Genomic DNA, 72,089 nt, shown 5'->3' with positions numbered 1-72,089 from the left:
TCTTTGTGAATTCAGTTAGTTCCCAGTAGCAGGCTCTTGTAATATGTGTACTTTTAAAGATTTATCGAAATTTGGTGAGCCGAATCTGAGTAACATGGTGAATTCGGTTAGTTCCCAATGTGACGCAGTAGTGATAAGTGGACTGTTCGGGATATAGAAAAATTTTCACGAATGGTATCAAAATTTCTCGGCGAATTCATTGAATTCCCAATGCAACATGCTTGTATGAGTTTGCTTTTCAATATTTAGCAACATTTTAAGAACGGAATCTAAGTATCATGGTGAATTCAGTAGGTTCCCAATAGGATTCGCATGTAATAAGCTTGGTATTCAAGATAGAGCAACGTTTTAAGGAACTGAAACTCTGTTTCTTTGTGATTTCAGTTAGTTCCCAGTAGCAGGCTCTTGTAATATGTGTACTTATAAATATTAATCAAATTTTCCTGAGCCGGATCTGAGTAAATCGGTAAATGAGGTTAGTTCCCAATAGGCTGCAGTGGTAATAAGTGGACTGTTCGGGATATAGAAAAATGTTCACGAATGGAATCATAATTTCTAGGCGAATTCAGTGAGTTCCCAATGGGACATCCTTGTACGAGTTTGCTTTTCAATATAGAGCAACATTTTAAAGAACGTAATCTAAGTATCATGGTGAATTCTGTAGGTTCCCAAAAGGATTCGCATATAATAAGCTTGTTATTCAAGATAGAGCAACGTTTTAACGAACTGAATCACTGTTTCTTTGTAAATTCACTTAGTTCCCTGTAGCAGGCTCTTGTAATATGTGTACTTTTAAAGATTTATCAAAATTTGGTGAGCCGAATCTCAGGAACTTGGTGAATTCAGTTATTTCCCAATACGTCGCAGTAGTAATAAGTGGACTGTTCGGGATATAGAAATTTTTCACGAATGGAATCAAAATTTCTAGGAGAATTCAGTGAGTTCCCAATGGGACATGCTTGTATGGGTTTGCTTTTCAATAAAGAGCAACATTTAAAGGAACGGAATCTAAGTATCAACGTGAATTCAGTAGGTTCCCAATAGGATTCCCATGTAATAAGCTTGTTATTCAACATAGAGCAACGTTTTAAGGAACTAAAACACTGTTTCTTTGTGAATTCAGTTAGTTCCCAGTAGCAGGCTCTTGTAATATTTGTACTTTTAATATTTTTCAAATTTACCTGATCCGGATCTGAGTAAATCGGTAAATGCTGTTAGTTCCCAATAGGCTGCAGTGATAATAAGTGGTCAGTTCGGGATATAGAAAAATGTTCACGAATGGAATCATAATTTCTAGGCGAATTCAGTGATTTGCCAATGGGACATGCTTGTATGAGTTTGCTTTTCAATATAGAGCAACATTTTAAAGAAGGGACTCTGAGTATCATGGTGAATTCAGTAGGTTCCCAATAGGATTCGCATATAATAAGCTTGTTATTCAAGATAGAGCAACGTTTAAACGAACTGAAACACTGTTTCTTTGTCAATTCAGTTAAGTCCCAGTAGCAGGCTCTTGTAATATGTGTACTTTTAAAGATTTATCAAATTTTCCTGAGCCGGATCTGAGTAAATCGGTAAATGCGGTTAGTTCCCAATAGGCTGCCCTGGTAATAAGTGGACTGTTCGGGATATAGAAAAATGTTCACGAATGTAATCAAAATTTCTAGGCGAATTCAGTGAGTTCCCAATGGGACATGCTTGTATGAGTTTGCTTTTCAATATAGAGCAAATTTTAAGGAACGGAATCTAAATATCACCGTGAATTCAGTAGGTTCCCAATATGATTCGCATGTAATAAGCTTGTTATTCAAGATAGAGCAACGTTTTAACGAACTGAAACACTGTTTCTTTGTGAATTCATTTAGTTCCCAGTAGCAGGCTCTTGTAATATGTTTACTTTTAAAGAGTTATCAAAATTTGGTGAGCCGAAATTGAGAAACATGGTGAATTCGGTTAGTTCCCAATGGGCCGCAGTAGTAATAAGTGGACTGTTCGGGATATAGAAAAATTTTCACGAATGGAATCAAAATTTCTAGGCGAATTCAGTGAGTTCCCAATGGGACATGCTTGTATGAGTTTGCTTTTCAATATAGAGCAAAATTTTTAGGAACGGAATATAAGTATCATGGTGAATTCAGTAGGTTCCCAATAGGTTTCACATGTAATAAGAGTTTTATTCAAGAAAGAGCAACGTTTTAATGAACTGAAACACTGTTTCTTTGTGAATTCAGTTAGTTCCCAGTAGCAGGCTCTTGTAATATGTGTACTTTTAAAGATTGATCAAAATTTGTTGAGCCGAATCTGAGTAACATGGTGAATTCGGTTAGTTCCCAATAGGCCGAAGTAGTAATAAGTGGAATGTTCGGGATATAGAAAAATTTTCACGAATGGAATCAAAATTTCTAGGCGAATTCAGTGAGTTCCCAATGCGATATGCTTGTATGAGTTTGCTTTTCAATACAGAGCAACACATTAAGGAACGGAATCTAAGTATCATGGTGAATTCAGTAGGTTCCCAATAGGATTCGCATGTAATAAGCTTGGTATTCAAGATAGAGCAACGTTTTAACGAACTGAAACTCTGTTTCTTTGTGAATTCAGTTAGTTCCCAGTAGCAGGCTCTTGTAATATGTGTACTTTTAAAGATTGATCAAAATTTGTTGAGCCGAATCTGAGTAACATGGTGAATTCGGTTAGTTCCCAATGGGACGCAGTAGTGATAAGTGGACTGTTCGGGATATAGAAAAATTTTCACGAATGGTATCAAAATTTCTCGGCGAATTCATTGAGTTCCCAATGCAACATGCTTGTATGAGTTTGCTTTTCAATATTTAGCAACATTTTAGGAACGGAATCTAAGTATCATGGTGAATTCAGTAGGTTCCCAATAGGATTCGCATGTAATAAGCTTGGTATTCAAGATAGAGCAACGTTTTAACGAACTGAAACTCTGTTTCTTTGTGATTTCAGTTAGTTCCCAGTAGCAGGCTCTTGTAATATGTGTACTTATAAATATTAATCAAATTTTCCTGAGCCGGATCTGAGTAAATCGGTAAATGCGGTTAGTTCCCAATAGGCTGCAGTGGTAATAAGTGGACTGTTTGGGATATAGAAAAATGTTCACGAATGGAATCATAATTTCTAGGCGAAGTCAGTGAGTTCCCAATGGGACATCCTTGTACGAGTTTGCTTTTTAATATAGAGCAACATTTTAAAGAACGGAATCTAAGTATCATGGTGAATTCAGTAGGTTCCCAAAAGGATTCGCATATAATAAGCTTGTTATTCAAGATAGAGCAACGTTTTAACGAAGTGAAACACTGTTTCTTTGTCAGTTCAGTTAGTTCCTTGTAGCAGGCTCTTGTAATATGTGTACTTTTAAAGATTTATCAAAATTTGGTGAGCCGAATCTCAGGAACTTGGTGAATTCAGTTATTTCCCAATACGTCGCAGTAGTAATAAGTGGACTGTTCGGGATATAGAAATTTTTCACGAATGGAATCAAAATTTCTAGGCGAATTCAGTGATTTCCCAATGGGACATCCTTGTACGAGTTTGCATTTCAATATAGAGCTACATTTTAAAGAACGGAATCTCAGTATCATTGTGAATTCATGAGGTTCCCAATAGGATTCGCATGTAATAAGCTTGTTATTCAAGATAGAGCAACGTTTTAACGAATAAAACATTCTTTCTTTGTGAATTCACTTAGCTCCCAGTAGCAGGCTCTTGTAATATGTGTACTTTTAAATATTCATCAAATTTGGTGAGCTGAATCTGAGTAACATGGTGAATTCGGTTAGTACCCAATAGGCCGCAGTAGTAATAAGTGGACTGTTCGGGATATAGAAAAATGTTCACGAATGGAATCAAAATTTCTAGGCGAATTCAGTGAGTTCCCAATGAGACATGCTTGTATGAGTTTGCTTTGCAATACAGAGCAACATTTTAAGGAACGGAATGTAAGTATCATGGTGAATTCAGTAGGTTACCAATAGGATTCTCATTTAATAAACTTGTTATTCAAGATAGAGTAACGTTTTAACGAACTGAAACACTGTTTCTTTGTGAATTCAGTTAGATCCCAGTAGCCGGTTCTTGTAATATGTGTACTTTTAAAGATTTATCAAAATTTGGTTAGCCGAATCTGAGTAACATGGTGAATTCGGTTAGTTCCCAATAGGCCGCAGTAGTAATAAGTGGACTGTTCGGGATATAGAAAAATTTTCATGAATGGAACCAAAATTTCTAGGCGAATTCATTGAGTTTCCAATGGGACATGCTTGTATGAGTTTTCTTTTCAATATAGAGCAACATTTTAAGGAACGGAATCTAAGTATCATGGTGAATTCAGTAGGTTCCCAATAGGATTTGCATTTAATAAGCATATTATTCAAGATAGAGCAATGTTTTAACGAACTGAAACACTGTTTCTTTGTGAATTCAGTTAGTTCCCAATATTCTGCTCTTGTAATATGTGTACTTTTAAAGATTGATCAAAATTTGGTGAGCGGAATCTGAGTAACATGGTGAATTCGGTTAGTTCCCAATAGGCCGAAGTAGTAATAAGTGGACTCTTCGGGACATAGAAAAATTTTCACGAATGGAATAAAAATTTCTAGGCGAATTCAGTGAGTTCCCAATGGGATATGCTTGTATGAGTTTGCTTTTCAATACAGAGCAACACATTAAGGAACGGAATCTAAGTATCATGGTGATTTCAGTAGGTTCCCAATAGGATTCGCATGTAATAAGCTTGGTATTCAAGATAGAGCAACGTTTTAACGAACTGAAACTCTGTTTCTTTGTGAATTCAGTTAGTTCCCAGTAGCAGGCTCTTGTAATATGTGTACTTTTAAAGATTGATCAAAATTTGTTGAGCCGAATCTGAGTAACATGGTGAATTCGGTTAGTTCCCAATGGGACGCAGTAGTGATAAGTGGACTGTTCGGGATATAGAAAAATTTTCACGAATGGTATCAAAATTTCTCGGCGAATTCATTGAGTTCCCAATGCAACATGCTTGTATGAGTTTGCTTTTCAATATTTAGCAACATTTTAGGAACGGAATCTAAGTATCATGGTGAATTCAGTAGGTTCCCAATAGGATTCGCATGTTATAAGTTTGTTATTCAAGATAGAGCAACGTTTTAACGAACTGAAACACTGTATCTTTGTGAATTCAGTTAGTTCCCAGTAGCTTGTTCTTGTAATATGTGTACTTTTAAAGATTTATCAAAATTTCGAGAGCCGAATCTGAGTAACATGGTGAATTCGGTTAGTTCCCAATGGGACGCAGTAGTGATAAGTGGACTGTTCGGGATATAGAAAAATTTTCACGAATGGTATCAAAATTTCTCGGCGAATTCATTGAGTTCCCAATGCAACATACTTGTATGAGTTTGCTTTTCAATATTTAGCAACATTTTAGGAACGGAATCTAAGTATCATGGTGAATTCAGTAGGTTCCCAATAGGATTCGCATGAAATAAGCTTGTTATTCAAGATAGAGCAACGTTAATATGATCTGAAACACTGTTTCCTTGTGAATTCAGTTAGTTCCCAGTAGCAGGCTCTTGTAATATGTGTACTTTAAAGATTTATCGAAATTTGGTGAGCCGAATCTGAGTAACATGGTGAATTCGGGTAGTTCCCAATAGGCCACAGTAGTAAAAAGTGGACTGTTCAGGATATAGAAAAATTTTCACGAATGGAATCAAAATTTCTAGGCGAAGTCAGTGAGTTCCCAATGGGATATGCTTGTATGAATTTGCTTTTCAATACAGACCAACATTTTAAGGAACGGAATCTAAGTATCATGGTGAATTCAGTAGGTTCCCAATAGGATTCGCATGTAATAAGCTTGGTATTCAAGATAGAGCAACGTTTTAACGAACTGAAACTCTGTTTCTTTGTGATTTCAGTTAGTTCCCAGTAGCAGGCTCTTGTAATATGTGTACTTATAAATATTAATCAAATTTTCCTGAGCCGGATCTGAGTAAATCGGTAAATGCGGTTAGTTCCCAATAGGCTGCAGTGGTAATAAGTGGACTGTTCGGGATATAGAAAAATGTTCACGAATGGAATCATAATTTCTAGGCGAATTCAGTGAGTTCCCAATGGGACATCCTTGTACGAGTTTGCTTTTCAATATAGAGCAACATTTTAAAGAACGGAATCTAAGTATCATGGTGAATTCAGTAGGTTCCCAAAAGGATTCGCATATAATAAGCTTGTTATTCAAGATAGAGCAACGTTTTAACGAAGTGAAACACTGTTTCTTTGTCAATTCAGTTAGTTCCCTGTAGCAGGCTCTTGTAATATGTATACTTTTAAAGATTTATCAAAATTTGGTGAGCCGAATCTCAGGAACTTGGTGAATTCAGTTATTTCCCAATACGTCGCAGTAGTAATAAGTGGACTGTTCGGGATATAGAAATTTTTCACGAATGGAATCAAAATTTCTAGGCGAATTCAGTGATTTCCCAATGGGACAGCCTTGTACGAGTTTGCATTTCAATATAGAGCTACATTTTAAAGAACGGAATCTCAGTATCATTGTGAATTCATGAGGTTCCCAATAGGATTCGCAAGTAATAAGCTTGTTATTCAAGATAGAGCAACGTTTTAACGAATAAAACATTCTTTCTTTGTGAATTCACTTAGCTCCCAGTAGCAGGCTCTTGTAATATGTGTACTTTTAAATATTCATCAAATTTGGTGAGCCGAATCTGAGTAACATGGTGAATTCGGTTAGTACCCAATAGGCCGCAGTAGTAATAAGTGGACTGTTCAGGATATAGAAAAATGTTCACGAATGGAATCAAAATTTCTAGGCGAATTCAGTGAGTTCCCAATGAGACATGCTTGTATGAGTTTGCTTTGCAATACAGAGCAACATTTTAAGGAACGGAATGTAAGTATCATGGTGAATTCAGTAGGTTCCTAATAGGATTCTCATTTAATAAACTTGTTATTCAAGATAGAGCAACGTTTTAATGAACTGAAACACTGTTTCTTTGTGAATTCAGTTAGATCCCAGTAGCCGGTTCTTGTAATATGTGTACTTTTAAAGATTTATCAAAATTTGGTCAGCCGAATCTGAGTAACATGGTGAATTCGGTTAGTTCCCAATAGGCCGCAGTAGTAATAAGTGGACTGTTCGGGATATAGAAAAATTTTCACGATGGAACCAAAATTTCTAGGCGAATTCATTGAGTTCCCAATGGGACATGCTTGTATGAGTTTGCTTTTCAATATAGACCAACATTTTAAGGAACGGAATCTAAGTATCATGGTGAATTCAGTAGGTTCCCAATAGGATTTGCATTTAATAAGCATATTATTCAAGATAGAGCAATGTTTTAACGAACTGAAACACTGTTTCTTTGTGAATTCAGTTAGTTCCCAGTATTCTGCTCTTGTAATATGTGTACTTTTAAAGATTGATCCAAATTTGGTGAGCCGAATCTCAGGAACTTGGTGAATTCAGTTATTTCCCAATACGTCGCAGTAGTAATAAGTGGACTGTTCGGGATATAGAAATTTTTCACGAATGGAATCAAAATTTCTAGGCGAATTCAGTGATTTCCCAATGGGACAGCCTTGTACGAGTTTGCATTTCAATATAGAGCTACATTTAAAAGAACGGAATCTCAGTATCATTGTGAATTCATGAGGTTCCCAATAGGATTCGCATGTAATAAGCTTGTTATTCAAGACAGAGCAACGTTTTAACGAATAAAACATTCTTTCTTTGTGAATTCACTTAGCTCCCAGTAGCAGGCTCTTGTAATATGTGTACTTTTAAATATTCATCAAATTTGGTGAGCCGAATCTGAGTAACATGGTGAATTCGGTTAGTACCCAATAGGCCGCAGTAGTAATAAGTGGACTGTTCGGGATATAGAAAAATGTTCACGAATGGAATCAAAATTTCTAGGCGAATTCAGTGAGATCCCAATGAGACATGCTTGTATGAGTTTGCTTTGCAATACAGAGCAACATTTTAAGGAACGGAATGTAAGTATCATGTTGATTTCAGTAGGTTCCTAATAGAATTCTCATTTAATAAACTTGTTATTCAAGATAGAGCAACGTTTTAACGAACTGAAACACTTTTTCTTTGTGAATTCATTAGATCCCAGTAGCCGGTTCTTGTAATATGTGTACATTTAAAGATTTATCAAAATTTGGTCAGCCGAATCTGAGTAACATGGTGAATTCCGTTAGTTCCCAATAAGCCGCAGTAGTAATAAGTGGACTGTTCGGGATATAGAAAAATTTTCACAATGGAACCAAAATTTCTAGGCGAATTCATTGATTTCCCAATGGGAAATGCTTGTATGAGTTTGCTTTTCAATATAGAGCAACATTTTAAGGAACGGAATCTAAGTATCATGGTGAATTCAGTAGGTTCCCAATAGGATTTGCATTTAATAAGCATATTATTCAAGAAAGAGCAATGTTTTAACGAACTGAAACACTGTTTCTTTGTGAATTCAGTTAGTTCCCAATATTCTGCTCTTGTAATATGTGTACTTTTAAAGATTGATCAAAATTTGTTGAGCCGAATCTGAGTAACATGGTGAATTCGGTTAGTTCCCAATAGGCCGAAGTAGTAATAAGTGGAATGTTCGGGATATAGAAAAATTTTCACGAATGGAATCAAAATTTCTAGGCGAATTCAGTGAGTTCCCAATGCGATATGCTTGTATGAGTTTGCTTTTCAATACAGAGCAACACATTAAGGAACGGAATCTAAGTATCATGGTGAATTCAGTAGGTTCCCAATAGGATTCGCATGTAATAAGCTTGGTATTCAAGATAGAGCAACGTTTTAACGAACTGAAACTCTGTTTCTTTGTGAATTCAGTTAGTTCCCAGTAGCAGGCTCTTGTAATATGTGTACTTTTAAAGATTGATCAAAATTTGTTGAGCCGAATCTGAGTAACATGGTGAATTCGGTTAGTTCCCAATGGGACGCAGTAGTGATAGGTGGACTGTTCGGGATATAGAAAAATTTTCACGAATGGTATCAAAATTTCTCGGCGAATTCATTGAGTTCCCAATGCAACATGCTTGTATGAGTTTGCTTTTCAATATTTAGCAACATTTTAGGAACGGAATCTAAGTATCATGGTGAATTCAGTAGGTTCCCAATAGGATTCGCATGTAATAAGCTTGGTATTCAAGATAGAGCAACGTTTTAACGAACTGAAACTCTGTTTCTTTGTGATTTCAGTTAGTTCCCAGTAGCAGGCTCTTGTAATATGTGTACTTATAAATATTAATCAAATTTTCCTGAGCCGGATCTGAGTAAATCGGTAAATGCGGTTAGTTCCCAATAGGCTGCAGTGGTAATAAGTGGACTGTTTGGGATATAGAAAAATGTTCACGAATGGAATCATAATTTCTAGGCGAAGTCAGTGAGTTCCCAATGGGACATCCTTGTACGAGTTTGCTTTTTAATATAGAGCAACATTTTAAAGAACGGAATCTAAGTATCATGGTGAATTCAGTAGGTTCCCAAAAGGATTCGCATATAATAAGCTTGTTATTCAAGATAGAGCAACGTTTTAACGAAGTGAAACACTGTTTCTTTGTCAGTTCAGTTAGTTCCTTGTAGCAGGCTCTTGTAATATGTGTACTTTTAAAGATTTATCAAAATTTGGTGAGCCGAATCTCAGGAACTTGGTGAATTCAGTTATTTCCCAATACGTCGCAGTAGTAATAAGTGGACTGTTCGGGATATAGAAATTTTTCACGAATGGAATCAAAATTTCTAGGCGAATTCAGTGATTTCCCAATGGGACATCCTTGTACGAGTTTGCATTTCAATATAGAGCTACATTTTAAAGAACGGAATCTCAGTATCATTGTGAATTCATGAGGTTCCCAATAGGATTCGCATGTAATAAGCTTGTTATTCAAGATAGAGCAACGTTTTAACGAATAAAACATTCTTTCTTTGTGAATTCACTTAGCTCCCAGTAGCAGGCTCTTGTAATATGTGTACTTTTAAATATTCATCAAATTTGGTGAGCTGAATCTGAGTAACATGGTGAATTCGGTTAGTACCCAATAGGCCGCAGTAGTAATAAGTGGACTGTTCGGGATATAGAAAAATGTTCACGAATGGAATCAAAATTTCTAGGCGAATTCAGTGAGTTCCCAATGAGACATGCTTGTATGAGTTTGCTTTGCAATACAGAGCAACATTTTAAGGAACGGAATGTAAGTATCATGGTGAATTCAGTAGGTTACCAATAGGATTCTCATTTAATAAACTTGTTATTCAAGATAGAGTAACGTTTTAACGAACTGAAACACTGTTTCTTTGTGAATTCAGTTAGATCCCAGTAGCCGGTTCTTGTAATATGTGTACTTTTAAAGATTTATCAAAATTTGGTTAGCCGAATCTGAGTAACACGGTGAATTCGGTTAGTTCCCAATAGGCCGCAGTAGTAATAAGTGGACTGTTCGGGATATAGAAAAATTTTCATGAATGGAACCAAAATTTCTAGGCGAATTCATTGAGTTTCCAATGGGACATGCTTGTATGAGTTTTCTTTTCAATATAGAGCAACATTTTAAGGAACGGAATCTAAGTATCATGGTGAATTCAGTAGGTTCCCAATAGGATTTGCATTTAATAAGCATATTATTCAAGATAGAGCAATGTTTTAACGAACTGAAACACTGTTTCTTTGTGAATTCAGTTAGTTCCCAATATTCTGCTCTTGTAATATGTGTACTTTTAAAGATTGATCAAAATTTGGTGAGCGGAATCTGAGTAACATGGTGAATTCGGTTAGTACCCAATAGGCCGAAGTAGTAATAAGTGGACTCTTCGGGACATAGAAAAATTTTCACGAATGGAATAAAAATTTCTAGGCGAATTCAGTGAGTTCCCAATGGGATATGCTTGTATGAGTTTGCTTTTCAATACAGAGCAACACATTAAGGAACGGAATCTAAGTATCATGGTGATTTCAGTAGGTTCCCAATAGGATTCGCATGTAATAAGCTTGGTATTCAAGATAGAGCAACGTTTTAACGAACTGAAACTCTGTTTCTTTGTGAATTCAGTTAGTTCCCAGTAGCAGGCTCTTGTAATATGTGTACTTTTAAAGATTGATCAAAATTTGTTGAGCCGAATCTGAGTAACATGGTGAATTCGGTTAGTTCCCAATGGGACGCAGTAGTGATAAGTGGACTGTTCGGGATATAGAAAAATTTTCACGAATGGTATCAAAATTTCTCGGCGAATTCATTGAGTTCCCAATGCAACATGCTTGTATGAGTTTGCTTTTCAATATTTAGCAACATTTTAGGAACGGAATCTAAGTATCATGGTGAATTCAGTAGGTTCCCAATAGGATTCGCATGTTATAAGTTTGTTATTCAAGATAGAGCAACGTTTTAACGAACTGAAACACTGTATCTTTGTGAATTCAGTTAGTTCCCAGTAGCTTGTTCTTGTAATATGTGTACTTTTAAAGATTTATCAAAATTTCGAGAGCCGAATCTGAGTAACATGGTGAATTCGGTTAGTTCCCAATGGGACGCAGTAGTGATAAGTGGACTGTTCGGGATATAGAAAAATTTTCACGAATGGTATCAAAATTTCTCGGCGAATTCATTGAGTTCCCAATGCAACATACTTGTATGAGTTTGCTTTTCAATATATAGCAACATTTTAGGAACGGAATCTAAGTATCATGGTGAATTCAGTAGGTTCCCAATAGGATTCGCATGAAATAAGCTTGTTATTCAAGACAGAGCAACGTTAATATGATCTGAAACACTGTTTCCTTGTGAATTCAGTTAGTTCCCAGTAGCAGGCTCTTGTAATATGTGTACTTTTAAAGATTTATCGAAATTTGGTGAGCCGAATCTGAGTAACATGGTGAATTCGGGTAGTTCCCAATAGGCCACAGTAGTAAAAAGTGGACTGTTCAGGATATAGAAAAATTTTCACGAATGGTATCAAAATTTCTAGGCGAAGTCAGTGAGTTCCCAATGGGATATGCTTGTATGAATTTGCTTTTCAATACAGACCAACATTTTAAGGAACGGAATCTAAGTATCATGGTGAATTCAGTAGGTTCCCAATAGGATTCGCATGTAATAAGCTTGGTATTCAAGATAGAGCAACGTTTTAACGAACTGAAACTCTGTTTCTTTGTGATTTCAGTTAGTTCCCAGTAGCAGGCTCTTGTAATATGTGTACTTATAAATATTAATCAAATTTTCCTGAGCCGGATCTGAGTAAATCGGTAAATGCGGTTAGTTCCCAATAGGCTGCAGTGGTAATAAGTGGACTGTTCGGGATATAGAAAAATGTTCACGAATGGAATCATAATTCTAGGCGAATTCAGTGAGTTCCCAATGGGACATCCTTGTACGAGTTTGCTTTTCAATATAGAGCAACATTTTAAAGAACGGAATCTAAGTATCATGGTGAATTCAGTAGTTTCCCAAAAGGATTCGCATATAATAAGCTTGTTATTCAAGATAGAGCAACGTTTTAACGAAGTGAAACACTGTTTCTTTGTCAATTCAGTTAGTTCCCTGTAGCAGGCTCTTGTAATATGTGTACTTTTAAAGATTTATCAAAATTTGGTGAGCCGAATCTCAGGAACTTGGTGAATTCAGTTATTTCCCAATACGTCGCAGTAGTAATAAGTGGACTGTTCGGGATATAGAAATTTTTCACGAATGGAATCAAAATTTCTAGGCGAATTCAGTGATTTCCCAATGGGACATCCTTGTACGAGTTTGCATTTCAATATAGAGCTACATTTTAAAGAACGGAATCTCAGTATCATTGTGAATTCATGAGGTTCCCAATAGGATTCGCATGTAATAAGCTTGTTATTCAAGATAGAGCAACGTTTTAACGAATAAAACATTCTTTCTTTGTGAATTCACTTAGCTCCCAGTAGCAGGCTCTTGTAATATGTGTACTTTTAAATATTCATCAAATTTGGTGAGCCGAATCTGAGTAACATGGTGAATTCGGTTAGTACCCAATAGGCCGCAGTAGTAATAAGTGGACTGTTCGGGATATAGAAAAATGTTCACGAATGGAATCAAAATTTCTAGGCGAATTCAGTGAGTTCCCAATGAGACATGCTTGTATGAGTTTGCTTTGCAATACAGAGCAACATTTTAAGGAACGGAATGTAAGTATCATGGTGAATTCAGTAGGTTACCAATAGGATTCTCATTTAATAAACTTGTTATTCAAGATAGAGTAACGTTTTAACGAACTGAAACAATGTTTCTTTGTGAATTCAGTTAGATCCCAGTAGCCGGTTCTTGTAATATGTGTACTTTTAAAGATTTATCAAAATTTGGTTAGCCGAATCTGAGTAACACGGTGAATTCGGTTAGTTCCCAATAGGCCGCAGTAGTAATAAGTGGACTGTTCGGGATATAGAAAAATTTTCATGAATGGAACCAAAATTTCTAGGCGAATTCATTGAGTTCCCAATGGGACATGCTTGTATGAGTTTTCTTTTCAATGTAGAGCAACATTTTAAGGAACGGAATCTAAGTATCATGGTGAATTCAGTAGGTTCCCAATAGGATTTGCATTTAATAAGCATATTATTCAAGATAGAGCAATGTTTTAACGAACTGAAACACTGTTTCTTTGTGAATTCAGTTAGTTCCCAATATTCTGCTCTTGTAATATGTGTACTTTTAAAGATTGATCAAAATTTGGTGAGCGGAATCTGAGTAACATGGTGAATTCGGTTAGTTCCCAATAGGCCGAAGTAGTAATAAGTGGACTGTTCGGGATATAGAAAAATTTTCACGAATGGAATCAAAATTTCTAGGCGAATTCAGTGAGTTCCCAATGGGATATGCTTGTATGAGTTTGCTTTTCAATACAGAGCAACACATTAAGGAACGGAATCTAAGTATCATGGTGAATTCAGTAGGTTCCCAATAGGATTCGCATGTAATAAGCTTGGTATTCAAGATAGAGCAACGTTTTAACGAACTGAAACTCTGTTTCTTTGTGAATTCAGTTAGTTCCCAGTAGCAGGCTCTTGTAATATGTGTACTTTTAAAGATTTATCGAAATTTGGTGAGCCGAATCTGAGTAACATGGTGAATTCGGTTAGTTCCCAATGGGACGCAGTAGTGATAAGTGGACTGTTCGGGATATAGAAAAATTTTCACGAATGGTATCAAAATTTCTCGGCGAATTCATTGAATTCCCAATGCAACATGCTTGTATGAGTTTGCTTTTCAATATTTAGCAACATTTTAAGAACGGAATCTAAGTATCATGGTGAATTCAGTAGGTTCCCAATAGGATTCGCATGTAATAAGCTTGGTATTCAAGATAGAGCAACGTTTTAAGGAACTGAAACTCTGTTTCTTTGTGATTTCAGTTAGTTCCCAGTAGCAGGCTCTTGTAATATGTGTACTTATAAATATTAATCAAATTTTCCTGAGCCGGATCTGAGTAAATCGGTAAATGAGGTTAGTTCCCAATAGGCTGCAGTGGTAATAAGTGGACTGTTCGGGATATAGAAAAATGTTCACGAATGGAATCATAATTTCTAGGCGAATTCAGTGAGTTCCCAATGGGACATCCTTGTACGAGTTTGCTTTTCAATATAGAGCAACATTTTAAAGAACGTAATCTAAGTATCATGGTGAATTCTGTAGGTTCCCAAAAGGATTCGCATATAATAAGCTTGTTATTCAAGATAGAGCAACGTTTTAACGAACTGAATCACTGTTTCTTTGTAAATTCACTTAGTTCCCTGTAGCAGGCTCTTGTAATATGTGTACTTTTAAAGATTTATCAAAATTTGGTGAGCCGAATCTCAGGAACTTGGTGAATTCAGTTATTTCCCAATACGTCGCAGTAGTAATAAGTGGACTGTTCGGGATATAGAAATTTTTCACGAATGGAATCAAAATTTCTAGGAGAATTCAGTGAGTTCCCAATGGGACATGCTTGTATGGGTTTGCTTTTCAATAAAGAGCAACATTTAAAGGAACGGAATCTAAGTATCAACGTGAATTCAGTAGGTTCCCAATAGGATTCCCATGTAATAAGCTTGTTATTCAACATAGAGCAACGTTTTAAGGAACTAAAACACTGTTTCTTTGTGAATTCAGTTAGTTCCCAGTAGCAGGCTCTTGTAATATTTGTACTTTTAATATTTTTCAAATTTACCTGATCCGGATCTGAGTAAATCGGTAAATGCTGTTAGTTCCCAATAGGCTGCAGTGATAATAAGTGGTCAGTTCGGGATATAGAAAAATGTTCACGAATGGAATCATAATTTCTAGGCGAATTCAGTGATTTGCCAATGGGACATGCTTGTATGAGTTTGCTTTTCAATATAGAGCAACATTTTAAAGAAGGGACTCTGAGTATCATGGTGAATTCAGTAGGTTCCCAATAGGATTCGCATATAATAAGCTTGTTATTCAAGATAGAGCAACGTTTAAACGAACTGAAACACTGTTTCTTTGTCAATTCAGTTAAGTCCCAGTAGCAGGCTCTTGTAATATGTGTACTTTTAAAGATTTATCAAATTTTCCTGAGCCGGATCTGAGTAAATCGGTAAATGCGGTTAGTTCCCAATAGGCTGCCCTGGTAATAAGTGGACTGTTCGGGATATAGAAAAATGTTCACGAATGTAATCAAAATTTCTAGGCGAATTCAGTGAGTTCCCAATGGGACATGCTTGTATGAGTTTGCTTTTCAATATAGAGCAAATTTTAAGGAACGGAATCTAAATATCACCGTGAATTCAGTAGGTTCCCAATATGATTCGCATGTAATAAGCTTGTTATTCAAGATAGAGCAACGTTTTAACGAACTGAAACACTGTTTCTTTGTGAATTCATTTAGTTCCCAGTAGCAGGCTCTTGTAATATGTTTACTTTTAAAGAGTTATCAAAATTTGGTGAGCCGAAATTGAGAAACATGGTGAATTCGGTTAGTTCCCAATGGGCCGCAGTAGTAATAAGTGGACTGTTCGGGATATAGAAAAATTTTCACGAATGGAATCAAAATTTCTAGACGAATTCAGTGAGTTCCCAATGGGACATGCTTGTATGAGTTTGCTTTTCAATATAGAGCAAAATTTTTAGGAACGGAATATAAGTATCATGGTGAATTCAGTAGGTTCCCAATAGGTTTCACATGTAATAAGAGTTTTATTCAAGAAAGAGCAACGTTTTAATGAACTGAAACACTGTTTCTTTGTGAATTCAGTTAGTTCCCAGTAGCAGGCTCTTGTAATATGTGTACTTTTAAAGATTGATCAAAATTTGTTGAGCCGAATCTGAGTAACATGGTGAATTCGGTTAGTTCCCAATAGGCCGAAGTAGTAATAAGTGGAATGTTCGGGATATAGAAAAATTTTCACGAATGGAATCAAAATTTCTAGGCGAATTCAGTTTGTTCCCAATGCGATATGCTTGTATGAGTTTGCTTTTCAATACAGAGCAACACATTAAGGAACGGAATCTAAGTATCATGGTGAATTCAGTAGGTTCCCAATAGGATTCGCATGTAATAAGCTTGGTATTCAAGATAGAGCAACGTTTTAACGAACTGAAACTCTGTTTCTTTGTGAATTCAGTTAGTTCCCAGTAGCAGGCTCTTGTAATATGTGTACTTTTAAAGATTGATCAAAATTTGTTGAGCCGAATCTGAGTAACATGGTGAATTCGGTTAGTTCCCAATGGGACGCAGTAGTGATAAGTGGACTGTTCGGGATATAGAAAAATTTTCACGAATGGTATCAAAATTTCTCGGCGAATTCATTGAGTTCCCAATGCAACATGCTTGTATGAGTTTGCTTTTCAATATTTAGCAACATTTTAGGAACGGAATCTAAGTATCATGGTGAATTCAGTAGGTTCCCAATAGGATTCGCATGTAATAAGCTTGGTATTCAAGATAGAGCAACGTTTTAACGAACTGAAACTCTGTTTCTTTGTGATTTCAGTTAGTTCCCAGTAGCAGGCTCTTGTAATATGTGTACTTATAAATATTAATCAAATTTTCCTGAGCCGGATCTGAGTAAATCGGTAAATGCGGTTAGTTCCCAATAGGCTGCAGTGGTAATAAGTGGACTGTTTGGGATATAGAAAAATGTTCACGAATGGAATCATAATTTCTAGGCGAAGTCAGTGAGTTCCCAATGGGACATCCTTGTACGAGTTTGCTTTTTAATATAGAGCAACATTTTAAAGAACGGAATCTAAGTATCATGGTGAATTCAGTAGGTTCCCAAAAGGATTCGCATATAATAAGCTTGTTATTCAAGATAGAGCAACGTTTTAACGAAGTGAAACACTGTTTCTTTGTCAGTTCAGTTAGTTCCTTGTAGCAGGCTCTTGTAATATGTGTACTTTTAAAGATTTATCAAAATTTGGTGAGCCGAATCTCAGGAACTTGGTGAATTCAGTTATTTCCCAATACGTCGCAGTAGTAATAAGTGGACTGTTCGGGATATAGAAATTTTTCACGAATGGAATCAAAATTTCTAGGCGAATTCAGTGATTTCCCAATGGGACATCCTTGTACGAGTTTGCATTTCAATATAGAGCTACATTTTAAAGAACGGAATCTCAGTATCATTGTGAATTCATGAGGTTCCCAATAGGATTCGCATGTAATAAGCTTGTTATTCAAGATAGAGCAACGTTTTAACGAATAAAACATTCTTTCTTTGTGAATTCACTTAGCTCCCAGTAGCAGGCTCTTGTAATATGTGTACTTTTAAATATTCATCAAATTTGGTGAGCTGAATCTGAGTAACATGGTGAATTCGGTTAGTACCCAATAGGCCGCAGTAGTAATAAGTGGACTGTTCGGGATATAGAAAAATGTTCACGAATGGAATCAAAATTTCTAGGCGAATTCAGTGAGTTCCCAATGAGACATGCTTGTATGAGTTTGCTTTGCAATACAGAGCAACATTTTAAGGAACGGAATGTAAGTATCATGGTGAATTCAGTAGGTTACCAATAGGATTCTCATTTAATAAACTTGTTATTCAAGATAGAGTAACGTTTTAACGAACTGAAACACTGTTTCTTTGTGAATTCAGTTAGATCCCAGTAGCCGGTTCTTGTAATATGTGTACTTTTAAAGATTTATCAAAATTTGGTTAGCCGAATCTGAGTAACATGGTGAATTCGGTTAGTTCCCAATAGGCCGCAGTAGTAATAAGTGGACTGTTCGGGATATAGAAAAATTTTCATGAATGGAACCAAAATTTCTAGGCGAATTCATTGAGTTTCCAATGGGACATGCTTGTATGAGTTTTCTTTTCAATATAGAGCAACATTTTAAGGAACGGAATCTAAGTATCATGGTGAATTCAGTAGGTTCCCAATAGGATTTGCATTTAATAAGCATATTATTCAAGATAGAGCAATGTTTTAACGAACTGAAACACTGTTTCTTTGTGAATTCAGTTAGTTCCCAATATTCTGCTCTTGTAATATGTGTACTTTTAAAGATTGATCAAAATTTGGTGAGCGGAATCTGAGTAACATGGTGAATTCGGTTAGTTCCCAATAGGCCGAAGTAGTAATAAGTGGACTCTTCGGGACATAGAAAAATTTTCACGAATGGAATAAAAATTTCTAGGCGAATTCAGTGAGTTCCCAATGGGATATGCTTGTATGAGTTTGCTTTTCAATACAGAGCAACACATTAAGGAACGGAATCTAAGTATCATGGTGATTTCAGTAGGTTCCCAATAGGATTCGCATGTAATAAGCTTGGTATTCAAGATAGAGCAACGTTTTAACGAACTGAAACTCTGTTTCTTTGTGAATTCAGTTAGTTCCCAGTAGCAGGCTCTTGTAATATGTGTACTTTTAAAGATTGATCAAAATTTGTTGAGCCGAATCTGAGTAACATGGTGAATTCGGTTAGTTCCCAATGGGACGCAGTAGTGATAAGTGGACTGTTCGGGATATAGAAAAATTTTCACGAATGGTATCAAAATTTCTCGGCGAATTCATTGAGTTCCCAATGCAACATGCTTGTATGAGTTTGCTTTTCAATATTTAGCAACATTTTAGGAACGGAATCTAAGTATCATGGTGAATTCAGTAGGTTCCCAATAGGATTCGCATGTTATAAGTTTGTTATTCAAGATAGAGCAACGTTTTAACGAACTGAAACACTGTATCTTTGTGAATTCAGTTAGTTCCCAGTAGCTTGTTCTTGTAATATGTGTACTTTTAAAGATTTATCAAAATTTCGAGAGCCGAATCTGAGTAACATGGTGAATTCGGTTAGTTCCCAATGGGACGCAGTAGTGATAAGTGGACTGTTCGGGATATAGAAAAATTTTCACGAATGGTATCAAAATTTCTCGGCGAATTCATTGAGTTCCCAATGCAACATACTTGTATGAGTTTGCTTTTCAATATTTAGCAACATTTTAGGAACGGAATCTAAGTATCATGGTGAATTCAGTAGGTTCCCAATAGGATTCGCATGAAATAAGCTTGTTATTCAAGATAGAGCAACGTTAATATGATCTGAAACACTGTTTCCTTGTGAATTCAGTTAGTTCCCAGTAGCAGGCTCTTGTAATATGTGTACTTTAAAGATTTATCGAAATTTGGTGAGCCGAATCTGAGTAACATGGTGAATTCGGGTAGTTCCCAATAGGCCACAGTAGTAAAAAGTGGACTGTTCAGGATATAGAAAAATTTTCACGAATGGAATCAAAATTTCTAGGCGAAGTCAGTGAGTTCCCAATGGGATATGCTTGTATGAATTTGCTTTTCAATACAGACCAACATTTTAAGGAACGGAATCTAAGTATCATGGTGAATTCAGTAGGTTCCCAATAGGATTCGCATGTAATAAGCTTGGTATTCAAGATAGAGCAACGTTTTAACGAACTGAAACTCTGTTTCTTTGTGATTTCAGTTAGTTCCCAGTAGCAGGCTCTTGTAATATGTGTACTTATAAATATTAATCAAATTTTCCTGAGCCGGATCTGAGTAAATCGGTAAATGCGGTTAGTTCCCAATAGGCTGCAGTGGTAATAAGTGGACTGTTCGGGATATAGAAAAATGTTCACGAATGGAATCATAATTCTAGGCGAATTCAGTGAGTTCCCAATGGGACATCCTTGTACGAGTTTGCTTTTCAATATAGAGCAACATTTTAAAGAACGGAATCTAAGTATCATGGTGAATTCAGTAGGTTCCCAAAAGGATTCGCATATAATAAGCTTGTTATTCAAGATAGAGCAACGTTTTAACGAAGTGAAACACTGTTTCTTTGTCAATTCAGTTAGTTCCCTGTAGCAGGCTCTTGTAATATGTGTACTTTTAAAGATTTATCAAAATTTGGTGAGCCGAATCTCAGGAACTTGGTGAATTCAGTTATTTCCCAATACGTCGCAGTAGTAATAAGTGGACTGTTCGGGATATAGAAATTTTTCACGAATGGAATCAAAATTTCTAGGCGAATTCAGTGATTTCCCAATGGGACATCCTTGTACGAGTTTGCATTTCAATATAGAGCTACATTTTAAAGAACGGAATCTCAGTATCATTGTGAATTCATGAGGTTCCCAATAGGATTCGCATGTAATAAGCTTGTTATTCAAGATAGAGCAACGTTTTAACGAATAAAACATTCTTTCTTTGTGAATTCACTTAGCTCCCAGTAGCAGGCTCTTGTAATATGTGTACTTTTAAATATTCATCAAATTTGGTGAGCCGAATCTGAGTAACATGGTGAATTCGGTTAGTACCCAATAGGCCGCAGTAGTAATAAGTGGACTGTTCGGGATATAGAAAAATGTTCACGAATGGAATCAAAATTTCTAGGCGAATTCAGTGAGTTCCCAATGAGACATGCTTGTATGAGTTTGCTTTGCAATACAGAGCAACATTTTAAGGAACGAAATGTAAGTATCATGGTGAATTCAGTAGGTTACCAATAGGATTCTCATTTAATAAACTTGTTATTCAAGATAGAGTAACGATTTAACGAACTGAAACAATGTTTCTTTGTGAATTCAGTTAGATCCCAGTAGCCGGTTCTTGTAATATGTGTACTTTTAAAGATTTATCAAAATTTGGTTAGCCGAATCTGAGTAACACGGTGAATTCGGTTAGTTCCCAATAGGCCGCAGTAGTAATAAGTGGACTGTTCGGGATATAGAAAAATTTTCATGAATGGAACCAAAATTTCTAGGCGAATTCATTGAGTTCCCAATGGGACATGCTTGTATGAGTTTTCTTTTCAATATAGAGCAACATTTTAAGGAACGGAATCTAAGTATCATGGTGCATTCAGTAGGTTCCCAATAGGATTTGCATTTAATAAGCATATTATTCAAGATAGAGCAATGTTTTAACGAACTGAAACACTGTTTCTTTGTGAATTCAGTTAGTTCCCAATATTCTGCTCTTGTAATATGTGTACTTTTAAAGATTGATCAAAATTTGGTGAGCGGAATCTGAGTAACATGGTGAATTCGGTTAGTTCCCAATAGGCCGAAGTAGTAATAAGTGGACTGTTCGGGATATAGAAAAATTTTCACGAATGGAATAAAAATTTCTAGGCGAATTCAGTGAGTTCCCAATGGGATATGCTTGTATGAGTTTGCTTTTCAATACAGAGCAACACATTAAGGAACGGAATCTAAGTATCATGGTGAATTCAGTAGGTTCCCAATAGGATTCGCATGTAATAAGCTTGGTATTCAAGATAGAGCAACGTTTTAACGAACTGAAACTCTGTTTCTTTGTGAATTCAGTTAGTTCCCAGTAGCAGGCTCTTGTAATATGTGTACTTTTAAAGATTTATCGAAATTTGGTGAGCCGAATCTGAGTAACATGGTGAATTCGGTTAGTTCCCAATGGGACGCAGTAGTGATAAGTGGACTGTTCGGGATATAGAAAAATTTTCACGAATGGTATCAAAATTTCTCGGCGAATTCATTGAATTCCCAATGCAACATGCTTGTATGAGTTTGCTTTTCAATATTTAGCAACATTTTAAGAACGGAATCTAAGTATCATGGTGAATTCAGTAGGTTCCCAATAGGATTCGCATGTAATAAGCTTGGTATTCAAGATAGAGCAACGTTTTAAGGAACTGAAACTCTGTTTCTTTGTGATTTCAGTTAGTTCCCAGTAGCAGGCTCTTGTAATATGTGTACTTATAAATATTAATCAAATTTTCCTGAGCCGGATCTGAGTAAATCGGTAAATGAGGTTAGTTCCCAATAGGCTGCAGTGGTAATAAGTGGACTGTTCGGGATATAGAAAAATGTTCACGAATGGAATCATAATTTCTAGGCGAATTCAGTGAGTTCCCAATGGGACATCCTTGTACGAGTTTGCTTTTCAATATAGAGCAACATTTTAAAGAACGTAATCTAAGTATCATGGTGAATTCTGTAGGTTCCCAAAAGGATTCGCATATAATAAGCTTGTTATTCAAGATAGAGCAACGTTTTAACGAACTGAATCACTGTTTCTTTGTAAATTCACTTAGTTCCCTGTAGCAGGCTCTTGTAATATGTGTACTTTTAAAGATTTATCAAAATTTGGTGAGCCGAATCTCAGGAACTTGGTGAATTCAGTTATTTCCCAATACGTCGCAGTAGTAATAAGTGGACTGTTCGGGATATAGAAATTTTTCACGAATGGAATCAAAATTTCTAGGAGAATTCAGTGAGTTCCCAATGGGACATGCTTGTATGGGTTTGCTTTTCAATAAAGAGCAACATTTAAAGGAACGGAATCTAAGTATCAACGTGAATTCAGTAGGTTCCCAATAGGATTCCCATGTAATAAGCTTGTTATTCAACATAGAGCAACGTTTTAAGGAACTAAAACACTGTTTCTTTGTGAATTCAGTTAGTTCCCAGTAGCAGGCTCTTGTAATATTTGTACTTTTAATATTTTTCAAATTTACCTGATCCGGATCTGAGTAAATCGGTAAATGCTGTTAGTTCCCAATAGGCTGCAGTGATAATAAGTGGTCAGTTCGGGATATAGAAAAATGTTCACGAATGGAATCATAATTTCTAGGCGAATTCAGTGATTTGCCAATGGGACATGCTTGTATGAGTTTGCTTTTCAATATAGAGCAACATTTTAAAGAAGGGACTCTGAGTATCATGGTGAATTCAGTAGGTTCCCAATAGGATTCGCATATAATAAGCTTGTTATTCAAGATAGAGCAACGTTTAAACGAACTGAAACACTGTTTCTTTGTCAATTCAGTTAAGTCCCAGTAGCAGGCTCTTGTAATATGTGTACTTTTAAAGATTTATCAAATTTTCCTGAGCCGGATCTGAGTAAATCGGTAAATGCGGTTAGTTCCCAATAGGCTGCCCTGGTAATAAGTGGACTGTTCGGGATATAGAAAAATGTTCACGAATGTAATCAAAATTTCTAGGCGAATTCAGTGAGTTCCCAATGGGACATGCTTGTATGAGTTTGCTTTTCAATATAGAGCAAATTTTAAGGAACGGAATCTAAATATCACCGTGAATTCAGTAGGTTCCCAATATGATTCGCATGTAATAAGCTTGTTATTCAAGATAGAGCAACGTTTTAACGAACTGAAACACTGTTTCTTTGTGAATTCATTTAGTTCCCAGTAGCAGGCTCTTGTAATATGTTTACTTTTAAAGAGTTATCAAAATTTGGTGAGCCGAAATTGAGAAACATGGTGAATTCGGTTAGTTCCCAATGGGCCGCAGTAGTAATAAGTGGACTCTTCGGGATATAGAAAAATTTTCACGAATGGAATCAAAATTTCTAGACGAATTCAGTGAGTTCCCAATGGGACATGCTTGTATGAGTTTGCTTTTCAATATAGACCAACATTTTAAGGAACGGAATCTAAGTATCATGGTGAATTCAGTAGGTTCCCAATAGGTTTCACATGTAATAAGAGTTTTATTCAAGAAAGAGCAACGTTTTAATGAACTGAAACACTGTTTCTTTGTGAATTCAGTTAGTTCCCAGTAGCAGGCTCTTGTAATATGTGTACTTTTAAATTTATCAAAATTTGATGAGCCGAATCTGAGTAACATGGTGAATTCGGTTAGTTCCCAATGGGCCGCAGTAGTAATAAGTGGACTCTTCGGGATATAGAAAAATATTCACTAATGGAATCAAAATTTCTAGGCGAATTCAGTGAGTTCCCAATGGGACATCCTTGTATGAGTTTGCTTTTCAATATAGAGCAAAATTTTTAGGAACGGAATCTAAGTATCATGGTGAATTCAGTAGGTTCCCAATAGGATTCGCATTTAATAAGCTTGTTATTCAAGATAGAGCAACGTTTTAATGAACTGAAACACTGTTTCTTTGTGAATTCAGTTAGGTCCCAGTACCTGCTCTTTTAATATGTGTACATTTAAAGATTTATCAAATTTGGAGAGCAGAATCTGAGTATCATTGTGAATTCGGTTAGTTCCCAATGGGCCGCAGTAGTAATAAGTGGACTGTTCGGGATATAGAAAAATTTTCACTAATGGAATCAAAATTTCTAGGCGAATTCAGTGAGTTCCCAATGGGACATGCTTGTATGAGTTTGCTTTTCAATATAGAGCAACATTTTAAGGAACGTAATCTAAGTATTTGGTGAATTCAGTAGGTTTCCAATACGATTCGCATGTATATAGCTTGTTATTCAAGATAGAGCAACGTTTTAACGAACTGAAACACTGTTTCTTTGTGAATTCAGTTAGTTCCCAGTAGCTTGCTCTTGTAATATGTGTACTGTTAAAGATTTATCAAAATTTCGAGAGCCGTATCTGAGTAACATGGTGAATTCGGTTAGTTCCCAATGGGCCGCAGTACTAATAAGTGGACTGTTCAGGATATAGAAAAATTTTCACTAATGGAATCAAAATTTCTAGGCGAATTCAGTAAGTTCCCAATGGGACATGCTTGTATTAGTTTGCTTTTCAATATAGAGCAACATTTTAAGGAACGGAATCTAAGTATCATGGTGAATTCAGTAGGTTCCCAATAGGATTCGCATTTAATAAGCTTGTTATTCAAGATAGAGCAACGTTTTAACGAACTGAAACACTGTTTCTTTGTGAATTCAATTAGTTCCCAGTAGCAGGCTCTTGTAATATGTGTACTTTTAAAGATTTATCAAAATTTGGTGAGCCGAATCTGAGTAACATGGTGAATTCTGTTACTTCCCAATGGGCCGCAGTAGTAATAAGTGGACTGTTCGGGATATAGAAAAATTCTCACTAATGGAATCAAAATTTCTAGGCGAATTCAGTGAGTTCCCAATGGGACATGCTTGTATGTGTTTGCTTTTCAATATAGAACAACATTTTTAGGAACGGAATCTAAGTATCATGGTGAATTCAGTAGGTTCCCAATAGGTTTCACATGTAATAAGCTTGTTATTCAAGAAAGAGCAACGTTTTAATGAACTGAAACACTCTTTCTTTGTGAATTCAGTTAGTTCCCAGTAGCAGGCTCTTGTAATATGTGTACTTTTAAAGATTTATCAAAATTTGATGAGCCGAATCTGAGTAACATGGTGAATTCGGTTAGTTCCCAATGGGCCGCAGTAGTAATCAGTGGACTGTTCGGGATATAGAAAAATTTTCACGAATGGAATCAAAATTTCTAGGCGAATTCAGTGAGTTCCCAATTGGACATGCTTGTATGAGTTTGCTTTTCAATATAGAGCAAAATTTTTAGGAACGGAATCAAAATATCATGGTAAATTCAGTAGGTTCCTATTAAGATTCGCATGTAATAAGCTTGTTATTCAAGATAGAGCAACGTTTTAATGAACTGAAACACTGTTTCTTTGTGAATTCAGTTAGGTCCCAGTAGCCTTCTCTTTTAATGTGTGTACTTTTAAAGATTTATCAAATTTGGAGAGCCGAATCTGAGTAACATGGTGAATTCGGTTAGTTCCCAATCTGCCGCAGTAGTAATGAGTGGACTGTTCGGGATATAAAAAAATTTCACTAATGGAATCAAAATTTCTAGGCGAATTCAGTGAGTTCCCAATGGGACATGCTTTTATGAGTTTGCTTTTCAATATAGAGCAACATGTTAAGGAACGTAATCTAAGTATTTGGTGAATTCAGTAGGTTTCCAATAGGATTCGCATGTAATAAGCTTGTTATTCAATATAGAGCAAAGTTTTAACGAACTGAAACACTGTTTCTTTGTGAATTCAGTTAGTTCCCAGTAGCAGGCTCTTGTAACATGTGTACTTTTAAATATTTTTCAAAATTTGATGAGCCGAATCTGAGTTACATGGTGAATTCGGTTACTTCCTAATGGGCCGCAGTAGTAATAAGTGGACTGTTCGGGATATAGAAAAATTTTCACGAATGGAATCAAAATTTCTAGACGAATTCAGTGAGTTCCCAATGGGACATGCTTGTATGAGTTTGCTTTTCAATATAGAGCAACATTTAAAGAAACGGAATCTAAATATCATGGAGAATTCCGTCGGTTCCCAATAGGATTCGCATGTAATAAGCTTGTTATTCAAGATAGAGCAACGTTTTAACGAACTGAAACACTGTTTCTTTGTGAATTCAGTTAGTTCCCAGTAGCAGGCTCTTGTAATATGTGTACTTTTAAAGATTTATCAAAATTTGGTGAGCCGAATCTGAGTAACATGGTGAATTCTGTTAGTTCCCAATGGGCTGCAGTGGTAATAAGTGTACTGTTCGGGATATAGAAAAATTCTCACTAATGGAATCAAAATTTCTAGGCGAATTCAGTGAGTTCCCAATGGGACATGCTTGTATGAGTTTGCTTTTAAATATAGAGCAACATTTTAAGGAACGGAATCTAAGTATCATGGTGAATTCAGTAGCTTCCCAAGAGGATTCGCATGTAATAAGCTTGTTATTCAAGATAGAGCAAAGTTAATACCAACTGAAACACTGTTTCTATGTGAATTCAGTTAGTTCCCAGTAGCCTGCTCTTGTAATATGTGTACTTTTAAAGATTTATCAAATTTTTCTGAACCTGATCTAGGTAAATCGGTAAATGCGGTTAGTTCCCAATAGGCTGCAGTGGTAATATTTAGACTGTTCGGGATATAGAAAATTTTCACGAATGGAATCAAAATTTCTAGGCATATTCAGTGAGTTCCCAATGGGACATGCTTGTATGAGTTTGCTTTTCAATATAGAGAAAAATTTTTAGGAACGGAATCTAAGTATCATGGTGAATTCAGTAGGTTCCCAATAAGATGCGCATGTAATAAGCTTGGTTCAAGATAGAGCCACGTTTTAATGAACTGAAACACTGTTTCTTTGTGAATTCAGTTAGTTCCCAGTAGCCTGTTCTTGTAATATGTGTACTTTTAAAGATTTATCAAAATTTGGAGAGCCGAATCTGAGTAACATGGTGAATTCGGTTAGTTCCCAATAGGCCGCAGTAGTAATAAGTGGACGCTTCGGGATGAAGAAAAATTTTCACGAATGGAATCCAAATTTCTAGGCGAACTCAGTGTGTTCACAATGGGACATGCTTGTTTGAGTTGCTTTTCAATATAGAGCAACATTTTCAGGAACGTAATCTAAGTATTTGGTGAATTCAGTAGATTCTCAATAGGAATCGCATGTAATAAGCCTGTTATTCAAGATATAGCAACGTTTTAACGAACTGAAACACTGTTTCTTTGTGAATTCAGTTAGTTCCCAGTAGCAGGCTCTTGTAATATGTGTACTTTTAAAGATTTATCAAAATTTGGTGAGCCGAATCTGAGTAACATGGTGAATTCGGTCAGTTCCCAATGGGCCGCAGTAGTAATAAGTGTCTGTTCAGGGTATAGAAAAATTTTCACGAATGGAATCCAAATTTCTAGTTGATTTCAGTGAGTTCCCAATGGGACATGCTTGTATGAGTTAGCTTTTCAATACAGAGCAACATTTTAAGGAACGGAATCTAAGTATCATGGTGAATTCTGTAGGTTCCCAATAGGATTCCCATGTAATAAGAATGTTATTCAAGATAGAGCAACGTTTTAACGAACTGAAACACTGTTTCTTTTAGAAATCAGTTATATCCGAGTGGCCTGTTCTTGCAATATGTGTACTTTTAAATATTTATCAAAATTTGGAGAGCCGAATCTGAGTAACATGGTGAATTCGGTTAGTTTCCAATCGGCCTCAGTAGTAATAAGTGCACTGTTCGAGATATAGAAAAATTTTCACGAATGGAATCAAAATTACTGGGCGAATTCAGTGAGTTCCCAATGGGACATGCTTTTATGAGTTTGCTTTTCAATATAGAGCAACATTTTAAGGAACAGAATATAAGTATCATGGTGAATTCTGTAGGTTCCCAATAGGATTCGCATGTAATATGCTTGTTATTCAAGATAGAGCAACGTTGTAACGAACTGGAACACTGTTCCTTTGTGAATACAGTTAGTTCCCAGTAGCCTGCTCTTGTAATATGTGTACTTTTAAAGATTTATCAAAATTTGGTGTGCCTAATCTGAGTAACATGGTGAATTCGGTTAGTTTCCAATGGGCCGAGGTCATAATAAGTGGACTGTTCGGATATAGAAAAATTTTCACAAATGGAATCAAAATATCTAGGCGAATGGAGTGATTTCCCAATGGGACATGCTTGTATGAGTTTGCTTTTCAATATAGAGCAACATTTTAAGGAACGGAATCTAAGTATCATGGTGAATTCAGTAGGTTCCAAATAAGATTCGCATGTAATAAGCTTGTTATTCAAGATAGAGCAACGTTTTAATGAACTGAAACAGTGTTTCTTTGTAAATTCAGTTAGTTCCCAGTAGCCTGCACTTGTAATATGTGTACTTTTAAAGAGTTATCAAAATTTCGAGAGCCGAATCTGAGTAACATGGTGAATTCGGTTTGTTCCCAATGGGCCGCAGTAGTAATAAGTGGACTGCTCGGGATATAGAAAAATTTTCACTAATGGAATCAAAATTTCTAGGCGAATTCAGTGAGTTCCCAATGGGACATGCTTGTATGAGTTTGCTTTTCAATATAGAGCAACATTTTAAGGAACGGAATCTAAGTATTTGCTGAATTAAGTCGGTTTCCAATAGGATTCGCATGTAATAAGCTTGTTATTCAAGATAGAGCAACGTTTTAACGAACTGAAACACTTTTTCTTTGTGAATTCAGTTAGTTCCGAGTAGCAGGCTCTTGTAAAATGTGTACTTTTAAAGATTTATCAAAATTTGTTGAGCCGAACCTGAGTAACATGGTGAAATCGGTTAGTTCCCAATTGTCCGCAGTAGTAATAAGTGGACTGTTCGGGATATAGAAAAATTTTCACGAATGGAATCAAAATTTCTAGGCGAATTCAGTGAGTTCCCAATGGGACATGCTTGTATGAGTTTGCTTTTCAATATAGACCAACATTTTAAGGAACGGAATCTAAGTATCATGGTGAATTCAGTAGGTTCCCAATAGGATTCGCAAGTAAAAACCTTGTTATTCAAGATAGAGCAACGTTTTAACGAACTGAAACACTGTTTCTTTGTGAATTCAGTTAGTTCCCAGTAGCAGGGTCTTGAAATATGTGTACTTTTAAAGATTTATCAAATTTTCCTGAGCCGGATCTGAGTAAATCGGTAAATGCGGTTAGTTCCAAATAGGCTGCAGTGGTAATAAGTGGACTGTTCAGGATATAGAAAAATTTTGGCGAATGGAATCAAAATTTCTAGGCGAATTCAGTGAGTTCCCAATGGGACATGCTTGTATGAGTTTGCTTTTCAATATAGAGCAAAATTTTTAGGAACGGAATCTAAGTATCATGGTGAATTCAGTAGGTTCCCAATAGGATTCGCAAGTAAAAACCTTGTTATTCAAGATAGAGCAACGTTTTAACGAACTGAAACACTGTTTCTTTGTGAATTCAGTTAGTTCCCAGTAGCAGGCTCTTGTAATATGTGTACTTTAAAGATTTATCAAAATTTGGTGAGCCGAATCTGTGTAACATGGTGAATTCGGTTAGTTCCCAATGGGCCGCAGTAGTAATAAGTGGACTGTTCAGGACACAGAAAAATTTTCACAAATGGAATCAAAATTTCTAGGCGAATTCAGTGAGTTCCCAATGGGACATGCTTGTATGAGATTCCTTTTCAATATAGAGCAACATTTTAAGGAACGGAATCTAAGTATCATGGTGAATTCAGTAGGTTCCCAATAGGATTCGCATGTAATAAGCTTGTTATTCAAGATAGAGCAACGTTTTAACGAACTGAAACACTGTTTCTTTGTGAATTCAGTTAGTTCCCAGTAGCAGGCTCTTGTAATATGTGTACTTTTAAAGATTTATCAAAATTTGGTGAGCCGAAACTGAGTAACATGGTGAATTCGGTTACTTCACAATGGGCCACAGTAGGAATAAGTGGACTGTTCGGGATATAGAAAAATTTTCACGAATGGAATCAAAATTTCTAGGCGAATTCAGTGATTTCCCAATGGGACATGCTTGTATGAGTTTGCTTTTCAAAATAGAGCAACATTTTTAGGAACGGAATCTAAGTATCATGGTGAACTCAGTAGGTTCCAAATAAGATTCGCATGTAATAAGCTTGTTATTCAAGATAGAGCAACGTTTTAATGAACTGAAACACTGTTTGTTTGTGAATTCAGTTAGTTCCCCGTAGCCTGCTCTTGTAATATGTGTACTTTTAAAGATTTATCAAAATTTCGAGAGCCGAATCTGAGTAACATGGTGAATTCCATTAGTTCCCAATGGGCCGCAGTAGTAATAAGTGGACTGTTCAGGATATAGAAAAATTTTCACTAATGGAATCAAAATTTCTAGGCGAATTCAGTGAGTTCCCAATGGGACATGCTTGTATGAGTTTGCTTTTCAATATAGAGCAACATTTTAAGGAACGGAATCTAAGTATCATGGTGAATTCAGTAGGTTCCCAATAGGATTCGCATGTAATAAGCTTGTTATTCAAATAGAGCAACGTTTTAACGAACTGAAACACTGTTTCTTTGTGAATTCAGTTAGTTCCCAGTAGGAGGCTCTTGTAATATGTGTACTTTTAAAGATTTATCAAAATTTGGTGAGCCGAATCTGAGTAACATGGTGAATTCGGTTACTTCCCAATGGGCCGCAGTAGTAATAAGTGGACTGTTCGGGATATAGAAAAATTTTCACTACTGGATTCAAAATTTCTAGGCGAATTCAGTGAGTTCCCTAGGGACATGCTTGTATGAGTTTGCTTTTCAATATAGAGCAACATTTTAAGGAACGGAATCTAAGTATCATGGTGAATTCAGTAGCTTCCCAAGAGGATTCGCATGTAATAAGCTTGTTATTCAAGATAGAGCAAAGTTAATACCAACTGAAACACTGTTTCTATGTGAATTCAGTTAGTTCCCAGTAGCCTGCTCTTGTAATATGTGTACTTTTAAAGATTTATCAAATTTTTCTGAACCTGATCTAGGTAAATCGGTAAATGCGGTTAGTTCCCAATAGGCTGCAGTGGTAATATTTAGACTGTTCGGGATATAGAAAATTTTCCCGAATGGAATCAAAATTTCTAGGCATATTCAGTGAGTTCCCAATGGGACATGCTTGTATGAGTTTGCTTTTCAATATAGAGAAAAATTTTTAGGAACGGAATCTAAGTATCATGGTGAATTCAGTAGGTTCCCAATAAGATGCGCATGTAATAAGCTTGGTTCAAGATAGAGCCACGTTTTAATGAACTGAAACACTGTTTCTTTGTGAATTCAGTTAGTTCCCAGTAGCCTGTTCTTGTAATATGTGTACTTTTAAAGATTTATCAAAATTTGGAGAGCCGAATCTGAGTAACATGGTGAATTCGGTTAGTTTCCAATAGGCCGCAGTAGTAATAAGTGGACGCTTCGGGATGAAGAAAAATTTTCACGAATGGAATCCAAATTTCTAGGCGAACTCAGTGTGTTCCCAATGGGACATGCTTGTTTGAGTTGCTTTTCAATATAGAGCAACATTTTCAGGAACGTAATCTAAGTATTTGGTGAATTCAGTAGATTCTCAATAGGAATCGCATGTAATAAGCCTGTTATTCAAGATATAGCAACGTTTTAACGAACTGAAACACTGTTTCTTTGTGAATTCAGTTAGTTCCCAGTAGCAGGCTCTTGTAATATGTGTACTTTTAAAGATTTATCAAAATTTGGTGAGCCGAATCTGAGTAACATGGTGAATTCGGTCAGTTCCCAATGGGCCGCAGTAGTAATAAGTGTCAGTTCAGGGTATAGAAAAATTTTCACGAATGGAATCCAAATTTCTAGTTGGTTTCAGTGAGTTCCCAATGGGACATGCTTGTATGAGTTAGCTTTTCAATACAGAGCAACATTTTAAGGAACGGAATCTAAGTATCATGGTGAATTCTGTAGGTTCCCAATAGGATTCCCATGTAATAAGAATGTTATTCAAGATAGAGCAACGTTTTAACGAACTGAAACACTGTTTCTTTTAGAATTCAGTTATATCCAAGTGGCCTGTTCTTGCAATATGTGTACTTTTAAATATTTATCAAAATTTGGAGAGCCGAATCTGAGTAACATGGTGAATTCGGTTAGTTTCCAATCGGCCTCAGTAGTAATAAGTGCACTGTTCGAGATATTGAAAAATTTTCACGAATGGAATCAAAATTACTGGGCGAATTCAGTGAGTTCCCAATGGGACATGCTTTTATGAGTTTGCTTTTCAATATAGAGCAACATTTTAAGGAACAGAATATAAGTATCATGGTGAATTCTGTAGGTTCCCAATAGGATTCGCATGTAATATGCTTGTTATTCAAGATAGAGCAACGTTGTAACGAACTGGAACACTGTTCCTTTGTGAATACAGTTAGTTCCCAGTAGCCTGCTCTTGTAATATGTGTACTTTTAAAGATTTATCAAAATTTGGTGAGCCTAATCTGAGTAACATGGTGAATCCGGTTAGTTTCCAAAGGGCCGAGGTCGTAATAAGTGGACTGTTCGGATATAGAAAAATTTTCACAAATGGAATCAAAATATCTAGGCGAATGGAGTGATTTCCCAATGGGACATGCTTGTATGAGTTTGCTTTTCAATATAGAGCAACATTTTAAGGAACGGAATCTAAGTATCATGGTGAATTCAGTAGGTTCCAAATAAGATTCGCATGTAATAAGCTTGTTATTCAAGATAGAGCAACGTTTTAATGAACTGAAACAGTGTTTCTTTGTAAATTCAGTTAGTTCCCAGTAGCCTGCACTTGTAATATGTGTACTTTTAAAGAGTTATCAAAATTTCGAGAGCCGAATCTGAGTAACATGGTGAATTCGGTTGGTTCCCAATGGGCCGCAGTAGTAATAAGTGGACTGTTCGGGATATAGAAAAATTTTCACAAATGGAATCAAAATTTCTAGGCGAATTCAGTGAGTTCCCAATGGGACATGCTTGTATGAGTTTGCTTTTCAATATAGAGCAACATTTTAAGGAACGGAATCTAAGTATTTGCTGAATTCAGTCGGTTTCCAATAGGATTCGCATGTAATAAGCTTGTTATTCAAGATAGAGCAACGTTTTAACGAACTGAATCACTTTTTCTTTGTGAATTCAGTTAGTTCCGAGTAGCAGGCTCTTGTAAAATGTGTACTTTTAAAGATTCATCAAAATTTGTTGAGCCGAACCTGAGTAACATGGTGAAATCGGTTAGTTCCCAATTGTCCGCAGTAGTAATAAGTGGACTCTTCGGGATATAGAAAAATTTTCACGAATGGAATCAAAATTTCTAGGCGAATTCAGTGAGTTCCCAATGGGACATGCTTGTATGAGTTTGCTTTTCAATATAGACCAACATTTTAAGGAACGGAATCTAAGTATCATGATGAATTCAGTAGGTTCCCAATAGGATTCGCAAGTAAAAACCTTGTTATTCAAGATAGAGCAACGTTTTAACGAACTGAAACACTGTTTCTTTGTGAATTCAGTTAGTTCCCAGTAGCAGGGTCTGGAAATATGTGTACTTTTAAAGATTTATCAAATTTTCCTGAGCCGGATCTGAGTAAATCGGTAAATGCGGTTAGTTCCAAATAGGCTGCAGTGGTAATAAGTGGACTGTTCAGGATATAGAAAAATTTTGGCGAATGGAATCAAAATTTCTAGGCGAATTCAGTGAGTTCCCAATGGGACATGCTTGTATGAGTTTGCTTTTCAATATAGAGCAAAATTTTTAGGAACGGAATCTAAGTATCATGGTGAATTCAGTAGGTTCCCAATAGGATTCGCAAGTAAAAACCTTGTTATTCAAGATAGAGCAACGTTTTAACGAACTGAAACACTGTTTCTTTGTGAATTCAGTTAGTTCCCAGTAGCAGGCTCTTGTAATATGTGTACTTTAAAGATTTATCAAAATTTGGTGAGCCGAATCTGTGTAACATGGTGAATTCGGTTAGTTCCCAATGGGCCGCAGTAGTAATAAGTGGACTGTTCAGGACAGAAAAATTTTCACGAATGGAATCCAAATTTCTAGGCGAATTCAGTGAGTTCCCAATGGGACATGCTTGTATGAGATTCCTTTTCAATATAGAGCAACATTTTAAGGAACGGAATCTAAGTATCATGGTGAATTCAGTAGGTTCCCAATAGGATTCGCATGTAATAAGCTTGTTATTCAAGATAGAGCAACGTTTTAACGAACTGAAACACTGTTTCTTTGTGAATTCAGTTAGTTCCCAGTAGCAGGCTCTTGTAATATGTGTACTTTTAAAGATTTATCAAAATTTGGTGAGCCGAAACTGAGTAACATGGTGAATTCGGTTACTTCACAATGGGCCACAGTAGGAATAAGTGGACTGTTCGGGATATAGAAAAATTTTCACGAATGGAATCAAAATTTCTAGGCGAATTCAGTGATTTCCCAATGGGACATGCTTGTATGAGTTTGCTTTTCAAAATAGAGCAACATTTTTAGGAACGGAATCTAAGTATCATGGTGAACTCAGTAGGTTCCAAATAAGATTCGCATGTAATAAGCTTGTTATTCAAGATAGAGCAACGTTTTAATGAACTGAAACACTGTTTGTTTGTGAATTCAGTTAGTTCCCCGTAGCCTGCTCTTGTAATATGTGTACTTTTAAAGATTTATCAAAATTTCGAGAGCCGAATCTGAGTAACATGGTGAATTCCATTAGTTCCCAATGGGCCGCAGTAGTAATAAGTGGACTGTTCAGGATATAGAAAAATTTTCACGAATGGAATCAAAATTTCTAGGCGAATTCAGTGAGTTCCCAATGGGACATGCTTGTATGAGTTTGCTTTTCAATATAGAGCAACATTTTAAGGAACGGAATCTAAGTATCATGGTGAATTCAGTAGATTCCCAATAGGATTCGCATGTAATAAGCTTGTTATTCAAATAGAGCAACGTTTTAACGAACTGAAACACTGTTTCTTTGTGAATTCAGTTAGTTCCCAGTAGCAGGCTCTTGTAATATGTGTACTTTTAAAGATTTATCAAAATTTGGTGAGCCGAATCTGAGTAACATGGTGAATTCGGTTACTTCCCAATGGGCCGCAGTAGTAATAAGTGGACTGTTCGGGATATAGAAAAATTTTCACTACTGGATTCAAAATTTCTAGGCGAATTCAGTGAGTTCCCTAGGGACATGCTTGTATGAGTTTGCTTTTCAATATAGAGCAACATTTTTAGAAACGGAATCTAAGTATCATGGTGAATTCAGTAGGTTCCCAATAGGATTCACAAGTAATAACCTTGTTATTCAAGATATAGCAACTTTTTAATGAACTGAAACACAGTTCCTTTGTGAATTCAGTTAGTTCCCAGTAGCAGGCTCTTGTAATATGTGTACTTTTAAAGATTTATCAAAATTTTATGAGCCGAATCTGAGTAACATGGTGAATTCGGTTAGTTCCCAATTGTCCGCAGTAGTAATAAGTGGACTGTTCGGGATATAGAAAAATTTTCACCAATGGAATCAAAATTTCTAGGCGAATTCAGTGGGTTCCCAATGGGACATGCTTGTATGAGTTTGCTTTTCAATATAGACCAACATTTTAAGGAACGGAATCTAAGTATCATGGTGAATTCAGTAGGTTCCCATTAGGATTCGCAAGTAAAAACCTTGTTATTCAAGATAGAGGAACGTTTTAACGAACTGAAACACTGTTTCTTTGTGAATTCAGTTAGTTCCTAGTAGCAGGGTCTTTAAATATGTGTACTTTTAAAGATTTATCAAATTTTCCTGAGCCGGATCTGATTAAATCGGTAAATGCAGTTAATTCCAAATAGGCTGGAGTGGTAATAAGTGGACTGTTCAGGATATAGAAAAATTTTGGCGAATGGAATCAAAATTTCTAGGCGAATTCAGTGAGTTCCCAATGGGTCATGCTTGTATGAGTTTGCTTTTCAATATAGAGCAAAATTTTTAGGAACGGAATCTAAGTATCATGGTGAATTCAGTAGGTTCCCAATAAGATTCGCATGTAATAAGCTTGTTATTCAAGATAGAGCAACGTTTTAATGAACTGAAACACTGTTTGTTTGTGAATTCAGTTAGGTCCCAGTAGCCTGCTCTTTTAATATGTGTACTTTTAAAGATTTATCAAAATTTGGAGAGCCGAATCTGGGTAACATGGTGAATTCGGTTAGATCCCAATGGGCCGCAGTAGTAATAAGTGGACTGTTCGGGATATAGAACAATTTTCACCAATGGAATCAAAATTTCTATGTGAATTCAGTGATTTCCCAATGGTACATGCTTGTATGAGTTTGCTTTTCAATATAGAGCAACATTTTTAGGAACGTAATCTAAGTATTTGGTGAATTCAGTATGTTTCCAATAAGATTCGCATGTAATAAGCTTGTTATTCAAGATAGAGCAACGTTTTAACGAACTGAAACACTGTTTCTTTGTGAATTCAGTTAGTTCCCAGTAGCAGGCTCTTGTAATATGTGTACTTTAAAGATTTATCAAAATTGGGTGAGCCGAATCTGAGTAACATGGTGAATTCGGTTAGTTCCCAATGGGCCGCAGTAGTAATAAGTGTACTGTTCAGGACACAGAAAAATTTTCACATATGGAATCAAAATTTCTAGGCGAATTCAGTGAGTTCCCAAAGGGACATGCTTGTATGAGTTTCCTTTTCAATATAGAGCAACATTTTAAGGAACGGAATCTAAGTATCATGGTGAATTCAGTAGGTTCCCAATAGGATTCGCATGTAATAAGCTTGTTATTCAAGATAGAGCCACGTTTTAACGAACTGAAACACTGTTTCTTTGTGAATTCAGTTAGTTCCCAGTAGCAGGCTCTTGTAATATGTGTACTTTTAAAGATTTATCAAAATTTGATGAGCCAAATCTGAGTAACATGGTGAATTCGGTTACTTCACAATGGGCCAGAGTAGGAATAAGTGGACTGTTCGGGATATAGAAAAATTTTCACTAATGGAATCAAAATTTCTAGGCGAATTCAGTGATTTCCCAATGGGACATGCTTGTATGAGTTTGCTTTTCAATATAGAGCAACATTTTAAGGAACGTAATCTAAGTATTTGGTGAATTCAGTAGGTTTCCAATAGGATTCGCATGTAATAAGCTTGTTATTCAAGATAGAGCAACGTTTTAACGAACTGAAACAAACACTGTTTCTTTGTGAATTCAGTTATTTCCCAGTAGCAGGCTCTTGTAATATGTGTACTTTTAAAGATTTATCAAAATTTGATGAGCCGAATCTGAGTAACATGTTGAATTCGGTTAGTTCCCAAAGGGCCGCAGTAGTAATAAGTGGACTGTTCGGGATATAGAAAATTTTTCACTAATGGAATCAAAATTTCTAGGCGAATTCAGTGAGTTCCCAAAGGGACATGCTTGTATGAGTTTGCTTTTCAATATAGAGCAACATTTTTAGGAACGGAATCTAAATATCATGGAGAATTCAGTAAGTTCCCAATAGGATTCACATGTAATAAGCTTGTTATTCAAGATAGAGCAACGTTTTAATGAACTGAAACACTGTTTCTTTGTGAATTCAGTTAGTTCCCAGTAGCAGGCTCTTGTAATATGTGTACTTTTAAAGATTTATCAAAATTTGGTGAGCAGAATCTGAGTAACATGGTGAATTTGGTTAGTTCCCAATGGGCCGCAGTAGTAATAAGTGCACTGTTTTGGATATAGAAAAATTTTCACGAATGGATTCAAAATTTCTAGGCGAATTCAGTGAGTTCCCAATGGGACATGCTTGTATGAGTTTGCTTTTCAATATACCAACATTTTAAGGAACGGAATCTAAGTATCATGGTGAATTCAGTAGGTTCCCAATAGGATTCGCCAGTAATAACCTTGTTATTCAAGATAGAGCAACGTTTTAACGAACTGAAACACTGTTTCTTTGTGAATTCAGTTAGTTTCCAGTAGCAGGATCTTGTAATATGTGTACTTTTAAGGATTTATCAAATTTACATGAGCCGGATCTGAGTAAATCGGTAAATGCGGTTAGTTCCAAATAGGCTGCAGTGGTAATAAGTGGACTGTTCAGGATATAGAAAAATTTTCACGAATGGAATCAAAATTTCTAGGCGAATTCAGCGAGTTCCCAAGGGGACATGCTTGTATGAGTTTGCTTTTCAATATAGAGCAAAATTTTTAGGGACGGAATATAAGTATCATGGTGAATTCAGTAGGTTCCCAATAAGATTCGCATGTAATAAGCTTGTTATTCAAGATAGAGCAACGTTTTAATGAACTGAAACACTGTTTCTTTGTGAATTCAGTAGGTCCCAGTAGCCTGCTCTTGTAATATGTGTACTTTTAAAGATTTATCAAAATTTGGAGAGCCGAATCTGAGTAACATGGTGAATTCGATTAGTTCCCAATGGGCCGCAGTTGTAATAAGTGGACTGTTCGGGATATAGAAAAATTTTCACTAATGGAATCAAAATTTCTAGGCGAATTCAGTGAGTTCCCAATGGGACATGCTTGTATGAGTTTGCATTTCAATATAGAGCAACATTTTAAGGAACGTAATCTAAGTATTTGGTGAATTCAGTAGGTTTCCAATAGGATTCGCATGTCATAAGCTTGGTATTCAAGATAGAGCAACGTTTTAACGAACTGAAACACTGTTTCTTTGTGAATTCAGTTAGTTCCCAGTAGCAGGATCTTGTAATATGTGTACTTTAAAGATTTTTCGAAATTTGGTGAGACGAATCTGAGTAACATGGTGAATTCGGTTAGTTCCCGATAGGCCGCAGTAGTAATAAGTGGACCGTTCGGGATATAGAAAAATTTTCACGAATGGAATGAAAATTTCTAGGCGAATTCAGTGATTCCCAATGGGACATGCTTATATGAGTTTGCTTTTCAATATAGAGCAACATTTTAAGGAACGGAATCTAAGTATCATGGTGAATTCGGTAGGTTCCCAAGAGGATTCGCATGTAATAAGCTTGTTAATCAAGATAGAGCAAAGTTAATACCAACAGAAACACTGTTTCTTTGTTAATTCAGTTAGTTCCCAGTACCCTGCTCTTGTAATATGTGTACTTTTAAAGATTTATCAAAATTTGGTGAGCCATCTCTGAGTAACATGGTGAATTAGGTTAGGTCCCAATGGGCCGCAATAGTAATAGGTGGACTGTTCGGTATAGAAAAATTTTCACGAATGGAATCAAAATTTCTAGGCGAGTTCAGTGAGTTCCCAATGGGACATGCTTGTATGAGTTTGCTTTTCAATATAGAGCAACATTTTAAGGAACGGAATCTAAGTATCATGCTGAAATCAGTAGGTTCCCAATAGGATTCGCATGTAATAAGCTTGTTATTCAAGATAGAGCAACGTTTTAACGAACCGAAACACTGTTTCTTTGTGAATTCAGTTAGTTCCCAGTAGCAGGATCTTGTAATATGTGTACTTTTAAAGATTTATCTAATTTTCCTGAGCCAGATCTGGGTAAATCTGTAAATGCGGTTAGTTCCCAATAGGCTGCAGTGGTAATAAGTGGACTGTTCGGGATATAGAAAAATGTTCACGAATGGAATCAAATTTCTAGGCGAATTCAGTGAGTTCCCAAAGGGACATGCTTGTATGAGTGTGCTTTTCAATATATAGCAACATCTTAAGGAACGGAATCTAAGTATCATGGTGAATTCAGTAGGTTCCCAATAAGATTCGCATGTAATAAGCTTGTTATTCAAGATAGAGCAACGTTTTAATGAACTGAAACACTGTTTCTTTGTGAATTCAGTTAGTTCCCAGTAGCCTGCTCTTGTAATATTTGTACTTTTAAAAATTTATCAAAATTTGGTGAGCCGAATCTGAGTAACATGGTGAATTTGGCTATTTCCCAATAGGCCGCAGTAGTAATAAGTGTACTCTTCCTGATAAAGAAAAATTTTCACGAATGGAATCAAATTTTCTAGGCCAATTAGTGAGTTCCCAATGGTACATGCTTGTATGAGTTTCCTTTTCAATATAGACCAACATTTTAAGGAACGGAATCTAAGTATCATGGTGAATTCAGTAGGTTCCCAATAGGATTCGCTAGTAATAACCTTGTTATTCAATATAGAGCAAAGTTTTAACGAACTGAAACACTGTTTCTTTGTGAATTCAGTTAGTTCCCAGTAGCAGGATCTTGTAATATGTGTACTTTTAAAGATTTATCAAATTTTCCTGAGCCGGATCTGAGTAAATCGGTAAATGCGGTTAGTTCCCAATACGCTGCAGTGGTAATAAGTGGACTGTTCAGGATATAGAAAAGTTTTCACGAATGGAATCAAAATTTCTAGGCGAATTCAGTGAGTTCCCAATGGGACATGCTTGTATGAGTTTGCTTTTCAATATAGAGCAAAATTTTTAGGAACGGAATCTAAGCATCATGGAGAATTCAGTATGTTCCCAATAGAATTCACATGAAATAAGCTTGTTATTCAAGATAGAGAAACATTTAACGAACTGAAAGACTGTTTCTTTGTGAATTCAGTTAGTTCCCAGTAGCAGGCTCTTGTAATATGTGTACTTTTAAAGATTTATCAAAATTTGGAGAGCCGAATCTGAGTAACATGGTGAATTCGGTTAGTTCCCAATGGGCCGCAGTAGTAATAAGTGGACTGTTCGGGATATAGAAAAATTTTCCCTAATGGAATCAAAATTTCTAGGCGAATTCAGTGAGTTCCCAATGGGACATGCTTGTATGAGTTTGCTTTTCAATATAGAGCAACATTTTAAGGAACGTAATCTAAGTATTTGCTGAATTCAGTAGGTTTCCAATAGGATTCGCATGTAATAAGCTTGTTATTCAAGATAGAGCAACGTTTTAATGAACTGAAACACTGTTTCTTTGTGAATTCAGTTAGTTCCCAGTAGCCTGCTCTTGTAATATTTGTACTTTTAAAGATTTATCAAAATTTGGTGAGCTGAATCTGAGTAACATGGTGAATTTGGTTATTTCCCAATAGGCCACAGTAGTAATAAGTGTACTCTTCCTGATAAAGAAAAATTTTCACGAATGGAATCAAATTTTCTAGGCCAATTCAGTGAGTTCCCAATGGGACATGCTTGTATGAGATTCCTTTTCAATATAGAGCAACATTTTAAGGAACGGAATCTAAGTAACATGGTGAATTCAGTAGGTTCAAATAAGATTCGCATGTAATAAGCATGTTATTCAAGATATAGCAACGTTTTAACGAACTGAAACACTGTTACTTTGTGAATTCAGTTAGTTCCCGGTAGCAGGCTCTTGTAATATGTGTACTTTTAAAGGATTATCAATATTTGGTGAGCGGAATCTGAGTAAAATGGTGAATTCGGTTAGTTTCCAATGGGCCGCAGTATTAATAAGTGTACTGTTCGGGATATAGAAAAATTGTCACGAATGGAAATCAAATTTCTAGTTGATTTCAGTGAGTTCCCAATGGGACATGCTTGTATGAGTTTGCTTTTCAATATAGAGCAACATTTTTAGGAACGGAATCTAAATATCATGGCGAATTCATTAAGTTCCCAATAGGATTCACATGTAATAAGCTTGTTATTCAAGATAGAGCAACGTTTTAATGAACTGAAACACTGTTTCTTTGTGAATTCAGTTAGTTCCCACTAGCAGGCTCTTGTAATATGTGTACTTTTATAGATTTATCAAAATTTGGTGAGCCGAATCTGAGTAACATGGTGAATTCGGTTAGTTCCCAGTAGGCCGCAGTAGTAATAATTTTACTGTTCGGGATATAGAAAAATTATCACGAATGGAAATCAAATTTCTAGTTGATTTCAGTGAGTTCCCAATGGGACATACTTGTATGAGTTTGCTTTTCAATACGGAGCAACATTTTAAGGAACGGAATCTAAGTATCATGGTGAATTCTGTAGGTTCCCAATAGGATTCGCATGTAATAAGCTAGGCATTCAAGATAGAGCAACGTTTTAACGAACTGAAACTCTGTTTCTTTTTGAATTCAGTTAGATCCCAGTGGCCTGTTCTTGTAATATGTGTACTTTTATAGATTTATCAAAATTTGGTGAGCCGAATCTGAGTAACATGGTGAATTCGGTTAGTTCCCAATGGGCCGCAGTAGTAATAAGTGGACTGTTCGGGATATAGAAAAATGTTCACGAATGGAATCAAAATTTCTAGGCGAATTCAGTGAGTTCCCAATGGGACATGCTTGTATGAGTTTCCTTTTCAATATAGACCAACATTTTAAGGAACGGAATCTAAGTATCATGGTGAATTCAGTAGGTTCCCAATAGGATTCGCAAGTAATAACCTTGTTATTCAAGATAGAGCAACGTTTTAACGAACTGAAACACTGTTTCTTTGTGAATTCAGTTAGTTTCCAGTAGCAGGATCTTGTAATATGTGTACTTTTAAAGATTTATCAAATTTTCCTGAGCCGGATCTGGGTAAATCTGTAAATGCGGTTAGTTCCCAATAGGCTGCAGTGGTAATAAGTGGACTGTTCGGGATATAGAAAAATTTTCACCAATGGAATCAAAATTTCTAGGCGAATTCAGTGAGTTCCCAAAGGGACATGCTTGTATGAGTGTGCTTTTCAATATATAGCAACATCTTAAGGAACGGAATCTAAGTATCATGGGGAATTCAGTAGGTTCCCAATAAGATTCGCATGTAATAAGCTTGTTATTGAAGATAGAGCAACGTTTTAATGAACTGAAACACTGTTTCTTTGTGAATTCAGTTAGTTCCCTGTAGCCTGCTCTTGTAATATTTGTACTTTAAAAATTTATCAAAATTTGGTGAGCCGAATCTGAGTAACATGGTGAATTTGGCTATTTCCCAATAGGCCGCAGTAGTAATAAGTGTACTCTTCCTGATAAAGAAAAATTTTCACGAATGGAATCAATTTTTCTAGGCCAATTAGTGAGTTCCCAATGGTACATGCTTGTATGAGTTTCCTTTTCAATATAGAGCAACATTTTAAGGAACGGAATCTAAGTATCATGGTGAATTCGGTAGGTTCCCAAGAGGATTCGCATGTAATAAGCTTGTTAATCAAGATAGAGCAAAGTTAATACCAACAGAAACACTGTTTCTTTGTTAATTCAGTTAGTTCCCAGTACCCTGCTCTTGTAATATGTGTACTTTTAAAGATTTATCAAAATTTGGTGAGCCATCTCTGAGTAACATGGTGAATTAGGTTAGGTCCCAATGGGCCGCAATAGTAATAGGTGGACTGTTCGGTATAGAAAAATTTTCACGAATGGAATCAAAATTTCTAGGCGAGTTCAGTGAGTTCCCAATGGGACATGCTTGTATGAGTTTGCTTTTCAATATAGAGCAACATTTTAAGGAACGGAATCTAAGTATCATGCTGAAATCAGTAGGTTCCCAATAGGATTCGCATGTAATAAGCTTGTTATTCAAGATAGAGCAACGTTTTAACGAACCGAAACACTGTTTCTTTGTGAATTCAGTTAGTTCCCAGTAGCAGGATCTTGTAATATGTGTACTTTTAAAGATTTATCTAATTTTCCTGAGCCAGATCTGGGTAAATCTGTAAATGCGGTTAGTTCCCAATAGGCTGCAGTGGTAATAAGTGGACTGTTCGGGATATAGAAAAATGTTCACGAATGGAATCAAATTTCTAGGCGAATTCAGTGAGTTCCCAAAGGGACATGCTTGTATGAGTGTGCTTTTCAATATATAGCAACATCTTAAGGAACGGAATCTAAGTATCATGGTGAATTCAGTAGGTTCCCAATAAGATTCGCATGTAATAAGCTTGTTATTCAAGATAGAGCAACGTTTTAATGAACTGAAACACTGTTTCTTTGTGAATTCAGTTAGTTCCCAGTAGCCTGCTCTTGTAATATTTGTACTTTTAAAAATTTATCAAAATTTGGTGAGCCGAATCTGAGTAACATGGTGAATTTGGCTATTTCCCAATAGGCCGCAGTAGTAATAAGTGTACTCTTCCTGATAAAGAAAAATTTTCACGAATGGAATCAAATTTTCTAGGCCAATTAGTGAGTTCCCAATGGTACATGCTTGTATGAGTTTCCTTTTCAATATAGACCAACATTTTAAGGAACGGAATCTAAGTATCATGGTGAATTCAGTAGGTTCCCAATAAGATTCGCTAGTAATAACCTTGTTATTCAATATAGAGCAACGTTTTAACGAACTGAAACACTGTTTCTTTGTGAATTCAGTTAGTTCCCAGTAGCAGGATCTTGTAATATGTGTACTTTTAAAGATTTATCAAATTTTCCTGAGCCGGATCTGAGTAAATCGGTAAATGCGGTTAGTTCCCAATACGCTGCAGTGGTAATAAGTGGACTGTTCAGGATATACAAAAGTTTTCACGAATGGAATCAAAATTTCTAGGCGAATTCAGTGAGTTCCCAATGGGACATGCTTGTATGAGTTTGCTTTTCAATATAGAGCAAAATTTTTAGGAACGGAATCTAAGCATCATGGAGAATTCAGTATGTTCCCAATAGAATTCACATGAAATAAGCTTGTTATTCAAGATAGAGAAACATTTAACGAACTGAAAGACTGTTTCTTTGTGAATTCAGTTAGTTCCCAGTAGCAGGCTCTTGTAATATGTGTACTTTTAAAGATTTATCAAAATTTGGAGAGCCGAATCTGAGTAACATGGTGAATTCGGTTAGTTCCCAATGGGCCGCAGTAGTAATAAGTGGACTGTTCGGGATATAGAAAAATTTTCCCTAATGGAATCAAAATTTCTAGGCGAATTCAGTGAGTTCCCAATGGGACATGCTTGTATGAGTTTGCTTTTCAATATAGAGCAACATTTTAAGGAACGTAATCTAAGTATTTGCTGAATTCAGTAGGTTTCCAATAGGATTCGCATGTAATAAGCTTGTTATTCAAGATAGAGCAACGTTTTAATGAACTGAAACACTGTTTCTTTGTGAATTCAGTTAGTTCCCAGTAGCCTGCTCTTGTAATATTTGTACTTTTAAAGATTTATCAAAATTTGGTGAGCTGAATCTGAGTAACATGGTGAATTTGGTTATTTCCCAATAGGCCACAGTAGTAATAAGTGTACTCTTCCTGATAAAGAAAAATTTTCACGAATGGAATCAAATTTTCTAGGCCAATTCAGTGAGTTCCCAATGGGACATGCTTGTATGAGATTCCTTTTCAATATAGAGCAACATTTTAAGGAACGGAATCTAAGTAACATGGTGAATTCAGTAGGTTCAAATAAGATTCGCATGTAATAAGCATGTTATTCAAGATATAGCAACGTTTTAACGAACTGAAACACTGTTACTTTGTGAATTCAGTTAGTTCCCGGTAGCAGGCTCTTGTAATATGTGTACTTTTAAAGGATTATCAATATTTGGTGAGCGGAATCTGAGTAAAATGGTGAATTCGGTTAGTTTCCAATGGGCCGCAGTATTAATAAGTGTACTGTTCGGGATATAGAAAAATTGTCACGAATGGAAATCAAATTTCTAGTTGATTTCAGTGAGTTCCCAATGGGACATGCTTGTATGAGTTTGCTTTTCAATATAGAGCAACATTTTTAGGAACGGAATCTAAATATCATGGCGAATTCATTAAGTTCCCAATAGGATTCACATGTAATAAGCTTGTTATTCAAGATAGAGCAACGTTTTAATGAACTGAAACACTGTTTCTTTGTGAATTCAGTTAGTTCCCACTAGCAGGCTCTTGTAATATGTGTACTTTTATAGATTTATCAAAATTTGGTGAGCCGAATCTGAGTAACATGGTGAATTCGGTTAGTTCCCAGTAGGCCGCAGTAGTAATAATTTTACTGTTCGGGATATAGAAAAATTATCACGAATGGAAATCAAATTTCTAGTTGATTTCAGTGAGTTCCCAATGGGACATACTTGTATGAGTTTGCTTTTCAATACGGAGCAACATTTTAAGGAACGGAATCTAAGTATCATGGTGAATTCTGTAGGTTCCCAATAGGATTCGCATGTAATAAGCTAGGCATTCAAGATAGAGCAACGTTTTAACGAACTGAAACTCTGTTTCTTTTTGAATTCAGTTAGATCCCAGTGGCCTGTTCTTGTAATATGTGTACTTTTATAGATTTATCAAAATTTGGTGAGCCGAATCTGAGTAACATGGTGAATTCGGTTAGTTCCCAATGGGCCGCAGTAGTAATAAGTGGACTGTTCGGGATATAGAAAAATGTTCACGAATGGAATCAAAATTTCTAGGCGAATTCAGTGAGTTCCCAATGGGACATGCTTGTATGAGTTTCCTTTTCAATATAGACCAACATTTTAAGGAACGGAATCTAAGTATCATGGTGAATTCAGTAGGTTCCCAATAGGATTCGCAAGTAATAACCTTGTTATTCAAGATAGAGCAACGTTTTAACGAACTGAAACACTGTTTCTTTGTGAATTCAGTTAGTTTCCAGTAGCAGGATCTTGTAATATGTGTACTTTTAAAGATTTATCAAATTTTCCTGAGCCGGATCTGGGTAAATCTGTAAATGCGGTTAGTTCCCAATAGGCTGCAGTGGTAATAAGTGGACTGTTCGGGATATAGAAAAATTTTCACCAATGGAATCAAAATTTCTAGGCGAATTCAGTGAGTTCCCAAAGGGACATGCTTGTATGAGTGTGCTTTTCAATATATAGCAACATCTTAAGGAACGGAATCTAAGTATCATGGGGAATTCAGTAGGTTCCCAATAAGATTCGCATGTAATAAGCTTGTTATTGAAGATAGAGCAACGTTTTAATGAACTGAAACACTGTTTCTTTGTGAATTCAGTTAGTTCCCTGTAGCCTGCTCTTGTAATATTTGTACTTTAAAAATTTATCAAAATTTGGTGAGCCGAATCTGAGTAACATGGTGAATTTGGCTATTTCCCAATAGGCCGCAGTAGTAATAAGTGTACTCTTCCTGATAAAGAAAAATTTTCACGAATGGAATCAATTTTTCTAGGCCAATTAGTGAGTTCCCAATGGTACATGCTTGTATGAGTTTCCTTTTCAATATAGAGCAACATTTTAAGGAACGGAATCTAAGTATCATGGTGAATTCAGTAGGTTCCCAATAGGATTCGCTAGTAATAACCTTGTTATTCAAGATAGAGCAACGTTTTAACGAACTGAAACACTGTTTCTTTGTGAATTCAGTTAGTTCCCAGTAGCAGGATCTTGTAATATGTGTACTTTTAAAGATTTATCAAATTTTCCTGAGCCGGATCTGAGTAAATCGGTAAATGCGGTTATTTCCCAATACGCTGCAGTGGTAAGAAGTGGACTGTTCAGGATATAGAAAAATTTTCACGAATGGAATCAAAATTTCTAGGCGAATTCAGTGAGTTCCCAATGGGACATGCTTGTATGAGTTTGGTTTTCAATATAGAGCAAAATTTTTAGGAACGGAATCTAAGCATCATGGAGAATTCAGTATGTTCCCAATAGAATTCACATGAAATAAGCTTGTTATTCAAGATAGAGAAACATTTAACGAACTGAAACACTGTTTCTTTGTGAATTCAGTTAGTTCCCAGTAGCAGGCTCTTGTAATATGTGTACTTTTAAAGATTTATCAAAATTTGGAGAGCCGAATCTGAGTAACATGGTGAATTCGGTTAGTTCCCAATGGGCCGCAGTAGTAATAAGTGGACTGTTCGGGATATAGAAAAATTTTCACTAATGCAATCAAAATTTCTAGGCGAATTCAGTGAGTTCCGAATGGGACATGCTTGTATGAGTTTGCTTTTCAATATAGAGCAACATTTTAAGGAACGTAATCTAAGTATTTGGTGAATTCAGTAGGTTTCCAATAGGATTCGCATGTAATAAGCTTGTTATTCAAGATAGAGCAACGTTTTAATGAACTGAAACACTGTTTCTTTGTGAATTCAGTTAGTTCCCAGTAGCAGGCTCTTGTAATATGTGTACTTTTAAAGATTTATCAAAATTTGATGAGCCGAATTGAGTAACATGGTGAATTTGGTTATTTCCCAATAGGCCACAGTAGTAATAAGTGTACTCTTCCTGATAAAGAAAAATTTTCACGAATGGAATCAAATTTTCTAGGCCAATTCAGTGAGTTCCCAATGGGACATGCTTGTATGAGTTTCCTTTTCAATATAGAGCAACATTTTTAGGAACGGAATCTAAGTATCATGGTGAATTCAGTAGGTTCCCAATAAGATTCCCATGCAATAAGCTTGTTATTCAAGATAGAGCAACGTTTTAATGAACTGAAACACTGTTTCTTTGTGAATACAGTTAGGTCCCAGTAGCCTGCTCTTGTAATATGTGTACTTTTAAAGATTTATCAAAATTTGGTGAGCCGAATCTGAGTAACATGGTGAATTCGATTAGTTCCCAATGGGCCGCAGTAGTAATAAGTGGACTGTTCGGGATATAGAAAAATTTTCACTAATCGAATCAAAATTTCTAGGCGAATTCAGTAGTTCCGAATGGGACATGCTTGTATGAGTTTGCTTTTCAATATAGAGCAACATTTTAAGGAACGTAATCTAAGTATTTGGTGAATTCAGTAGGTTTCCAATAGGATTCGCATGTAATAAGCTTGTTATTCAAGATAGAGCAACGTTTTAACGAACTGAAACTCTGTTTCTTTGTGAATTCAGTTAGGTCCCAGTAGCCTGCTCTTGTAATATGTGTATTTTAAAGATTTTTCGAAATTTGGTGAGACGAATCTGAGTAACATGGTGAATTCGGTTAGTTCCCGATAGGCCGCAGTAGTAATAAGTGGACCGTTCGGGATATAGAAAAATTTTCACGAATGCAATCAAAATTTCTAGGCGAATTCAGTGAGTTCCCAATGGGACATGCTTGTATGAGTTTGCTTTTCAATATAGAGCAACATTTTAAGGAACGGAATCTAAGTATCATGCTGAAATCAGTAGGTTCCCAATAGGATTCGCATGTAATAAGCTTGTTATTCAAGATAGAGCAACGTTTTAACGAACTGAAACACTGTTTCTTTGTGAATTCAGTTAGTTCCCAGTAGCAGGATCTTGTAATATGTGTACTTTTAAAGATTTATAAAATTTTCCTGAGCCGGATCTGGGTAAATCTGTAAATGCGGTTAGTTCCCAATAGGCTGCAGTGGTAATAAGTGGACTGTTCGGGATATAGAAAAATTTTCACCAATGGAATCAAATTTCTAGGCGAATTCAGTGAGTTCCCAAAGGGACATGCTTGTATGAGTGTGCTTTTCAATATATAGCAACATCTTAAGGAACGGAATCTAAGTATCATGGTGAATTCAGTAGGTTCCCAATAAGATTCGCATGTAATAAGCTTGTTATTCAAGATAGAGCAACGTTTTAATGAACTGAAACACTGTTTCTTTGTGAATTCAGTTAGTTCCGTGTAGCCTGCTCTTGTAATATTTGTACTTTTAAAAATTTCTCAAAATTTGGTGAGCCGAATCTGAGTAACATGGTGAATTTGGCTATTTCCCAATAGGCCGCAGTAGTAATAAATGTACTCTTCCTGATAAAGAAAAATTTTCACGAATGGAATCAAAATTTCTAGGCGAATTCAGTGAGTTCCCAATGGGACATGCTTGTATGAGTGTGCTTTTCAATATATAGCAACATCTTAAGGAACGGAATCTAAGTATCATGGTGAATTCAGTAGGTTCCCAATAAGATTCGCATGTAATAAGCTTGTTATTCAAGATAGAGCAACGTTTTCATGAACTGAAACACTGTTTCTTTGTGAATTCAGTTAGTTCCCAGTAGCCTGCTCTTGTAATATTTGTACTTTTAAAGATTTATCAAAATTTGGTGAGCCGAATCTGAGTAACATGGTGAATTTGGCTATTTCCCAATAGGCCGCAGTAGTATTAAGTGTACTCTTCCCGATAAAGAAAAATTTTCACGAATGGAATCAAATTTTCTAGGCCAAGTAGTGAGTTCCCAATGAGCCATGCTTGTATGAGTTTCCTTTTCAATATAGACCAACATTTTAAGGAACGGAATCTAAGTATCCTGGTGAATTCACTAGGTTCCCAATAGGATTCGCAAGTAATAAGCTTGTAATTCAAGATAGAGCAACGTTTTAACGAACTGAAACACTGTTTCTTTGTGAATTCAGTTAGTTCCCAGTAGCAGGATCTTGTAATATGTGTACTTTTAAAGATTTATCAATATTTGGAGAGCCGAATCTGCGTAACATGGTGAAATCGGTTAGTTCCCAATGGGCCGCAGTAGTAATAAGTGGACTGTTCGGGATATAGAAAAATTTTCACTAATGGAATCAAAATTTCTAGGCGAATTCAATGTGTTCCCAATGGGACATGCTTGTTTGAGTTTGCTTTTCAATATAGAGCAACATTTTAAGGAACGTAATCTAAATATTTGGTGACTTCAGTAGGTTCCCAATAAGATTCGCATGTAATAAGCATGTTATTCAAGATATAGCAACGTTTTAACGAACTGAAACACTGTTTCTTTGTGAATTCATTTAGTTCCCAGTAGCAGGCTCTTGTAATATGTGTACTTTTAAAGAATTATCAATATTTGGTGAGCGGAATCTGAGTAACATGGTGAATTCGGTTAGTTCCCAATGGGCCGCAGTAGTAATAAGTGGACTGTTCGGGATATAGAAAAATTATCACGCATGGAAATCAAATTTCTAGTTGATTTCAGTGAGTTCCCAATGGGACATACTTGTATGAGTTTGCTTTTCAATATAGAGCAACCTTTTTAGGGACGGAATCTAAGTATCATGGTGAATTCAGTAGGTTCCCAATAGGATTCACATGTAATAAGCTTGTTATTCAAGATAGAGCAACGTTTTAACGAACTGAAACACTGTTCCTTTGTGAACTCAGTTTGTTCCCAGTAGCCTGCTCTTGTAATATGTGTACTTTTAAAGATTGATCAAAATTTGGTGAGCCATCTCTGAGTAACATGGTGAATTCGGTTAGGTCCCAATGGGCCGCAGTAGTAATAAGTGGACTGTTCGGGATATAGAAAAATGTTCACGAATGGAATCAAAATTTCTAAGCGAATTCAGTGAGTTCCCAATGGGACATGCTTGTATGAGTTTGCTTTTCAATACAGAGCAACATTTTAAGGAACGGAATCTAAGTATCATGGTGAATTCAGTAGGTTCCCAATAGGATTCGCAAGTAATAAGCTTGTTATTCAAGATAGAACAACGTTTTAACGAACTGAAACACTGTTTCTTTGTGAATTCACTTAGATCCCAGTAGCCTGTTCTTGTAATATGTGTACTTTTAAAGATTTATCAAAATTTGGTGAGCCGAATCTGAGTAACATGGTGAATTCGGTTAGTTCCCAATGGGCCGCAGTAGTAATAAGTGGACTGTTCGGGATATAGAAAAAATTTCACGAATTTTCTCCAGGAAACAGCAGTGTATAGAGTCTGAGCTTAGGCCACAATGGGACGGGAACACACGCAGGCAGCGGTAACACTGACTGCAGCAATGGCATAATCTCTGTGATGACAAAGGATGAAGGGGAATCTTCTATCTTCTTCTCAGGGCAGAGGAATGACTCCAGGGACCCGAACCAGGAGAGCTGAATCTTCATGTTCCCAGGATCAGCATGTCTCACAAGACACTCAGGCAGCTTGCACATTCCTGCAGCATCCTGTAGAAAAAACACAAACATTCCCTCTTCCCCATATAAAATATCTGGACAGGAACATGTCAATAAGTGGATCTCTCTATTTCACCTAGGCAGAAGTATGCCTAGTTGTAGGGTGCCATAAACTTTGGCATCCAAATTTTTAAAATTGAAATATTTTAAAATTGAAATAAAAGGAGCATTATTTAGCATACAGGGATAACTCCCCCTTTTTATTTATTAAGATATAGTAAAGATATTATTTATTAAGGTAAGTCCTCGAGGATTAAGTTGAGGACACTGAGCACTTGTATTTATAAATTAACTTGTATACCTAATTATTGTCTCTAGCATAATTGTATTGAATATATAAAGAATGAGATTTTTTTTCACTAATTGTTCTTATGTAAGGCCTATAATCTGTCTGGAATCTTGTCCTCCCTTGTTAAGGAGCCCAGAAAATCCAGTTTGAGTTTTAAATGTCCTATAAAGGAACAGTATATAGTGCTCTTAACCACTAAGCCATTTTTCTAGCACCTCACAAACTTTATTTACCTAAACATAAGCATTAATAAGAAATGTCAAATCTTGTAAATATTGTCCAGATTCAGTCTTACTAGAAATCTCTGAGCTGGCAGGGTGAGGCTGAGAGTTGAAAGTAAACAAATGGAGTCTTCCTATTTTTGTGAGGGTGTGTTATCAACTCGATTACCATTTTTAAAGAGTTGGGTCTATGGTTTTGTATAATTGTCTGAGCCAGAGCACTGAAGGGACAGTGAGTTGTCAGACATTTATACTGAAATCACTCACTGATTTCATGTAGAAAACTTGTCTCTAATAAAGCATTAAGTAATTGAAATCAATTGTAAACCACAAGCCACACATTGGCTATCAGTATATGAATAGAAAGCTTGATTTTTTAACATATTAAAAACAGCGGCTAAAGCATGGAATTAAATATCTGTGTTGAAGCAATAGAATTTCAAGAGAATAAACAAGTGATCCAATCATACCTGTAGCCTTTTCATTAGATGAACCACCTATAAATGTACTAAGCGCATTTCCTATGGGTTGTACGCACAAATATGTAGGAAGTACAAAAGCATGTAAAGAGTAAAATTATCAATTTTGTCTGAAAAATTTGTATATGTAATAGGCCTAATATCAGTATTTAGTAGTAACCAATTAATTGTTGTTTGGAATAAGATATGTTTTACCAGGTTTCTATTTAAAATACTTCCATGACTCTAGTCCACAACTCTGTACTAACACAGCTGAAGCTTTATCTCTTTGTGCATAACAAAGACCTAAGTCCTCTGGTAAGGTGAGGTACTTAACCAATTAACATATCTTTAGAAGCTTAAAATTAGCTTCAAATATTCTTATCCAGAGTAGTGTAACAGCTACTCCCCAAATATTAAAGCTCATTTTGAGAGCAAAGGTTTGTAATAAAAATTTCCATATACATTGAAAGATTTAAGTTCTAACTTCTTACACTGAAGAAGCAACAAAATTATATAATATAAGGCTGTTAGCCATTCTTAATGATATCACTTTATGGGCTCTCTAAAACTATAAGCAAGCTCACGACATGAAAACTCACAATTGTTATGACGAAAACAAATTGTATAAAATCAATCCTCTAAATCTGTCTTGAAATGGCAGTTGGAGTAAGGAAACTGGCTGTAATGCTCTCACAAGTTCTAAAACCTCATCAGTCCTTTATAAATCCTGTAACAATCTCTACCTGTATGATTTTTCCTTAATTAAAAATAAGTTTGAGTTAGTCAATGTAACACTGGCAATCCTAAATCACAATCTTTAAGTTCTCTTTGTAACACCAGAACACAGCCACGAGGTCACCTGAATTCTGAGTACGTGACTAGGCAGCTGTTCTCCGGGCAGTGGAAATTAGCATTAAAATACAGATAACTTCTGGGCAAGCCACAGCTTTGGAAAGCAAAACTCAACCCCCAACAAACAATCTAGTCTCCAAGGCACCCCAGGTCTATCTATTATGTTACAAAGTTTGACTGTCAATTCTTACATTTGGACGCACAATGGTGTGGTCTCCAATACCTCAACAAGGGACAATGTCCTAAATTCTTTTAGAAGCCTGGTTTCTAGGATAAGAGTTCCATAAAAATACTACCTCAATTTAGACCTGTTTCCCTGGGTTGGCTCATGTCACATGTTATCTAGAATGACTCCATCCAGATTACCAGCTTTATGTCAACTTTCTGTTACCAATATTATACCCTTATAACAATATCTAATAACTTGAAAGCCAATAGTACATAACCAAGGCATGTACAGCATATTTATACATTTAAAACCAATGATTAACAAAATTGAAGTGGCTACACCTATCTTTAATATTTAGACCAAACACCATTTTTACCCTTTTGTTATGATTTTAGGAGAAGCACCTTGTCACCTGTTGAGTCAAGTAATAAGTCAGGGATTTTTTTTTAAGAGAAACAGCTATCAACTCTTGTATGAAGAAGCTGTTGGCGCTTTTAAGATCAGCTCGTGTAGACGCTTAGCTTCTGGTCAGCTTCTCCAGCTAATCTAGACACCTGGCTCCAGGCACAGGGCTTTAAAAACCTGGTTGAAACTTTTTTATTCATTTGTTCCTTTTTGAAACGAATTAAAACCAAGGCAAGGTGCGCACGACCAGCAGATAAAGTTTTTACCATTTTTTCTTTTGAACATGAAACATAAAACATTTAAACAACGAGAAACAAAAACCACAGACATAAACTGACAGACATGGACAGCCTGGTGCACCAGAGACAAACAATAGACAAAGAGGGGGAAAAGCCAGATGGTGTTCATGGCGACTATCCACTCGAGTGGAGCTGATATGGGCGATGGATTGTCTCAATTCCTGGACTAGTCCACCAACGTGTTGAAACCCAATTCTGTAAGACACTGAGAGATATCTGAGCAGAACGACCGACATTCGCCAATGGTATGGAAGTGAAACACAGCCCTGAGTATTTTTACTCACAACCCAATTACATTAACTCTATCAGGCTGTGCACGGGCACTGAGATGTCCTTTTGTTTGATTCTCCTGAATAAATTTTCAGGCGGTCTGTCTCTATCAAATCTGATCAGTACGACTCTGTAAAGCTGTCGCGTCAGCGCCCGGATGCCGCAGCGTCCCCAGAGCCAGCGCGGGAGCTTAATTACACCTTTCATAAGCACTAAGACAAAGTTTTTCTCCCAAAATACTGTGTTCTGTTTATCTCCTCCCTTCTCACCCGGGGCATTCTTTCCCCAATTTTTCACCCCTGGTGGTGGTAAGACCGCAGGGGGGCCCGGTGCTTGAGATCGATCAGGATCCTTTTCTCGTTGCAACTTTTCACTATCCTCTGTTTCTGACGGACTGTCTCTCCCTGCCCCCAACGCTCTCCGCTTTGCTGTTACAGCTGGGCAGTTCCCACGCGACCTCTGACGCCGTTTGGCGGTAGCTAGAAACTCAAAGGTCAATAGAAAAAGCCCGAGGGTTGCCAGAGCAACCACAGCGGCACCTGCCGCGTCCGGCAGGGGACTGAGTTGGAGCAGATCAAGGCTAGCCATGGTCTCTCAGAGTTTTTTACCTGTATTCCATAGCTTCTGAATTTCTTCCGTGAAACGGAGGCCTCTCGTAGCGCCGGCGATGTTTTTGTCCCGGGTTTCTCGGCACCAAATGTCCCGCGCGCGACTTTCCGCCGGCAAGAAGCACGCGAGACATAGAAATTCTTGCTATGAGTGATACTTTATTCCTATCTCATGGGGAAGCCCCGCGCGCCTGCCAGGCGCGCGTATTTAACCCTCGAGCACGCATCCACACCTGATTGGTTGCTTAGTCATGATCTCATCAGGCACGCCCCGGAATGGGCAAAGACCTGGCACGAAGGCACTCTTGCACATGCGCACACAGTTAATCTCCCGATAGGGAGTCGGCTGGCGCGGAGAAGGCTAGCGCCATCTTGTCTGACCTGGCCTTCCACGTGGGGCGCAGTGGAAGCCAGCACCACCTAGTGGTGGCGGATGTTATTGCGGCTCTTTACACTTGTATGAGTTTGCTTTTCAATACAGAGCAACATTTTAAGGAACGGAATCTAAGTATCATGGTGAATTCAATAGGTTCCCAATAGGATTCGCAAGTAATAAGCTTGTATTTCAAGATAGAGCAACGTTTTAATGAACTGAAACACTGTTTCTTTGTGAATTCACTTAGATCCCAGTAGCCTGTTCTTGTAATATGTGTACTTTTAAAGATTTATCAAAATTTGGTGAGCCGAATCTGAGTAACATGGTGAATTCGGTTAGTTCCCAATGGGCCGCAGTAGTAATAAGTGGACTGTTCGGGATATAGAAAAAATTTCACGAATGGAATCAAAATTTCTAGACGAATTCAGTGAGTTCCCAATGGGACATGCTTGTATGAGTTTGCTTTTCAATATAGAGCAACATTTTAAGGAACGGAAACTAAGTATCATGGAGAATTCAGTCGGTTCCCAATAGGATTCGCATGTAATAAGCTTGTTATTCAAGATAGAGCAACGTTTTAACGAACTGAAAGACTGTTTCTTTGTGAATTCAGTTAGTTCCCAGTAGCAGGCTCTTGTAAAATGTGTACTATTAAAGATTTATCAAAATTTGGTTAGCCGAATCTGAGTAACATTGTGAATTCGGTTAGTTCCCATTGGGCTGCAATGGTAATAAGTGGACTGTTCGGGATATAGAAAAATTCTCACGAATGGAATCAAAATTTCTAGGCGAATTCAGTGAGTTCCCAATGGGACATGCTTGTATGTGTTTGCTTTTCAATATAGAGCAAAATTTTTAGGAACGGAATCTAAGTATCATGGTGAATTCAGTAGGTTCCCAATAAGATTCGCATGTAATAAGCTTGTTATTCAAGATAGAGCAACGTTTTAATGAACTGAAACACTGTTTCTTTCTGAATTCAGTTAGTTCCCAGTAGCCTGTTCTTGTAATATGTGTACATTTAAAGATTTATCAAAATTTGATGAGCCGAATCTGAGTGACATGGTGAATTCGGTTAGTTCCCAATGGGCCGCAGTAGTAATAAGTGGACTGTTCGGGATATAGAAAAAATTTCACGAATGGAATCAAAATTTCTACACGAATTCAGTGAGTTCCCAATGGGACATGCTTGTATGAGTTTGCTTTTCAATATAGAGCAACATTTTAAGGAACGGAAACTAAGTATCCTGGAGAATTCAGTCGGTTCCCAATAGGATTCGCATGTAATAAGCTTGTTATTCAAGATAGAGCAACGTTTTAACGAACTGAAACACTGTTTCTTTGTGAATTCAGTTAGTTCCCAGTAGCAGGCTCTTGTAAAATGTGTACTATTAAAGATTTATCAAAATTTGGTGAGCCGAATCTGAGTAACATTGTGAATTCGGTTGGTTCCCATTGGGCTGCAATGGTAATAAGTGGACTGTTCGGGATATAGAAAAATTCTCACGAATGGAATCAAAATTTCTAGGCGAATTCAGTGAGTTCCCAATGGGACATGCTTGTATGTGTTTGCTTTTCAATATAGAGCAAAATTTTTAGGAACGGAATCTAAGTATCATGGTGAATTCAGTAGGTTCCCAATAAGATTCGCATGTAATAAGCTTGTTATTCAAGATAGAGCAACGTTTTAATGAACTGAAACACTGTTTCTTTCTGAATTCAGTTAGTTCCCAGTAGCCTGTTCTTGTAATATGTGTACATTTAAAGATTTATCAAAATTTGATGAGCCGAATCTGAGTGACATGGTGAATTCGGTTAGTTCCCAATGGGCCGCAGTAGTAATAATGGACTGTTCGGGATATAGAAAAAATTTCACGAATGGAATCAAAATTTCTAGACGAATTCAGTGAGTTCCCAATGGGACATGCTTGTATGAGTTTGCTTTTCAATATAGAGCAACATTTTAAGGAACGGAATCTAAGTATCATGGAGAATTCAGTCGGTTCCCAATAGGATTCGCATGTAATAAACTTGTTATTCAAGATAGAGCAACGTTTTAACGAACTGAAACACTGTTTCTTTGTGAATTCAGTTAGTTCCCAGTAGCAGGCTCTTGTAAAATGTGCACATTTAAAGATTTATCAAAATTTGGAGAGCCGGATCTGAGTGACATGGTGAATTCGGTTAGTTCCCAATGGGCCGCAGTAGTAATAAGTGGACTGTTCGGGATATAGAAAAATTCTCACGAATGGAATCGAAATTTCTAGGCGAATTCAGTGATTTGCCAATGGTACATGCTTGTATGAGTTTGCTTTACAATATAGAGCAACATTTTAAGGAAGGTAATCTAAGTATCATGGTGAATTCAGTAGGTTTCCAATAGGATTCGCATGTAATAAGCTTGTTATTCAAGATAGAGCAACGTTTTAATGAACTGAAACACTGTTTCTTTGTGAATTCACTTAGATCCCAGTAGCCTGTTCTTGTAATATGTGTACTTTTAAAGATTTATCAAAATTTGGTGAGCCGAATCTGAGTAACATGGTGAATTCGGTTAGTTCCCAATGGGCCGCAGTAGTAATAAGTGGACTGTTCGGGATATAGAAAAAATTTCACGAATGGAATCAAAATTTCTAGACGAATTCAGTGAGTTCCCAATGGGAAATGCTTGTATGAGTTTGCTTTTCAATATAGAGCAACATTTTAAGGAACGGAAACTAAGTATCATGGAGAATTCAGTCGGTTCCCAATAGGATTCGCATGTAATAAGCTTGTTAGTCAAGATAGAGCAACGTTTTAACGAACTGAAACACTGTTTCTTTGTTAATTCAGTTAGTTCCCAGTAGCAGGCTCTTGTAAAATGTGTACTTTTAAAGATTTATCAAAATTTCGTTAGCCGAATCTGAGAAACATTGTGAATTCGGTTAGTTCCCATTGGGCTGCAGTGGTAATAAGTGGACTCTTCGGGATATAGAAAAATTCTCACGAATGGAATCGAAATTTCTAGGCGAATTCAGTGAGTTCCTAATGGGACATGCTTGTATGTGTTTGCTTTTCAATATAGAGCAAAATTTTTAGGAACGGAATCTAAGTATCATGGTGAATTCAGTAGGTTCCCAATAAGATTCGCATGTAATAAGCTTGTTATTCAAGATAGAGCAACGTTTTAATGAACTGAAACACTGTTTCTTTGTGAATTCAGTTAGTTCCCAGTAGCCTGTTCTTGTAATATGTGTACATTTAAAGATTTATCAAAATTTGATGAGCCGAATCTGAGTGACATGGTGAATTCGGTTAGTTCCCAATGGGCCGCAGTAGTAATAAGTGGACTGTTCGGGATTTAGAAAAAATTTCACGAATGGAATCAAAATTTCTAGACGAATTCAGTGAGTTCCCAATGGGAAATGCTTGTATGAGTTTGCTTTTCAATATAGAGCAACATTTTAAGGAACGGAAACTAAGTTTCATGGAGAATTCAGTCGGTTCCCAATAGGATTCGCATGTAATAAGCTTGTTAGTCAAGATAGAGCAACGTTTTAACGAACTGAAACACTGTTTCTTTGTTAATTCAGTTAGTTCCCAGTAGCAGGCTCTTGTAAAATATGTACTTTTAAAGATTTATCAAAATTTGGTTAGCCGAATCTGAGAAACATTGTGAATTCGGTTAGTTCCCATTGGGCTGCAGTGGTAATAAGTGGACTCTTCGGGATATAGAAAAATTCTCACGAATGGAATCGAAATTTCTAGGCGAATTCAGTGAGTTCCCAATGGGACATGCTTGTATGTGTTTGCTTTTCAATATAGAGCAAAATTTTTAGGAACGGAATCTAAGTATCATGGTGAATTCAGTAGGTTCCCAATAAGATTCGCATGTAATAAGCTTGTTATTCAAGATAGAGCAACGTTTTAATGAACTGAAACACTGTTTCTTTGTGAATTCAGTTAGTTCCCAGTAGCCTGTTCTTGTAATATGTGTACATTTAAAGATTTATCAAAATTTGATGAGCCGAATCTGAGTGACATGGTGAATTCGGTTAGTTCCCAATGGGCCGCAGTAGTAATAAGTGGACTGTTCGGGATTTAGAAAAAATTTCACGAATGGAATCAAAATTTCTAGAAGAATTCAGTGAGTTCCCAATGGGAAATGCTTGTATGAGTTTGCTTTTCAATATAGAGCAACATTTTAAGGAACGGAAACTAAGTTTCATGGAGAATTCAGTCGGTTCCCAATAGGATTCGCATGTAATAAGCTTGTTAGTCAAGATAGAGCAACGTTTTAACGAACTGAAACACTGTTTCTTTGTTAATTCAGTTAGTTCCCAGTAGCAGGCTCTTGTAAAATATGTACTTTTAAAGATTTATCAAAATTTGGTTAGCCGAATCTGTGAAACATTGTGAATTCGGTTAGTTCCCATTGGGCTGCAGTGGTAATAAGTGGACTCTTCGGGATATAGAAAAATTCTCACGAATGGAATCGAAATTTCTAGGCGAATTCAGTGAGTTCCCAATGGGACATGCTTGTATGTGTTTGCTTTTCAATATAGAGCAAAATTTTTAGGAACGGAATCTAAGTATCATGGTGAATTCAGTAGGTTCCCAATAAGATTCACATGTAATAAGCTTGTTATTCAAGATAGAGCAACGTTTTAATGAACTGAAACACTGTTTCTTTGTGAATTCAGTTAGTTCCCAGTAGCCTGTTCTTGTAATATGTGTACATTTAAAGATTTATCAAAATTTGATGAGCCGAATCTGAGTGACATGGTGAATTCGGTTAGTTATCAATGGGCCGCAGTAGTAATAAGTGGACTGTTCGGGATATAGAAAAATTTTCACTAATGGAGTCAAAATTTCTAGGCGAATTCAGTGATTTGCCAATCGGACATGCTTGTATGAGTTTGCTTTTCAATATAGAGCAACATTTGAAGGAACGTAATCTAAGTATTTGGTGAATTCAGTAGGTTTCCAATAGGATTCGCATGTAATAAGTTTGTTATTCAAGATAGAGCAACGTTTTAACGAACTGAAACACTGTTTCTTTGTGAATTCATTTAGTTCCCAGTAGCAGGCTCTTGTAATATGTGTACTTTTAAAGATTTATCAAAATTTGATGAGCCGAATCTGAGTAACATGGTGAATTCGGTTAGTTCCCAGTGGGCCGCAGTAGTAATAAGTGGACTGTTCGGGATATAGAAAAATTTTCACTAATGGAATCAAAATTTCTAGGCGAATTCAGTGAGTTCCCAATGGGACATGCTTTTATGAGTTTGCTTTTTAATATAGAGCAACATTTTAATGAACGGAATCTAAGTATCATGGTGAATTCAGTAGGCTCCCAATAGGATTCACATGTAATAAGCTTGTTATTCAAGATAGAGCAACGATATAATGAACGGAAACACTGTTTCTTTGTGAATTCAGTTAGTTCCCAGTAGCAGGCTCTTGTAATATGTGTACTTTTAAAGATTTATCAAATTTGCTGAGCCGAATCTGAGTAAAATGATGAATTCCGTTAGTTCCCAATGGGCCGCAGTAGTAATAAGTGGACAGTTCGGGATATAGAAAAATTTTCACGAATGGAATCAAAATTTCTAGGCGAATTCAGTGATTTCCCAATGGGACATGCTTGTATGAGTTTGCTTTTCAATATAGCCCAACACTTTAAGGAACGGAATCTAAGTATCATGGTGAATTCAACAGGTTCCAAGTAAGATTCACATGTAATAAGCTTGTTATTCAAGATAGAGCAACGTTTTAATGAACTGAACACTGTTTCTTTGTGAATTCAGTTAGTTCCCAGTAGCAGGCTCTTGTAATATGTGTACTTTTCAAGATTTATCAAAATTTGTTAAGCTGAATCTGAGTAACATGGTGAATTCGGTTACTTCACAATAGGCCGCAGTAGTCATAAGTGGAGTGTTCGGGATATAGAAAAATGTTCACGAATGGAATCAAAATTTCTAGGCGAATTCAGTGAGTTCCCAATGGTACATATTTGTATGAGTTTGCTCTTCAATACAGAGCAACATTTTAAGGAACGGAATCAAAGTATCATGGTGAATTCAGTAGGTTCCCAATAGGATTCGCATGTAATAAGCTTGTTATTCAAGATAGAGCAACGTTTTAACGAACTGAAACACTGTTTCTTTGTGAATTCAGTTAGTTCCCAGTAGCAGGCTCTTGTAAAATGTGTACTTTTAAAGATTTATCAAAATTTGGTGAGCCGAATCTGAGTAACATCGTGAATTCGGTTAGTTCCCAATGGGCCGCAGTAGTAATAAGTGGACTGTTCGGGATATAGAAAAATTTTCACTAATGGAATCAAAATTTCTAGGCGAATTCAGTGAGTTCCCAATGGGACATGCTTGTATGAGTTTGCTATTCAATATAGAGCAACATTTTAATTAACGGAATCTAAGTATCATAGTGAATTCAGTAGGTTCCCAATAGGATTCGCATGTAATAAGCTTGTTATTCAAGATAGAGCAACGTTTTAACGAACTGAAAGACTGTTTCTTTGTGAATTCAGTTAGTTCCCAGTAGCAGGCTCTTGTAATATGTGTACTTTTAAAGATTTATCAAAATTTGCTGAGCCGAAACTGAGTAAAATGATGAATTCGGTTAGTTCCCAATGGGCCGCAGTAGTAATAAGTGGACTGTTCGGGTTATAGAAAAAATTTCACGAATGGAATCAAAATTTCTAGGCGAATTCAGTGATTTCCCAATGGGACATGCTTGTATGAGTTTGCTTTTCAATATAGCGCAACACTTTAAGGAACGGAATCTAAGTGTCATGGTGAATTCAATAGGTGCCAAATAAGATTCGCATGTAATAAGCTTGTTATTCAAGATAGAGCAACGTTTTAATGAACTGAAACACTGTTTCTTTGTGAATTCAGTTAGTTCCCAGTAGCAGGCTCTTGTAATATGTGTACTTTTAAAGATTTATCAAAATTTGATGAGCCGAATCTGAGTAACATGGTGAATTCGGTTAGTTAACAATGGGCCGCAGTAGTAATAAGTGGACTGTTCGGTATATAGAAAAATATTCACTAATGGAGTCAAAATTTCTAGGCGAATTCAGTGATTTGCCAATGGGACATGCTTGTATGAGTTTGCTTTTCAATATAGAGCAACATTCTATGGAACGTAATCTAAGTATCATGGTGAATTCAGTAGGTTTCCAATAGGATTCGCAAGTAATAAGCTTGTCAATCAAGATAGAGCAACGTTTTAACGAACTGAAACACTGTTTCTTTGTGAATTCACTTAGATCCCAGTAGCCTGTTCTTGTAATATGTGTACTTTTAAAGATTTATCAAAATTTGGTGAGCCGAATCTGAGTAACATGGTAAATTCGGTTAGTTCCCAATGGGCCGCAGTAGTAATAAGTGGACTGTTCGGGATATAGAAAAAATTTCACGAATGGAATCAAAATTTCTAGACGAATTCAGTGAGTTCCCAATGGGACATTCTTGTATGAGATTGCTTTTCAATATAGCACAACACTTTAAGGCACGGAATCTAAGTATCATGGTGAATTCAATAGGTGCCAAATAAGATTCGCATGTAATAAGCTTGTTATTCAAGATAGAGCAACTTTTTAATGAACTGAAACACTGTTTTTTTGTGAATTCAGTTAGTTCCCAGTAGCAGGCTCTTGTAATATGTGTACTTTTAAAGATTTATCAAAATTTGATGAGCCGAATCTGAGTAACATGGTGAATTCGGTTAGTTCCCAATGGGCCGCGGTAGTAATAAGTGGACTGTTCGGGATATAGAAAAATTTTCACGAATGGAATCAAAATTTCTATGCGAATTCAGTGATTTCCCAATGGGACATGCTTGTATGCGTTTGCTTTTCAATATAGCACAACACTTTAAGGAACGGAATCTAAGTATCATGGTGAATTCAATAGTTGCCAAATAAGATTCAAATGTAATAAGCTTGCTTTCAAGATAGAGCAACGTTTTAATGAACTGAAACACTGTTTCTTTGTGAATTCAGTTAGTTCCCAGTAGCAGGCTCTTGTAATATGTGTACTTTTAAAGATTTATCAAAATTTGATGAGCCGAATCTGAGTAACATGGTGAATTCGGTTAGTTCCCAATGGGCCGCAGTAGTAATAAGCGGACTGTTGCGGATATAGAAAAATTTGAACGAATGGAATCAAAATTTCTAGGCGAATTCAGTGAGTTCCCAAGGGGACATGCTTGTATGAGTTTGCTTTTCAATACAGAGCAACATTTTAAGGAACGGAATCTAAGTATCATGGTGAATTCAGTAGGTTCCCAAAAGATTCGCAAGTAATAAGCTTGTTATTCAAGATAGAGCAATGTTTTAACGAACTGAAACACTGTTTCTTTCTGCATTCACTTAGATCCCAGTAGCCTGTTCTTGTAATATGTGTACTTTTAAAGATTTATCAAAATTTGGTGAGCCGAATCTGAGTAACATCGTGAATTCGGTTAGTTCCCAATGGGCCGCAGTAGTAATAAGTGGACTGTTCGGGATATAGAAAAATTTTCACTAATGGAATCAAAATTTCTAGGCGAATTCAATGTGTTCCCAATGGGACATGCTTGTTTGAGTTTGCTTTTCAATATAGAGCAACATTTTAAGGAACGTAATCTAAATATTTGGTGACTTCAGTAGGTTCCCAATAAGATTCGCATGTAATAAGCATGTTATTCAAGATATAGCAACGTTTTAACGAACTGAAACACTGTTTCTTTGTGAATTCATTTAGTTCCCAGTAGCATGCTCTTGTAATATGTGTACTTTTAAAGAATTATCAATATTTGGTGAGCGGAATCTGAGTAACATGGTGAATTCGGTTAGTTCCCAATGGGCCGCAGTAGTAATAAGTGGACTGTTCGGGATATAGAAAAATTATCACGAATGGAAATCAAATTTCTAGTTGATTTCAGTGAGTTCCCAATGGGACATACTTGTATGAGTTTGCTTTTCAATATAGAGCAACCTTTTTAGGGACGGAATCTAAGTATCATGGTGAATTCAGTAGGTTCCCAGTAGGATTCACATGTAATAAGCTTGTTATTCAAGATAGAGCAACGTTTTAACGAACTGAAACACTGTTCCTTTGTGAACTCAGTTTGTTCCCAGTAGCCTGCTCTTGTAATATGTGTACTTTTAAAGATTGATCAAAATTTGGTGAGCCATCTCTGAGTAACATGGTGAATTCGGTTAGGTCCCAATGGGCCGCAGTAGTAATAAGTGGACTGTTCGGGATATAGAAAAATGTTCACGAATGGAATCAAAATTTCTAAGCGAATTCAGTGAGTTCCCAATGGGACATGCTTGTATGAGTTTGCTTTTCAATACAGAGCAACATTTTAAGGAACGGAATCTAAGTATCATGGTGAATTCAGTAGGTTCCCAATAGGATTCGCAAGTAATAAGCTTGTTATTCAAGATAGAACAACGTTTTAACGAACTGAAACACTGTTTCTTTGTGAATTCACTTAGATCCCAGTAGCCTGTTCTTGTAATATGTGTACTTTTAAAGATTTATCAAAATTTGGTGAGCCGAATCTGAGTAACATGGTGAATTCGGTTAGTTCCCAATGGGCCGCAGTAGTAATAAGTGGACTGTTCGGGATATAGAAAAAATTTCACGAATTTTCTCCAGGAAACAGCAGTGTATAGAGTCTGAGCTTAGGCCACAATGGGACGGGAACACACGCAGGCAGCGGTAACACTGACTGCAGCAATGGCATAATCTCTGTGATGACAAAGGATGAAGGGGAATCTTCTATCTTCTTCTCAGGGCAGAGGAATGACTCCAGGGACCCGAACCAGGAGAGCTGAATCTTCATGTTCCCAGGATCAGCATGTCTCACAAGACACTCAGGCAGCTTGCACATTCCTGCAGCATCCTGTAGAAAAAACACAAACATTCCCTCTTCCCCATATAAAATATCTGGACAGGAACATGTCAATAAGTGGATCTCTCTATTTCACCTAGGCAGAAGTATGCCTAGTTGTAGGGTGCCATAAACTTTGGCATCCAAATTTTTAAAATTGAAATATTTTAAAATTGAAATAAAAGGAGCATTATTTAGCATACAGGGATAACTCCCCCTTTTTATTTATTAAGATATAGTAAAGATATTATTTATTAAGGTAAGTCCTCGAGGATTAAGTTGAGGACACTGAGCACTTGTATTTATAAATTAACTTGTATACCTAATTATTGTCTCTAGCATAATTGTATTGAATATATAAAGAATGAGATTTTTTTTCACTAATTGTTCTTATGTAAGGCCTATAATCTGTCTGGAATCTTGTCCTCCCTTGTTAAGGAGCCCAGAAAATCCAGTTTGAGTTTTAAATGTCCTATAAAGGAACAGTATATAGTGCTCTTAACCACTAAGCCATTTTTCTAGCACCTCACAAACTTTATTTACCTAAACATAAGCATTAATAAGAAATGTCAAATCTTGTAAATATTGTCCAGATTCAGTCTTACTAGAAATCTCTGAGCTGGCAGGGTGAGGCTGAGAGTTGAAAGTAAACAAATGGAGTCTTCCTATTTTTGTGAGGGTGTGTTATCAACTCGATTACCATTTTTAAAGAGTTGGGTCTATGGTTTTGTATAATTGTCTGAGCCAGAGCACTGAAGGGACAGTGAGTTGTCAGACATTTATACTGAAATCACTCACTGATTTCATGTAGAAAACTTGTCTCTAATAAAGCATTAAGTAATTGAAATCAATTGTAAACCACAAGCCACACATTGGCTATCAGTATATGAATAGAAAGCTTGATTTTTTAACATATTAAAAACAGCGGCTAAAGCATGGAATTAAATATCTGTGTTGAAGCAATAGAATTTCAAGAGAATAAACAAGTGATCCAATCATACCTGTAGCCTTTTCATTAGATGAACCACCTATAAATGTACTAAGCGCATTTCCTATGGGTTGTACGCACAAATATGTAGGAAGTACAAAAGCATGTAAAGAGTAAAATTATCAATTTTGTCTGAAAAATTTGTATATGTAATAGGCCTAATATCAGTATTTAGTAGTAACCAATTAATTGTTGTTTGGAATAAGATATGTTTTACCAGGTTTCTATTTAAAATACTTCCATGACTCTAGTCCACAACTCTGTACTAACACAGCTGAAGCTTTATCTCTTTGTGCATAACAAAGACCTAAGTCCTCTGGTAAGGTGAGGTACTTAACCAATTAACATATCTTTAGAAGCTTAAAATTAGCTTCAAATATTCTTATCCAGAGTAGTGTAACAGCTACTCCCCAAATATTAAAGCTCATTTTGAGAGCAAAGGTTTGTAATAAAAATTTCCATATACATTGAAAGATTTAAGTTCTAACTTCTTACACTGAAGAAGCAACAAAATTATATAATATAAGGCTGTTAGCCATTCTTAATGATATCACTTTATGGGCTCTCTAAAACTATAAGCAAGCTCACGACATGAAAACTCACAATTGTTATGACGAAAACAAATTGTATAAAATCAATCCTCTAAATCTGTCTTGAAATGGCAGTTGGAGTAAGGAAACTGGCTGTAATGCTCTCACAAGTTCTAAAACCTCATCAGTCCTTTATAAATCCTGTAACAATCTCTACCTGTATGATTTTTCCTTAATTAAAAATAAGTTTGAGTTAGTCAATGTAACACTGGCAATCCTAAATCACAATCTTTAAGTTCTCTTTGTAACACCAGAACACAGCCACGAGGTCACCTGAATTCTGAGTACGTGACTAGGCAGCTGTTCTCCGGGCAGTGGAAATTAGCATTAAAATACAGATAACTTCTGGGCAAGCCACAGCTTTGGAAAGCAAAACTCAACCCCCAACAAACAATCTAGTCTCCAAGGCACCCCAGGTCTATCTATTATGTTACAAAGTTTGACTGTCAATTCTTACATTTGGACGCACAATGGTGTGGTCTCCAATACCTCAACAAGGGACAATGTCCTAAATTCTTTTAGAAGCCTGGTTTCTAGGATAAGAGTTCCATAAAAATACTACCTCAATTTAGACCTGTTTCCCTGGGTTGGCTCATGTCACATGTTATCTAGAATGACTCCATCCAGATTACCAGCTTTATGTCAACTTTCTGTTACCAATATTATACCCTTATAACAATATCTAATAACTTGAAAGCCAATAGTACATAACCAAGGCATGTACAGCATATTTATACATTTAAAACCAATGATTAACAAAATTGAAGTGGCTACACCTATCTTTAATATTTAGACCAAACACCATTTTTACCCTTTTGTTATGATTTTAGGAGAAGCACCTTGTCACCTGTTGAGTCAAGTAATAAGTCAGGGATTTTTTTTTTAAGAGAAACAGCTATCAACTCTTGTATGAAGAAGCTGTTGGCGCTTTTAAGATCAGCTCGTGTAGACGCTTAGCTTCTGGTCAGCTTCTCCAGCTAATCTAGACACCTGGCTCCAGGCACAGGGCTTTAAAAACCTGGTTGAAACTTTTTTATTCATTTGTTCCTTTTTGAAACGAATTAAAACCAAGGCAAGGTGCGCACGACCAGCAGATAAAGTTTTTACCATTTTTTCTTTTGAACATGAAACATAAAACATTTAAACAACGAGAAACAAAAACCACAGACATAAACTGACAGACATGGACAGCCTGGTGCACCAGAGACAAACAATAGACAAAGAGGGGGAAAAGCCAGATGGTGTTCATGGCGACTATCCACTCGAGTGGAGCTGATATGGGCGATGGATTGTCTCAATTCCTGGACTAGTCCACCAACGTGTTGAAACCCAATTCTGTAAGACACTGAGAGATATCTGAGCAGAACGACCGACATTCGCCAATGGTATGGAAGTGAAACACAGCCCTGAGTATTTTTACTCACAACCCAATTACATTAACTCTATCAGGCTGTGCACGGGCACTGAGATGTCCTTTTGTTTGATTCTCCTGAATAAATTTTCAGGCGGTCTGTCTCTATCAAATCTGATCAGTACGACTCTGTAAAGCTGTCGCGTCAGCGCCCGGATGCCGCAGCGTCCCCAGAGCCAGCGCGGGAGCTTAATTACACCTTTCATAAGCACTAAGACAAAGTTTTTCTCCCAAAATACTGTGTTCTGTTTATCTCCTCCCTTCTCACCCGGGGCATTCTTTCCCCAATTTTTCACCCCTGGTGGTGGTAAGACCGCAGGGGGGCCCGGTGCTTGAGATCGATCAGGATCCTTTTCTCGTTGCAACTTTTCACTATCCTCTGTTTCTGACGGACTGTCTCTCCCTGCCCCCAACGCTCTCCGCTTTGCTGTTACAGCTGGGCAGTTCCCACGCGACCTCTGACGCCGTTTGGCGGTAGCTAGAAACTCAAAGGTCAATAGAAAAAGCCCGAGGGTTGCCAGAGCAACCACAGCGGCACCTGCCGCGTCCGGCAGGGGACTGAGTTGGAGCAGATCAAGGCTAGCCATGGTCTCTCAGAGTTTTTTACCTGTATTCCATAGCTTCTGAATTTCTTCCGTGAAACGGAGGCCTCTCGTAGCGCCGGCGATGTTTTTGTCCCGGGTTTCTCGGCACCAAATGTCCCGCGCGCGACTTTCCGCCGGCAAGAAGCACGCGAGACATAGAAATTCTTGCTATGAGTGATACTTTATTCCTATCTCATGGGGAAGCCCCGCGCGCCTGCCAGGCGCGCGTATTTAACCCTCGAGCACGCATCCACACCTGATTGGTTGCTTAGTCATGATCTCATCAGGCACGCCCCGGAATGGGCAAAGACCTGGCACGAAGGCACTCTTGCACATGCGCACACAGTTAATCTCCCGATAGGGAGTCGGCTGGCGCGGAGAAGGCTAGCGCCATCTTGTCTGACCTGGCCTTCCACGTGGGGCGCAGTGGAAGCCAGCACCACCTAGTGGTGGCGGATGTTATTGCGGCTCTTTACACTTGTATGAGTTTGCTTTTCAATACAGAGCAACATTTTAAGGAACGGAATCTAAGTATCATGGTGAATTCAATAGGTTCCCAATAGGATTCGCAAGTAATAAGCTTGTATTTCAAGATAGAGCAACGTTTTAATGAACTGAAACACTGTTTCTTTGTGAATTCACTTAGATCCCAGTAGCCTGTTCTTGTAATATGTGTACTTTTAAAGATTTATCAAAATTTGGTGAGCCGAATCTGAGTAACATGGTGAATTCGGTTAGTTCCCAATGGGCCGCAGTAGTAATAAGTGGACTGTTCGGGATATAGAAAAAATTTCACGAATGGAATCAAAATTTCTAGACGAATTCAGTGAGTTCCCAATGGGACATGCTTGTATGAGTTTGCTTTTCAATATAGAGCAACATTTTAAGGAACGGAAACTAAGTATCATGGAGAATTCAGTCGGTTCCCAATAGGATTCGCATGTAATAAGCTTGTTATTCAAGATAGAGCAACGTTTTAACGAACTGAAAGACTGTTTCTTTGTGAATTCAGTTAGTTCCCAGTAGCAGGCTCTTGTAAAATGTGTACTATTAAAGATTTATCAAAATTTGGTTAGCCGAATCTGAGTAACATTGTGAATTCGGTTAGTTCCCATTGGGCTGCAATGGTAATAAGTGGACTGTTCGGGATATAGAAAAATTCTCACGAATGGAATCAAAATTTCTAGGCGAATTCAGTGAGTTCCCAATGGGACATGCTTGTATGTGTTTGCTTTTCAATATAGAGCAAAATTTTTAGGAACGGAATCTAAGTATCATGGTGAATTCAGTAGGTTCCCAATAAGATTCGCATGTAATAAGCTTGTTATTCAAGATAGAGCAACGTTTTAATGAACTGAAACACTGTTTCTTTCTGAATTCAGTTAGTTCCCAGTAGCCTGTTCTTGTAATATGTGTACATTTAAAGATTTATCAAAATTTGATGAGCCGAATCTGAGTGACATGGTGAATTCGGTTAGTTCCCAATGGGCCGCAGTAGTAATAAGTGGACTGTTCGGGATATAGAAAAAATTTCACGAATGGAATCAAAATTTCTACACGAATTCAGTGAGTTCCCAATGGGACATGCTTGTATGAGTTTGCTTTTCAATATAGAGCAACATTTTAAGGAACGGAAACTAAGTATCCTGGAGAATTCAGTCGGTTCCCAATAGGATTCGCATGTAATAAGCTTGTTATTCAAGATAGAGCAACGTTTTAACGAACTGAAACACTGTTTCTTTGTGAATTCAGTTAGTTCCCAGTAGCAGGCTCTTGTAAAATGTGTACTATTAAAGATTTATCAAAATTTGGTGAGCCGAATCTGAGTAACATTGTGAATTCGGTTGGTTCCCATTGGGCTGCAATGGTAATAAGTGGACTGTTCGGGATATAGAAAAATTCTCACGAATGGAATCGAAATTTCTAGGCGAATTCAGTGATTTGCCAATGGTACATGCTTGTATGAGTTTGCTTTACAATATAGAGCAACATTTTAAGGAAGGTAATCTAAGTATCATGGTGAATTCAGTAGGTTTCCAATAGGATTCGCATGTAATAAGCTTGTTATTCAAGATAGAGCAACGTTTTAATGAACTGAAACACTGTTTCTTTGTGAATTCACTTAGATCCCAGTAGCCTGTTCTTGTAATATGTGTACTTTTAAAGATTTATCAAAATTTGGTGAGCCGAATCTGAGTAACATGGTGAATTCGGTTAGTTCCCAATGGGCCGCAGTAGTAATAAGTGGACTGTTCGGGATATAGAAAAAATTTCACGAATGGAATCAAAATTTCTAGACGAATTCAGTGAGTTCCCAATGGGAAATGCTTGTATGAGTTTGCTTTTCAATATAGAGCAACATTTTAAGGAACGGAAACTAAGTATCATGGAGAATTCAGTCGGTTCCCAATAGGATTCGCATGTAATAAGCTTGTTAGTCAAGATAGAGCAACGTTTTAACGAACTGAAACACTGTTTCTTTGTTAATTCAGTTAGTTCCCAGTAGCAGGCTCTTGTAAAATGTGTACTTTTAAAGATTTATCAAAATTTGGT

This window comes from Rattus norvegicus, chromosome 5, assembly GCF_036323735.1.
Source record: "Rattus norvegicus strain BN/NHsdMcwi chromosome 5, GRCr8, whole genome shotgun sequence".
NCBI classification, from domain to species: Eukaryota; Metazoa; Chordata; class Mammalia; order Rodentia; family Muridae; genus Rattus; species Rattus norvegicus.
This window is presented reverse-complemented; position numbering follows the sequence as displayed.